We start from the raw sequence: 72,089 nt of genomic DNA on the forward strand, positions 1-72,089 counted from the left end.
TTATCAAGACTCAGGAGTTAAGTACTAATTTGGAGGATTTACTCTGTCTTACTCTATCACTTACTTACTTATTGTCCCATCTTCAAATCAACTACTTACAAGATTTGATTAATGAAAGAAATCTTAACGTTGATTCTGCTTAACACCTAGCTATGTAATCACACAAATTCAAGGAACTGTACTTAAATATTTTCTGGGATCACACCAATCCTGACTTATGAATATCCTTACTCACAACCAATATGTTGCTGCAAATTTAAGCAATGATTTAACTACACAGTGGATAACCGGAACCTTATGAACCAAGAAAAGATCAATCATTCAATGAGACTAATTATTGCACAAAAATAGGGCAGAGCAATCATTTCAGTCAGCTAATGAAATTGGAAATTGCATGAATAGGGGAGGTAAACTAAAGAATTGGTCTTCAGTAGCTAATCACACACAAATTGTTCCTGCAATGTTTTGTTACCAACCCACAACACATTGAACCGATAGTTTGTTGAATGAATTGAAATGAAACGAATTCCAATCAATCATCTGTGTAAATAATGTGACTTCCTATCTTGGTCATTAATTCAATTCATAACATCTTGAACAGTCAATGCAACATTCGCCTATTTTGGGTTGCCTACTCTGTGCTACAGTTCAATCAAGGAATTGATTTGAGTCGGTCTTCCCAGAGAAACAAAGGTAGGTTTGGCAAACAAACTAAGCCTGTCTTTAATCAATTAAGATTGTGTTAAAAAGTTTAAAGACTTATGTCGGTGTTGTCCAAAGGTACTGATTCCATCTACTCAGCAAGCAATCATAAGATGTGTCTAAGATGAGAGTAAGTCAAGGTAACGGTACAACTCTAGTTTGGAAGGCACACTAAGTTCACGCCAAAATCTAATTTCCACTATATCAATAACAAGAAACTAGAAATCATTCACACACCTGTATTCACTAATCAATCAAACAAAACAATGCAATTAAACTAGCTGATAATGGAAAAGGAAATTAACTGCACTAATTTCACAGTGACACTGTCAATGAAAAATACAAAGCTAACCCAGATGGGTGGGCCCAGCCACACCTGGGGGCTTTTAAACTTGCATTAATGAAACGGTTGCAATCATAGTTAAAACATGAGCATCAGCTTCCCATTCAACACATTCCACTGGAATTTAGAGCAAGAGCATCATAACAAACTTCTATTAGAACTTAAGTCACAGTTACACAACAAAATATTTCAAAGGTTCAGCATGATACCTGACATATTACATCCCCGCCTTTTATAGTAATTTGATTACAGTTAGACTCTTAACTTAAAAATAGCAATTCATAGCAATCAAACAATATTATTCCTTCAAAACAAGTTGGTTTGAACTGTTGGCTCAAATTGATGAACAACCTCGTAACCAAACCCCAATTTAGTGTCTTTTGTATCTAAAGGAAGGAGAGTGAAGATTTTTAGGTCAAATGTGTTCTTCTCATGGTTGATTCGATCTCCCCATCCAGCAGCGTGTGATTCCTTGCCCATTGCGTTGTTTGAGTATCAATCCGCATGTGGACTTCGAGTACTGAAATAGAGAGTCATGGTTCCTCAACTGCTTCTTCTAGTATAGTCCTGCACATTTTGCTGAGAAGTCTACACTCGATTACCAGAATGAGTTAGTTTAAGAATATGCTACTTATATCCACTTAAATCTACAACAAACAGCCAAACACAATCAAAAGAAGATTTACCTCGAATGGGGATTGGGACTAGATTAGGATAGTAAACTTAGCAAAGAAGCAGGTTCTATAGTGCCAAAAAGAGGTAAAAACTGGGATTAAACTGATAGTAATAGGGACAAAACAAGGGATCAACATCCTCCCATGCTGAACCTAATGCATGCCCTCATGTATCCGAAAAAAAGGAGACTACCAGTTGAAGCAGACTACTGTCAAAGACTAGCAGTCTTGATTAAGACTTTGATCCCTCACCCAATAGGTGGCGAGCACTTTTGGAATTGCAATGCTAGGCCCTTAGTACTCAATCGTTTCGCAGGCTTGTTGCGGGTTGCCTTCCAACGTAGAAGGCGCTTGTTCTTTCGTACCAAAGCATCATTCTGAACATACAGCTTCATATTGGAATCCCTGACTTGCTGATTTATGTCCTTTACAAAATGAAACAAGACCTTATATTTGTTTGCATATTCTCTAAGCTTGGTAATTGTTTTCTGCAGCTTCACAAGCCTAATTTTTAAATTCTCCTCAGCATCCAGTGTAGGGCTTTTAGTCGGGGTCGTTGATTGCTGCGAGATACTCCCCCTTGGTGATTTTCCTCTATGCTCCTTAGAAGATGACGAATTTCGGGTGCTCTTTGTAGCGTTCCTACTTGCTATTGGTTCGGTAGGGGACAAGGCTTCCATATCCCATGTAATATCCACTAGGATTTGGAGTTTAGTCGTGGCAATGGGCTCCTCTGTTATGGGCGTTTGAGACTGTGGAAGACTGGTCTCATGGGAGGATGAAATAGGGATATGGACAATGTTGGGTCCTTCAACAGTGTTCTGTGGGAAAGGGCCATACTGTGGGTCCGACAATGACCTTGAGCCTTAGTTTCAGCCATAGGAATTGGGAAAGTTTTGGAGGGACATTAGGGTTTCTAGCATTTAGCTATAGGAACAGTGCTTTCATGGTTGAGGGGTGGATCCGCTGGAGACTTTGGGGCATCACTTTTTGTCATGAGACTAAGATCAGGTTGGGTAGGTTTTGTCCGGTCATACTTCCTTTTCTATAGTGAGCTTATGGGACTTTCCACCAGAGTTCTTCGTGTGCCATTCTTCGAGCTACCTGCGGTTGTAGGAGGAGTTGCGGACACTGGAGTAGGGGAATGGGTAGGATTATATTCGGATAGGGGAATTTCTTCTTCCTTTTTCAGGGATCAACCTACAACACGTTTTCTACCTTTAGTTTGTGTTTCTTGTCCAGGAAACGCCTCTATGAGGAAATCTTCCCATGACCATTTCCATTTCTTCAGCTCAGCAACCAATAAGATCTTGATCAAACTATGATGATATAATGCAGTTTTGAGATTTTTTCTATGAGACTGAATTCCCTTTGCCATTTTATGAAATCTTAACCTTAGGAAATAAGGGATATTGAGGTGCCTACCTTCTGTAAAATGGACCATGAGCTGAATATGATAGAGAAAAACAACAACGAACCTCCCTTCACAGGTCACAAAGTGCTATAGCATTGTCAGGAGTGGGTACCATTGCTCCTCAATATAGCTACGAAGTATTCCCTTTGTACAACTAATGGATCTGTAAGTTGGTTTCAGGAACATGGTGCAATTTGGTACCTCTAGTTGGCCACCTTTGAAAAATTTCTTGCCTTCAGTTGGTAGTCCAATTTCCCTACTCACTGGCTCATTGGTGATCCTGAAGCTAAGGTTTCCAACTTGGGCATTTTCACCATCGAAGCTCCGAGCGAATGCGAGCGCCACCTGATCGTTATATCCTTGGAATTTATGGAGAAAAGGCATCCAACCTTTCTCTTCCAAACTCGCCTTACATCCTTCATACTCTTCGCTGTATGAAAACTAAATGAAGGTAGGTTCATGTATATCCGCTCCCATGGCACCTATGGATTAGGTGCAATCACATGCACTACCTGTCTCTGGTTAATTATCCGCCCAAGTCTACAAGCGACCGCTTTTTTAATTTCAGCTAGATGCCCATTGTGATGATGGATTGGATTAGTGGTTTGGCTTCATGATGGTAATCATTCCAATTTCTCTGATTAGGAGGGTGGGTACTTAAGTTCAGGGTGAAATATGGAAATGGAACGTGTGAGCACCCTTACTATGAGGCGGTGCGTTACCGTCATGAAGACTCAAGGCATCTCGGAATGAGCGGTGAGCGATCATAACAAGGATAAATCGAAGGTGATGGCAGATATATAACACGCTGGGTGACAATTTCCATGAATTGGGACTAGACAAGTGAGGCGTAGGATATCTGATCATGATGATCGTAGGATAGATCTCGAATCATGCTCCAATGATAAACATTTTAACTATATATCAATAATATTCAAGTGAAATACAAATGCATACCTCAACCACTTGAATGATTTATGTCAAGTGTGCGATGCACATGGTGAAGCAATGCCTCTTGAGATTGTGTGTTGGGCACCCAGATTATGGAATATTAACATGCTAAGCCTTTGGAAAATAGAGTCTTGTTTCCAGAAGTCTGTTCTTAACTCTGAGTAATATGGTGGTTTTGATAATTCCTCCACTACATATGAAGATGGTCTTGCTTCTTCAAAACATATTAACATAGACAAAGTATTACAAAATGGCTCCATGCGTATGTTTTGGCGTTAGCTGAGGGATTATAAGACCCCAGTTTAAGAAACGTTTTGGGCCCTCTTGTACAATATGAGTTGTATTTCTAGATAGAGTATAGGACCTGGACCTTTCGAGCACATCATGAAATAGAGGCGATCAGACATAAAACACAGTTATTTGAACGGGGTCATGTAAAATCAGATTCTGGGATCTTTATGGAAACAACTGAAGCTGGAAAGCGAGTAAGGGATAGATTGACTGCTATCTTCTTCAGATCCCATGTCATCAACTAGGTTTCTCATTATTTCTGTAAAGGAGACTACTTTACCAATCCATGGATTTTAACCAGGCTTGGAATGGTGACTGCTTGTGGCATTTCTTTTTTTGGGAGCTGGAAATGGCCAAAAAGAAAGCTCTGGAGGGCGTTCCTTTCCATAGTTATTCCTTTGGACCCGAAAAATAATAATTCTCAGTCCAGAGGATTCCTATACTACTACTACCTTATTATTTTAATGAGCCTAAAGCAGTTAGTGCCCGAGGCATTCTTATTTAGAGAGTCTGAATTGCCCAAAGGAGACTCCACAAGTTCCTTTTCCTTATGTAATCCACCAGGCCTGGATAAAGGGATAAACTTCCTCCTGGTGAATTCCTCCTTTATTCTACATGGGTTGTGGAGAGGACCACCTGTAGATAACAAAAGTGACAACCCATTGTTTTATATATATATAGATATATGCAAAATAGATAAAAAAAAATAATTAACTGAACCAGCAAGGGGTTGGTCCTTTGCATGAATCAGCTCCAATCCTAGATCCTTTTGAATTTCCTGCAAAAAATTATCACGTGAGAGTGGCTTATGATAAGCTTTAAGCCAATGACCATTTACCACAAAAGAAGTCCTATCATTATTAATAGTACAAATGTGAACTGAGCCATTATTAAAAACTTAAATTACCTCATATGGTCCCAACCATCTGGTAGAAAATTTACCTTTGAAATTCTTAAACTTACTATTGTATAATAAGGCCCAGTCGCCTGGACGGAATACTTTCTTCTTAATGAAGTTATCGTGCCATCGAGCTCTTTGGTTTTGTACTAATGCAGTTCGGTGGTATACATCTTGTCGGATTTCATCTAGCTCGTTCAATTGCATCAATCTATGTTCTTGAGCCTCGTTTAAATTCATGCCTAATTGAGTAGTTGTTATAAATGTTTTCACCTAAAATTCAATGGGAAAAAGTACTTGTTTACCATAGACTAGTTCATAGGGAGTATGCTCAGTCACATTCCTCCAAGTGATTCGGTAAGCCCAAAGTGCCTCTGGTAACTTTTCCGCCCAATCTCTGTGATGCAGTTGAATTGTCTTTGTAAGGATGGATTCCAACACCTTGTTCGTGGACTCTACTTGCCCATTAGCTTGGGGGTGGTAAGGAGTCAATTTGCGGTGCTTCACTTGATATTTCTCTGTAAGTGCCTTGACCAACTTTGATGTAAATTGGGTGCCCTGGTCAGTGACAATTTCACGAGGGACCCCAAATCTTGTAAAAATGTCCTCGAACAAAAACTCCACTACCACCTTTTCTGTGGCAGCGTACAATGCTTTAGCCTCCACCCACTTGGTGACATAATCAGTGCATACCAAAATATATTTTTTCTTATTTGACATTGGGGAGATGGGCCCTACGAAGTCCAATGCCCACTTCTCAAAGGGTTCAATAGCAATTTGCGGGTGAAGGGGCATTTCATCGGAGGCCACTGGTCTCCCCATTCTTTGGCAAGTGTCACAACTTAAAACAAACTTCTTGGCATCCTTGAAGAGCATAGGCCAATAGTATCCGATGCAGAGAACTTTATATGCCGTCCTCTTATCGGCAAAATGGCCACCACAAGGCTCATTATGACTGGCACTTAGTATGTCATGCATTTCGTCTTCCCGCACACATCACCTCATAATCAAGTCTAGCCCTATATAGAATAGATCTCCCTCAATCCATGAGTAATTAGCACTACGTTGTACTATATTATGCCTTTCTCGAGCCGACATGTTCTGAGGTAGCTTTCCTGATACCAAATAATTGGCAACATCAGCGAACCAAGGGGTAATGGTAGAAATGGCAAATAAAGCTTCATCTGGGAATTCGTTGGGCACTGACATTGGCATGCTTCCCTACATAAGATTCAAATGAGATAAGAAATCGGTTGCCAAATTATCCCTTCCAGACCTATCAATTATAGTTATATTGAATTATTGTAGAAGAAACAACCATCTAGTTGTCCTACCATTAGTAATTGGTTTATTCATTAAAAACCTAACAACAGAATGATCTGTATGAACAAATTTCTCGTAACCAGTAATATAATGTCTAAACTTCCATATAGCATGTACAACTACTAACAGTTCTTTCTCAATGACCATATAATTTAATTCAGCAGGAGAGATATTTTTGCTAACAAAATAAATGGCATATGGAAAGTTATCCTCCCTTTGTCCCAAAACCGCACCCAGTGCGGTGTCCGAAGTGTCTGTACAAATGTGAAACGGTAGGGACTAGTTTGGTCCTCTTAGCACCGGAGTTGTGGACAATCTTTCCTTCAGTACCTAAAAACCCTGTTGACAGTCAACATTCCATACAAACTCAACGTCTTTAGTTAACAATTTAAATAATGCTGCTGCTATTCTAGTGAATTTTTCAATGAATCGTCGATAATATCCTACTTTCCCTAGAAAACTTCTTACCTCTTTTTGTGAGCTCGAAATAGGGATACGTGAAATTACCTCGATTTTTTCTGGGTCGACCTGAATTCCTTCAAAGGATACATGGTGGCCTAAAACAATCCCCTTAGTTTGCATCATCCTACATTTATCACTACTAAGGGCCAGATCGGCTTCTTGACAATAGATCAAGACCTTCTCTAGATTTTCCAAGGCTTGCGAAAAGTCATCCCCATAGACTGTGAAGTCATCCATATAGACTTCCACACAGTCATGGATTAGGTCAGAAAAGATAGCAAGCACAGCTCTTTGAAAGGTGGTGGGAGCATTACAAAGACCAAAGGGAAGGACTTTATATGCATAAGTACCCCATGGGCATGTGAAGGTGGTCTTTTCCTGGTCTTCCTCAGCTATTTGTATTTGATTGTACCCGCTATAGCCATCTAGAAAAGAAAAATATTTCTTACCTGCAAGCGTGTCGAGAACTTGGTCAATAAAAGGCAATGGAAAATAATCGCATAGCATGGCTTTGTTTAATTCTCTGTAATCAATGCAAATTCACCATTTTCAATTCTTCTTTGGGGCTAATACTAGAGGTGATGCCCACTTGCTATCGGAAATGGGGTAAATGAAATCTACGACCAAAAGTTTCTGAAGCTCTTCTTTAACGATATCCTTCAATGCCGGGTTCTGTTAGTACTCTGGGAAACTCTCCTAGGTTACAGCTCGGAGATGCCTGGTAACATATAATCTTCAATATTGTTCTCAAAACTATTGGAATGGATGATGGTTTGGATCAAGTTAGATGACCATTTCAGCTCTATTCCCACTCAAGGCATGCATGAACACTCTCGACAACACAAGGCTTTAAACCACTAATGCTCAATAGTTTATAGATTTAATGGATAGATGGAGAATACTAACTATATCAGCAGATTGCATATATAAACATAAATGAATGACTAGCTATAGGCAGCAAAAGAGAATACTAACTGTACTAGCAGATGCATATATGACCACATATGAAAGTTTAGCTACAGGCATCAAAGAAGCTTGCAAATCTATGTTATCAAAGCAAAGATAAGATGACAGTTATATGGACTTAGACAAAAAGGAAACATGAACAAACTGTTCAAGTGTAAGCATAGAACAACAAAGAGAATGGATGTCGAACATATAATGGCAAAAGAAGCTTGTATTCCCAGAATGAAGATGAGAAGCTTGAAGGAACAGAGGAGGAATAATCTCCAAAATTTGAACCCCTATTACATCTTACTTTCAGCTATTTATAACTTATTTACAATGCTCCTGAGCTCTAAGAGGCTCGGAGTCTTAATCTGCCTGATCTGTCCCTTAACTGTTTGATCCCCTCTATGGGCAAGCATGGCTCAGAGGTTTTCACCTTCTGACAGAGGAATAACCACCTTCAGATATTTTGGATAGTTTGCTACGCTGTCTGGGAGCTCTCTTATGTCAGAGATTCTCCATGACCATTCTTTTTGTTGGGATGGGTTGTTTTGTAGATGCCCATGATATTTTTGTTTCAGGATAGCTGCATGTGCTGTGGCTCCATGATCACTTTCCAGCCTCTATTTTCCCTGCAAATTGTCTCCCGGATTATGCTATGTGGTGGAAAGGGTCCTTGGGCTTTTGTTTTCCTGCTAAAGGTTAGGAGTGATTGTTTCTTCTGTTAAACACAAAAAAATACAGAAATACTGTAAAAATCTCGCCAAGTTGTTCCTTTCAGACTTCAAAAGTCCTTAAACATGGCTTATTATCCTATTGGGTCCGCTCTTTGAGTCGCTGTCACCTATCGCAGGTGGCCTGGTCCCTTTATATTTTCACGGTATTCAGAAATATGTAAAACACTGAAAAACATGAAAATTGGCTTTTCGCGGATCTCAAATTCTATATATTTCACTTCCCAGACCCATTCGAGTCCAGGCTTTATCACATCGGTGCTGCCCAAGGATCCCTTTGTATTTTCGTTTAAACAGCAAAAATACACGAAAACATTAAGAATTAGGCTTTCCGCAGACTTGAAATATGATACAATATTGTTTATAACCCTGTCGGGTCTAGTTATCAGGTCGCTATCACACATATGTAAAGGCCCCACCCCTTTGGTTTTCGCCGATAGAGATCCGATGATATAACGTGGGCCGTCGATCTGCGTGCGTGATCAATGGTCCACATTTAATCACCGATCGCAATCGCTCCTTCCCCCTAGTCTGTGCCGATAACGCCGATTCGCCTCTGTCAGTTGTGACCCGCCGATCTGATCATCTGCAATTGTTGATCGGTGGTGTCCAGCACCGATAATCGCCAACTCGCCTCCGCCGATTACGACCTGCCGATCTGATCATCGACAATCACTGATCAGCGGTGTCTTACGTCGTTTGCCACTACCCGCATGTGCCAATCAGATCCACCGATGCGATCTGTTGATCAGATCTGGATCATTGATCGGTCAAATCAGACGGTTGTCGTGCATTTTGACTGTTAAGCTTGTGATTTTGGTTTTTTCATGGTTTTCAAGCATTCTTTGCCTCTCGATAGTGTATTTCCACCCTTCCAAGGGCTCTTATCTCGCGATGGTTTTGACTTTGAATGATCCTTAAGAGGATTTTTAAGAATTTTGGGGCATACTTGGATCCTTTGGCGTGATTTTAAGCAAACCTTGGAGACTTTGAGAGTGTTTTGGGTCTGTTTTTGGGCCAAACACCTCCAAGGCTAACATTTGCTCCTTCTGGGGGTGAAATCCTCCCTGTGAGGTTTCAAGAACCACAAATCAATGCCTTTCCCGTAAAACCAAAACTAAATCTTCCTCCTAGTGTTGCATTAGGCATGGAGTCTATTTAGCGTGAAATAAAAACTTGAAAACAACATATTTACAATACCAAGGCTTAAAAGCCTTAACTAAAATAAAGCTCGAAGAATAGCCCATTAACTGGGCCATCAAAAACATTTCCTCCTTTCTTTAAATCATCACTAATGAGAAAATAGTCACCAAATTGAAAATTGACCCTTTTTGCCTTGCTGGTAAAGGTTTCTTTCTCTTGGTCAAGGTGTATATCAGCAAATTCATCAAAGACTTGCAAAATCCTATTGATTTAATCACCTACTTTAAAAAATTTACAACATTTGATATTATTAGGCATAGATGGTCTATATTTCACCTCCTCTCCGTATGCTTTCAGCCTTGGATGTTTTGATTGGGAGGTTTTGTACACCTGCTAACTAATAAGATCTGCTTCATACTTTGTTGTGTCATTTGTGACCTGAAAAGTTAATATGAAAGATGAATCAATGCATTCTTGTGTGGGGGACACAAGGACTTCACCTGTTCCTACAGCTTCCTCAGAGCAAGCCCCATCAAAGAACATGTCCTGAATCTATGGGCCTTCTTCCTTTATGATCTGGCAAACTGATTTTTTAAGCTGCGTAGAGGCCAACTGATAAGGCTTGGTAGTTTCAAGACCGAGCTTGTCCATGACAGCCTTGGGCATTGAATTATGGCTGGCTCCAGTGTCTAGAGGGAAATTGTGAAGAATTTCATCATGAATAGACAGAGAAACATAGAATGATGGGGAGCTGTCTTGACAACTTTCAATCATTGGGCTAAGAATAATCGCTGGTTGGTGATCTTGCAGATTTACATAGTTAGTAGAAGCTTGGATGGTTTTAGGCTTAAGAGCCTCAAGGATATATTTCTTGAAGGACTCATTCTTCACTGGTTCAATCAGGGGCATAGGTATTCTTGGCTTCTGGATTTCTGATTGAAAATTGAAAGAAGAATGGGACTTGTCAAGGCCTCTTACCTCTATGGTTGGAGCTTTGAGAATGATAGGATCAACTACTAATTTATTCTGCTTATTAGCTTGTTGTTCTGTAGGGACAACAGCTTTATGAACAAAGGTTTCTTTGACATTATTCATCATAGACTTCAGATTATATTGGTGCTGATTTTCAGTTTGTAGAACAGCTTCACCATCACATTCTTGGCTGATCTGGTCATTGAATAATGACTTCTCATAGGCAACTTTGGTTAAAAAGGTGGCGCTGCCTTTGTCTTCCATACCATGGATCTCATCATCTTCCTCAAACTGCTCTTCTTCCATGACTGCATTCTGAAAAGGGACCTTCAGCCTTTGGTCTTCATTGGCCTCTTTGCTTCTTTGCAAAATCTGCAACTGCTCATCAGGTCTTTTATATAGATTTGGATTTGGAGGAGAAAACGTATTATGAACCCTTCCTTTCCTAGAATGTTGCTCAAACTTTAATTTGGAAACTTTAGAGGCTAATGACTCGATCATTTTGGTCATTTTATCTATCTTAGGATCAGAGGATGATGAAGATTCGTCCCTCTGTCTCCTTCTGTCAACATTACCTTCGAGCTTTTCCACTGCCATGATGTTTGATTCTACCTCCAAGGCTGCATCCTGCATCTCAGCCAAAGTAGCACATCACCTCTCCCTCAACAGTAAACAGAATTTAGAATCAAAGGCACTGGCATAGATGAGTCTAGCAGAGGTAATGGTGGGTTTTACTTCGGCTAGTATCTTGCTTTACATGCAGTTAAATATTTTATTAAAATCAGACAGTAGCTCACCATTTTCCCTCGGTAAGTTCCCAAACTCAGTGTGGTAGTAGAGGAGATCCTTCTTATCCCCTCAATGCTTCAAGAATGCATCATCTATAGCATCAATATCTGCTATAGATCTTGGGATCAGTTCTCTGAACCATTTTCTAGCCTCTCCATCTAGGCTTTGGACAAAGACTCTCATCTAGACATCATCTTCACTAATGTTTAGGTTATCAGCATAGCTATAGAATGACTCAAGATGTTCTTCAGTGGTAACACCTTCAGTCCCAGTGAACTTAGGCATATACTTCTGATATTCTTTAGTAGGCATGGCATTCAAAGGAGTGGGCAGTACAAGAGGTCCATACCTAGCAGCTATGATTCTTTCCATTTTGGTGGGTGCTTGTGGACTTGCCATAGCCGTGGTGGCTAAAAAGTACTGGCAGTCTGAATGATAGAGGGCTGAGGAGTGATTGATAAGACTAAAGGAGTATGATGGATAGGAGGAGAGGTTTCCTTTGGGCTTAAAGCAAAAGGAGAACCTAAAGAATAAGCAGCTTTATAAATCTCTAATATTTTTTCTTCGCTACTAGTATTTGAAGCTACACTCTCAACATATATTTGTTCTATCACAGGCCTTTCTTGAAGAGATATAGGAGATTGTTTAGGTTTACCTGAACCTGATGCTCCTTTCTGCAATACCTTTCTTTCTTTGATAATCTTTTCAGGGTCAAGTACTGGCTCAGCTTGTGATTTCTGAGGGTTTTGCTAAGTATGCCTCACAAACTAAACCAGAACTATGAAGTGGAGTCACGAAGAGGTTCGGCCTCCAGTAGAGTCGCCAGATAGATGATTACAACCATAAAAGTGCCCAAACTTTATCTATCATCAAATTTGGATCTATGTCGTTTACCAGGGAAGTTGAGCTTCAGTTTCCTCTCCCCGACAACGGTGCCAATTATGTTATCACTCCAAGAAACTCTCTTATGTTGTAGCTCGAAGATGCCTAGTAACATATAATCTTCAATATTATTCTCAGAACTATTGGAATGGATGATGATTTGGATCAATTTAGATGACCATTGCAGCTCTATTCCCACTCAAGGCATGCATGGACACTCTTGACAACACAAGGCTTTAAACCACTAATTATCAATAGTTTATAGATTTAATGGATATATTGAGAATACTAACTGTATTAGCAGATTGCATATATAAACATAAATGAATGACTAGCTACATGCAGCAAAAGAGAATATTGACTGTACTGGCAGATGCATATATGATGACATATGAATGGTTAGCTACATGCAACAAAGAAGCTTGCAAATATAAGTTATCAAAGCAGAGATAAGATGACAATTATCTAGCCTTAGACACAAAACACATATTTCAGTAAAATTGGAAAAATTATATTACAAGGACATGACCAAAATTGTGTTTTTTTGGTTATTTTGAAATTCTTGATCCACCATTTAATTCCAAATTTAATGAAATATGTGTTACAAAGGAAACATGAACAAACTGTTCAAGTGAAAGCATAGAACAACAAAGAGAATGGATGTTGAACATATAATGGCAAAAGAAGCTTATATTTCTAGAATGAAGATGAGAAGCTTGAAGGAACAAAGGAATCTCCAAAAGTTGAACCCCTATTACATCTTACTTTCAGCTATTTATAACCTGTTTACAATTCTCCTGAGCTCTAAGAGGCTCAGAGTCTTAATCTGTCTGATATGTCCCTTAACTGTTTGATCCCCTCTATGGGCAAGCATGGCTCAGAGGTTTTCACCTTTTGACAAAGGAATAACCACCTTCAGATATTTTGGATAGTCTGTTGCAATGTCTGTGAGCTCTCTTATGTCAAAGATGCTCCATGACCATTATGTTTGTCGGGATGGGCTATGCTATAGATGCCCATGATATTTTTGTTTCGGGCTAGCTGCGTGTGCTGTGGCTCCATGATCACTTTCTGGCCTCTGTTTTCCCTGCAAACTGTCTCTCGGAGTATGCTATGTGGTGGAAAGGGTCCTTGGGCTTCTGTTTTCCCTCTAAAGGCTGAGAGTGACTGTTTCTTTTGTTAAACACAAAAAATACAAAAATGTTGTAAAAATCCCACCAAGTTGTTCCTTTCGGACTTCAAAAGTCCTTAAATGTGGCTTATTAGCCGATCGGGTCCGCCCTTTGGGTTGTTGTCACCTATCGCAGGTGGCTTGGTCCCTTTATATTTTTCCCCGTATTCGGAAATATGTAAAACACTGAAAAACATGAAAATTGGCTTTTTCTGGATCTCAAATTCTATATATTTCACTTCCTAGACCCTTTCGGGTTCAAGCTTTATTGCATCGGCGCTGCCAAAGGCTCCCTTTGTATTTTCATTTAAACAGTGAAAATACACAAAAACATTAAGAATTGGGCTTTCTGTGGACTTGAAATATGATACAATATTGTTTATAACCCTGTCGGGTCTAGTTATCGGGTCGTTATAACACATATGTAAAGGCCCCACCCCTTTGGTTTCCGCCGATAGTGATCCGGTGATATAACGTGGGTCTTCGATCCACGCGCGCGATCAACAGTCCACGTTTAATCACCGATCGCATTCGCTCCTTCCCCCTGGTCTGTGTCGATAACGGCGTTTCGCCTCCATCGATTGCGACCCGCCGATCCAATCATCAGTGATCGCTGATCGACGATGTCCAGCGCCGATAATCGCCGACTCGCCGCCACCAATTACGGCCCGTCGATCCAATCATTGGCGATGTCTTGCATCGATTGCCACTGCTTGCCTGTGCCAATTAGATCCGCCGATTCGATCCGTCGATCAGATCTACACCGTTGATCGGTCAGATTGGACGAATATCATGCATTTGGACTGTTAAGCCTGTGATTTTGGTTTTTTCATGGTTTCCAAGCATTCTTTGTTGCCCGATAGTGTATTTCCGCCCTTCCAAGGGCTCTCCTCTTGCGATGGTTTTGACTTTGAATGATCCTTAAGAGGATTTTGAAGACTTTTGGGGCATACTTGGATCCTTTGACATGATTTTAAGCAAACCTTGGAGAATTTGGGAGTGTTTTGGGTCCGTTTTTGGGCCAAACGCCTCCAAGGCTAACAGGTTCATCTGCCTTTGTGACTGTCAAACAAGTCTCATTTCTTCATTTGTATAAATATGATGGATGCAAGTGTCTAGATGTATACCTCTCATATCCAAGTAATCCCACGCGAATGCTCCGGTTTGTTCTCGAACCATACTCATCAACTGCTACTTTTGTTCTGCAATCAATCTTGTGCCAATATGTAGAATTTTCCCTTCAAATATTTCCACAGGTTCTGTGGTGAGCTCCTGGCTTCCTTCCATTGCTTCAGATGAGGTGAAGATGGTTGGATGGCAGGTTCCCTGAAACTCATCACTAAACACATGCCGATAACCATTAGACAAGATGGGATAATTGATGCAAGAACTATCAGCTAAAAATTGCTGCAAAACATGCTCATCAGAATGTTCCTAGATACCTCTAGAATAATCTAATGTTAATAATGGAAACATGCAGTCTTCGTCTCCATAAGGAATTTCGAGCCATACTGGTACTTCAGCAATTGTTTGAGTAGGTGGAAAGATGGACAACGTTTGATTGTGAGAACCATTTGAAATAATCATTTCCCCATTTCTGCATGTGATGACGACATCCGTAGTTTCCAACCATGGCCTTCCTAGGGCCACAGGGTGTCCAGGTCTAGAGGTTTTTGGAAAAATGAATATAAAGTCTATAGGATATTGCCAGGAGGAAATAGTGACTACTATATCTTCCAAGGATCCTATTGGTTTGACAACGGATTTGTCTGCCATCTCTAGAAGGACATGGGCGGTTTTCAACCCAGGCAGCTGTTGGGATGTCATTGTTTCATAATTCATTGCATTTATTGTAGCCCCTAAATATACAATAGTTTTTGGCAGAAGCACTCCATTTATTTCGATAGTGACGATGGGGTTCCCAGGGTCACTATATTTGGCAGGCATATCTGAAATCGTCATGGACATTTGAATCATAATTTTGACATTCTGGTTTTTATGCCCTTTCCTCCCCAATTTCTTGATGTAGAGATCCTTGACAATTTTGGTGTATATAGGGATGTCTCGGATTGCTTGTAAAAGTGGAATTTTAATACAGACATTTCTAAGCTCATTTTCCAGGTCATATTCAAGCAGGACCTCTTCTTTCCTTACTATTAGTCTCTCCAGGTATGGTGGTTCAGTCAACTCTTTTTCCGTTGTTTGTTGGTTTTCATTTTGTGAATGTTTTTCGGATGACGAGGAGGGCACCTCTTCTTGAATAACCACAGTCAATTTCCCTTTATTAACTATTTTTCCTGACCGCAACTAGATTTTGTTCATAGGAATGGTCGTGATCATGTATGTAGGAAAGGGTTGGATATCTATGTTTTGCACAGGTTGAGGTGTCCTGTTGTGATTTGGGTTAGGTACGGGTTGTGCAGGCAACAATGTAGGTCATGGTGGGTTTATATTAGCTGGTGCCTATGGGGGGGGGGGTGTTAGTAGGTGCAAGTAATAATTGATGTATAGGAGGTGTTGCGTTGGCAGGCGCTGGTAATAATTGCTGCATAGGACTATGTAGGTTGTTGATACATGTTAGGGTTATATGCATGCTAATAAGTTTGCATGGATGGATTATATGAAGTGCTTAGCATATTTGGATAAGGCGTATAGAATTGGGGTTGATAGTTGGTAACATAAGGACTCGTTCTCCAATTCTAGTTCCAAGAAATACCTTGTGGTTGTTGAGCAACCCAAGGGGAGTAGGATGCAGGAAAGGTCCAAGGCTGGGTTTGGCTATATCCTTGAAAATTCGAGTCTGGGAACGAATTATGACTCTGACCTTTCCAGGTGGGTATTTTGGTTGTTTGAGGTTGGTCAAGGGTTTCGGTATGGCCTTTGTAAATGGCCTGTAGACTGGGAAGTGATGGGCACTTCTCGGTTGGGTGCTCTAGAGTGCAGATCCCACAGACTTCTATGGAATTCAAAGGACATTCCCTCTCTGCATGTTTATGCCTACACTTGGGACAAAAGATCACCATGGCTACCTTTTCAACCTCATGCTTTTGGTTGATTTTCATGGTGTCAAGCTAGTCGCTGATTGTATTCAAGATGTCAGTTTTGAAATTCTCTAATAGGTTCCCCAGCTCAACTCTGGTGACAACGTTAGTTGCAGTCTTCATTTGCACATAATCTTGAGAATTGTCTCGAAGTTCATGAAGCTTTTTACCTACTTTAGCTTTGCTTCTAGAGTAGGTACGACAAAGGTCAATGATTTCAGCAAAGGATTTCTTATAGATGTCCCCACCACTAAGCAAGTTTAATTTTTCTATGAAATAGTCTCTTAGCCCTTTTAGGAACACAGTTCTGATGATTTTTTGGTCTAGGGTGCTTCCACGAGATTTAAGAAAGTTGTACAAGAATCTCTCAAGGTACTCTTCTAGGTTTTTGTCTTTAGTTTGCTGCATCCTAAGGATATCACTGATGTCCCTACTCTTACAGAAATCTTGATATTTTTTAAGAAAAGTTGACCTAATATCATCCCATGTATATATGGTATGCTTCCCTAGACTCATGAACCACCTACGGGTTGCGTCTCTTAATGTGGTGGGAAACAATTTGAGTTTATGTGCATCTTCATAGTAATTATAAATATGACATAAAATATCGAATTCAAAGAGAAAAGCATCAGGATCTTCGGATGATTTACCATAGAATAGTGGTAGAGATGCCATCAAAATGTTCTTCATGTTGATGTCGCGAGTCACATCCAAGATAGGGAACCCGAAAGTGACTTCTTCTTCTTCTTGGTTTCCTCCAAATAGGTTAACATTCTGTCTAGGGCCTTCCCCTTCTTCGTGGCATTTGTCATGGTTCCTGTCATCACCATCTACATGCTCCATATTTGCGATAGGTACCCGATGGGGTTTGCTAATTATGGTGTGGATCAGGGGTATTGGAACGCAGTAGATGTTGGTGGACTGCTTGTCCAAGGGGTATAGCCAATGTTCTACTGGTTCTTCTACAGGGTTGTCAAAGACAACTTGTTGAACGATCCTTCCTTCTCGATCAAAGAATTCTTGATCCGAAACCACATTGGCATCAACACTTCCTCCTTCTTGTCTTAGACCTGCATATTGATTAGTAGCAATTAAAATAGGTATATTGACTGATCCAAAAGTTGTAGGAAATTTAGAATTTGAAATAAATCTACCTTTACTGTCCCTAGGTCTACCTGTACTTCTACGCATAAAGATAAAGGAAAATAGAAATCAAGAACAAATAGTGATCGGTCAGACTTTGGAGCAACCCCAACAAAAGTGGATGCGTGGCTCTTCACTCACGTCTTACTGTACTCTCCGCCCTCTGACAGTCCTGAAAGATCTTGAAACTTTGATAATAATGGTTACCCGAATAAGAAATGACAACTTCCCCGGCAACGACGCCAAAATGTTGAGAGATTTTGATGATCAAATTGAATCCCTTAATATTAATTGTCAACCGAGGGTTCGTAAACATGAATTGCCTTGTGCTCTCTTTGTTTAGGGCTAGGTCAGAGTTTGATGATTTCCTTTTTACAATTAATGGAGTGATAACTATTTGTAAATCAAATCATCTAGTTGTCAAGAGCAAACCAAACAATCAAATTCAATTCTAAAACCTTTACAAATTTCAATATTCAAATATGTACTCAACTATGTATCTCTAGAAAACAGGCTTTTATCCACACCAAACAAAATCAATCAAATCTATGAATACTAGTACCAGACTTTCTATGTGAAAAACCACTCAATCATTCCTCAACAAGCATCCTATGATAATAGCAGTTCTTACTCGAAATAATCAAATAACCTGTACTAATAACTACCCAACTGATTAAACTCTTGATTGTAAATAAAAATTCATTCCTGAAGAAATTTATAACCATCCAACTTGTAAGCAAATGAGTAGTCTATCCTAGCAGCGCTTTGATCAACAATCATTTTTTACTTAATGTTCCCTTATCAAGACTCAGGAGTTAAGTACTAATTTGGAGGATTTACTCTATCTTACTCTATCACTTACTTACTTATTGTCCCATCTTCAAGTCAACTACTTACAGGATTTGATTAATGAAAGCAATCTTAACGCTGATTCTTCTTAACCCTTAGCTATGTAATCACACAAATTCAAGAAACTATACTTAAAAAGTTTATGGGATCACGCGAATCCTGACTTGTGAATATCCTTACTCACAACCAACATGCTGCTACAAATTTAAGCAATGATTTAACTACATAGTGAATAACCGGAACCTTATGAACCAAGAAAAGATAAATCATTCAATGAGACTAATTATTGCACAAAAATAGGGCAGAGAAATCGTTTTAGTTGGTTAATGAAATTGGCAATTGCATGAATAGGGGAGGTAAACTAAAGAATTGGTCTTCAGTAGCTAATCACACACAAATCGTTCCTGCAATGTTTTGTTACCAACCCACAACACATTGACCCGATAGTTTGTTGAATGAACTGAAATGAAACGAATTCCAATCAATCATCTGTGTAAATAATGTGACTTCCTACCTTCATGATTAATTCAATTCATAACATCTTGAATAGTTAATGCAACATTCGCCTATTTTGGGTTTCCTACTCTGTGCTACAGTTTAGTCAAGGAATTGATTTGAGTCGGTCTTCCCAGAGAAACAAAGGTAGGTTTGGCGAATAAACCGAGCCTATCTTTAATCAATTAAGATTGTGTTAAAGAGTTTAAATACTTATGCCAGTGTTGTCCACAAGTACTAATTCCATGTACTCAGCAAGTGATCATGCGATGTGTCTAAGATGAGAGTAAGTCAAGGTAACAGTACAACTCTGGTTTGGAAGGCACACTAAGTTCACACCAAAATCTAATTGCCACTATATCAAAAACAAGAACCTCAAAATAATTCACACACCTGTATGCACTAATCAATCAAACAAAACAACGCAATTAAACTGACTGATAATGGAAAAGGAAATTAACTGAACTAATTTCACGGTGACACTTTCAATGAAAGATATAGAGCTAACCCAGATGTGTGGGCCCAACCACACCTGGGGGCTTTTAAACTTACAGTAACGAAATGGTTGCAATCACAGTTAAAACATGAGCATCAACTTCCCATTCAACACATTCCACTGGAATTCAGAGCAAGAGCATCATAACAAACTTCTATTAGAACTTAAGTCACGGTTACACAACGAAATATTTCAAAGGTTTAGCATGCTACCTGACATATTACATCCCAACCTTTTATAGGCATTTGATTACAGTTAGACTCTAAACTTAAAAATAACAATTCATAACAGTCAAACAATATTATTCCTTCAAAACAAGTTGGTTTGAACTGTTGGCTCGAATTGATGAACAACCTCGTAACCAAACCCTAACTTAGTGTCTGTTGTATCTAAAGGAAGGAGAGCGAAGATTTTGAGGTCGGATGCGTTCTTCTCATGGTTGACTCGATCTCTCCATCCAGCAGCACGTGATTCCTTGCCCATTGCATTTTTTGAGTACCAATCCGCATGTGGACTTTGAGTACTGAAATAGAGAGTCATGGTTCCTCAACAGCTTCTTCTGGTATAGTCCTGTTCATTTTACTAAGAAGTCTACACTCGATTACAAGAATGAGTTAGTTTAAGAATATGCTACTTATATCCACTTAAATCTACCAACAAACAACCAAATGCAATCAAAAGAATATTTACCTCGAATGGGGATTGGAACTAGATTAGGATAGTAAACTTAGAAAAGAAGCAGGTTCTATAGTGCCAGAAAGAGGTCAAAATGGGGATTGAACTGATAGTAATAGGGACAAAATAGGGGATCAACACATTGTAAGGACTATTTTTATCTAAACTCTTTTTTTTATAGAAGTTAGAATTGATGGGGGGAAATAAAAAAGTTCTATGTAGGTCTTTTTATCATTAATGTCATTAATTTCTATCCAACTATATTGGTTGTAAGGGTCTTTTTTATAAATCCTAGCATAGGGGGGGGGGATGTTATTCTTAATGTAACAAGTTATACCCTCAATGCCTCTACAGGAGGATCGCTTGTTCTAGGTAGACCATAGTGCAAATCCATCTATGTTAGGGACCTGTTGATGCCTCGAAAATCGCTGCAACAACATAGGGGAAACCACCCGGTCCGGACCTTAGTACATCTCCTTTTCCGTTTGGAATAGTGGCTCCGACTGGAGATAATGGGACCAGTTTCCCAGAAATAGATAAAATGTTATGGATGAGCGACTTGTATATAATGATAGTGATAAGCAAATAACTAAAACTATCGGCAGGAATATAATAACCATAATCTACCCCGGGGTTTTATCGATCTCTAAAGTGTAGCGTTTGATGATCTGAGCTTTTAGACAGGCATATAGATGACTCTGTCTTCAAACATAGATATTAAATTGTTCAAGATTGTTGTGCATAAATAGTTACACAAAGCGATAACAGCGAAATTACTACACTTTATCATTTATATCATTGTTACATACATGATTAAAGGAAAATGCAAATCGCAAAACATCCAATAGTGGGCTGAGATAGAGATTTGCTGTTACAGCGCATGCATGTATTCAACAATAGCAAGAATATATAGCATAACAATTCATATAAAAGGAATGACTTCAGACGTAGATAAAAGTACCATATGAGCTGCGGCACATTCCCAAATATCAATCGCTATTAGCAGTTCTTCCTCCAACACAGAAATCGTCTTCAACAAAGGCAATAGTGCACAATTGCATTAAAAATTTGATGTCAAATTCAGAACAACTGGTCCAATTTTATAAAATAATAGTGACTGAAGCACAGTAGTGCAAACTTCAGCCTATTAAGTCTGTTACAAAATTTTATGACCCTTTCCAAAACAATGAAAGGGTTTATAAATACTAATATAATTTAAATATCTACTAATCAGAAATCCTACTAAACTCGTATCAATAACTTTTGATCCTGTTTTGGCTGGCGATCTGGCAAGCGGGAGGGTGACTCATTAAGTCGGCTGCTTTCCTTTGAATCTGAGCTGATTAATTGCAAGCATTGGCTCAACTTCCGGAGGTTTGTTGAGGCGCGAACTGAGCTGTGCAGCGTAGGTGGCATCTTGGACATCGGGAATTATACACCCGATTGCGTCTGTAAGGCACTTTAGGGCAGATCTCTGTGTATGTGGCTTGATTAAAAACAGCCAATATGCATCTAAGGATAAGCTTTTATCTCCAGCGATTAATCTTCCTTTTTCTTCTAATTCAGGGTAGCATGTTTGCTCTAATGTATTAGGAGTTGTTATCTTTCCCGGTGTACATTGAGAAATCATATTGGCCAGGTAAAGAGTGTTATTGACTAGATCCACTAGATTGTTGGCGGTTGATTTACATCTTGAAGCCGCCCTTTCTGCTTTCATCACTTGAGTGTGCCATTCTGTGAAAAGTATATCTTTCTGTGTTTCATTAATCCTGGGCAATTTTGCTGCTTTTCCCAAATCAGTATCTTGCCAGTTAAGATATGCAGTAATGGCCTCATCCGCTTGATCAGTTCTGGCCTTTTCTACCTGTTGATTTACTGCTGTAGTTAGCTCACATAGGGACTCAGCTTGAGCGATTTGTTGACATAAGAGTCTGACCTGAGATATCAATGCACTGCTTATCCATAATTCCTCTGATTTAAACTCTTTTACCTGCGATGCACCCTTCATCTTTTCCAGCTGCGATGACATTTGAGCAATTTGCTCATCTTTGGTTTTTATCATTTGCTCATTTGCCACTCTCAAATTTTCCAATGCCTCCGACAATTCTTTTTGTTTCTGGATCGCACCCTGATTGATCCTTTTCCTTTCTGCTTGCAATTGCTGAGTCAACTGATTGTTTTCTTGTGGTTGCGCCAGCAACTGTTCTTCTGCTTGTGCTGCCCTTTGCTTTGTTTCAACCAATTCTGCCTGTAACTCAAAGATTTCTTGGTCCTTATTCTTCAATAGAAGGCTCACCTCCGATGCTTTGTCAATTGTTGCCGCCGAATAAGCGCCCATATACTGTGATAGCTTTGTTAAGTCATCGGAGGGATCCAATTCCTCCTTCCATACTACATTACCCGTGACCGTTTGTTCGGGGAAGATAGAAGGTTGATCAATCCTTCGTCTCTTCCTCGACTGCTTTACAACTGCCCTGTGTCTTGGGCTGTAGAAAACATCCAATGGTGGAATATCTTCTATCTGTAGAATAGTCTGGTCAGAGGGGTCTTTTGGAATAACTTCAACTTCTTTAGAACTTGGTGGGCCGCTGGTTCCACTTGGAACCTGAGGAGAGGTAACATCCTGAGTATCATTTGTCTTAGAAGTATCCCCATCTTTTGAACATTCCAATCCACTGATAATGGAATGAAATTCCTGCCATTCTTGTAATAATTTGGGGTCTATGGTAGTGTCTACATTGACATCAGTGGTTTGCTTTTGTTGCTCTTTCTCCTGCTCTTTTCTCTGCTGTTCTTCTTGTCCTCTTTTCTGCTGTTCTTCTTTTTCTTTCCTCTGTTGTTCTTCTTGCACCCTTTTCTGTTGTTCTTCTTGCTCCCTTTTCTGCTGTTCTTCTTGCTCCCTTTTCTGCCTATCTGCCAGTTCTTTCTTCTTTCTTTCTCCTTGTTCCATTTGTGTTCTCTACTGTTTCTCGGCTTGTTCTTTCTTTAGCCTCTCTGCCTATTCTTTTCTCTGTTTTTCTGCCTGTTGTTTCAACTGTTCCTGAACAAGTCCGCTTGATGATGTCGCTGGGGTTGTTGCCAGTAAATCCAGAGGCAGAGTTGCAACCTCTGTTCTCTGAGTTTATTGAACTCAGTTAATCCCTCATCATTATATCGCATCCTAGCGAGTTCTTTAGCATGACCTATTGATTCGGAGGCAACGAATAGGTCATCAAACATATCTTTCTGATGTTCAAACCTTGTTAATTTGGCATGTTCTAATGCATTGTAAGCAATCTTTTTTGGGTCGTATGGTCTGTTTGGGATCGTGGCCAGCGTTAAAGACTGAAGCTTCGTGGCTTCCTTTTCTGCATGTTTAAGATCATGCAGAGTATAAACGCCACATCTGAAGGGAAAAGATGGCCATCCTTTCTTCTTTTCTATTTTGAGAGTCTGTGTAGTACTTTCAGCCATGATTTGATATGCAATCTCCCTTGCTAGCAGCTTATCTGGAACATATAGAGGAAGAACATGTGGGTCGGCTTCACTGCCGAAAACTCTGATATAGGTGAAATTTTCTTCTCCAAACCAACTTGCTACTGCTGGTAAATCAAAGGAAGCTTGATAGGAAATTTTTGAAATGGGTTTATCAAAAATGGAATAGTAAATGGGCACCATAAAACCATTACAGATTTGGTACAGGTGGTCTTTATAAGAAGACTTCCACAATTTTTGATGATATATATGAATGGGTGAAGGGTCCTGCGCAGTCCACCTCCACCCGAGAACAGGAAATTCGGAATTGAAACAAAGAGTGTCTAAGATATATGCACTATAGTAGAACGGGGGCATTTTTTTTTCTGAAACAACAGTCTGAGATCTAAAATCACGAACAGCTACTACTAATTTATCCGAAAGAATAGTAGCCCAATCCATAATCCAACTGTTTACTGCCACCTCCATTAAAGGAACCATTTCAATGGTAAAATTGGCAGAATCATGCAATCCCCACAGCCTACACATCATAATCCCCGCATAACAATAAGGAGAAGCTAATGAATCGACCGAGTACTTACCGGAGGATTCATGCTTGTGCTTGTTGGGATTTTGCCTCCAATCCTTGATAGGTTCAGATTCGATCTCATTCTCGCTTGCAAACTTCTCCAGGAAGGCCTTGTTATATATTTTCTCCGGCTCGCGCAAATGATACATTTGCCTTAGGTCATCTGGCTTGAATGATTCCGAAAATCCTCCCATCTCTGGTATTAAAAGTTCTGTCCAAAATGGGGATTTCTTCAATCGTCCATCGCACAACGTCTGTATAGGGAAGAATCTGTTCTCTGGCCGCTATCCTGTGAAGGAAAGAGTCGGCCAAATCTTTGAGAGTTGCATCAGACTTCTTGAGTAAGTCAACACTAGCTTCTGACACTTTCTTTTCTGGTTGCTCAGCTTCAATTAGGTTATAAGTGCCCTGCCAAGTCACTCTGGTGAGCCCCGTGCATGTGGTATCGGATATTAGTCCCATCTTCTTATTTGCGGCCGCTTGTCCTGCAGTTGGTGTTGCGGAAGCACCTGCAGTCTTCTTGGACTTCTTTCCCATCTTCTCAGGCTAGCTTCTGTGAATGAATTCTGCACAAAGAGGCAATTGGGCGTAATACACAGAGATAGCGATGAAAAACTCTTAAGTGATACAGCACATATGGATAGATGTGTAACTGAAGGATTTAGCTTTTAAAATGGGCGTGGATACACTCCGTAAAAATATTTTAGGACATGATCTTATTAATTAGCCGTTTTCAATCTGTCATTCCTTAAATGCCCATTATATCGTTATTTGGGTGAACGATTCACTTAAGCATGAAATGGACGTTTTGGCGGTTGAGCATAGATGAAGGATTGCGTGAGCGATCCAGCTTTTATTACAAATGAATTGCACCATCCCATCACTTAACGGTTCTTTGTCGAAAACCGCGCTTTATCGGATCGCAATCGGGGTGTGATTAGTGCGCTTTAATGGTGTGTATTGGATATCACCGATCGCCGAATGCGATATCGCATCGGCGAAACGCTTTGAGCGCAATAAGACTTGAGTGAGATTGCCGCCGATATCCGATTCCCGATTGCACATCGCATCGGGACAAGTCTTTGGGAACATCACAACTGTCGTAGCGTGTCGCCGATCGCCGAATGCGCCGAATGGATATCGCGTCGGGACTATTGGCATGGGGCATATACATGGAATATCGCCGATCGTCGAATGCGTCGAATGCGCATCGGCAGAAAACTTTGGGGTGCTTAATTATAATTCATGTATCATTGCGATATGCGATCTTGCGATCGCTTTATCGCAATGACAAATCATTACATGATTTCTTTTAAGGGTTTGCCCAGAAAGTTTTATAAAGTGCATTTATTCATTTATTGGATTTTTTTGGATCATAATAGTATTGATACCAAATTAAATTTTAAAGGGACCCATTTCATACGTTAATATTTATAAGTAAAGATGATATGAAATGGGGGGTTGTTGTAGAGCACAACAATTGGCGATTCGCTCGAAGAACCAGTTATCTCTTTCAAAAAATAGAAACACTTAAGCTTTTTCAGAAAATAGAGTTTCAATCAATGGGGAAATTTCTAATATAACTAGATTTCAATATATTCTGAAAAAAATGAAACTATTTTGTTGACTTCCTCTTTTCTAAGAAAATAAAAACATTCTAAGTTTTGAAATAGGTCTTTATTGGTTTGTAATGATAAAATAGAATACCTTTCCAAATCAGCCTTTTATAGTAAACTCATTTGTCATAGGTAGAGCCTCTGCTGCCAGCAAACATCTATAGTCTCGACAGGGATACCTTTTAACCATGTGATTGTCCATTGTCCCATCCAATTAAGAGTGTGATTAACAGAATGAATTCAAAATATTTTTTCATATTTTGTATTTCATTTCCTTTTTCATCTTTGTCATTGATAAGATAAAAAGCCATTGTCCTGGTTTGGTGGCCAGCTGTTGACAATGCCACTCACTGATAGTAGTTTAACTAAACAAGCTGGCTCGTGATGAGACCCCTTGTCTTGTAATTTCAAGCCATTACCCTGTTTTGGTTTGTAGTATTGGTAATGTCAGATAAAATGTTTCTCTATGAACGTGGTAAGCAGGCTTGTAATAAGACCTCTTATCTTAAATATCTTATATTTTAGAATTACACTTTGAATAATCATAAACTTTAGTGAATGGGGTGAACAATCTTCTTCTTAAGAGTAATGGATGACAGAGTAAGAGTTGAAGATGCTGAGATTGGATTGATTTCTATCTTAGTATGTATAACCTTTAGAGACCAATTTGAAAAACAGAAAATGGTTTACAATATTTCTATGCTTTGAGAGGAGTTGACAAAATTTGAATTGTGATTTCAGAATACAAAGATATCTAATTTCCTAGAAATTATCCTTTTTGGTTAAAAATTCTATCATTTTAAAAGCAAATGTTTGTTCTCGTTCTATGGGGACAACTTTTCAAACACAGCAAAAGGTCAATGGGAGACATCTCACAACCTTATTTCTTAAAATCCTACAAACTATAAAATCCTACTGAAATGAAAGGAGAAGGGGTTACCTCCTCAGTGAAAGAATTTCTTCAAGACAAGGCCATTAACAGGGAGAGAATCTCTCAAACCTGATAAATCTTGCAATATAAAGGTTGAATGGCCTATCTTCTCACAGATCTGAAATGGTCCAAGCCACAACTTCTGGAACTTGGAGTGTTTACCCTTGTCCTCATGGGCTTTGTCCCATTTCAGAACTAAATCACCGACTTGGAACTGTTTTGAACCGGATGAGGCTGAATCAAAAGCTGCTTTGATGGCTTGCTGATGTTTGGCATGGGTAACCTTGGCTTTTTCTCTTTCCTCTTCTAATTTTAGGATCTGGTCATGTCTAAACTGAATAGAAGAGGAAGGAGTTTCCTCAATGAACTGCACTAGGGCTAAAGAAGGAAGAATAAGATTTGTGGGTAAGATTGCTTCTTTTCCATAGACAAGATTAAATGGAGAAGTTCCAATAGAAGCTTTCTGTGTTATCCTATCAGCCCATAATGCGAATACCAAGGATTTGTGCCAATTCCTCTGATTTTGTTCGATAGTTCGCTTAATGATTTTAATCAGATCCTTATTAGTAGATTCTGCTAAACCATTTCCTTGGGGATAATAATTAGCAGAATATTTTAACTTAAATCCTCTTTTAATAGCGAAATCAAACATAGCATTGCCTGAAAAGTAAGATGCATTATCGAAAACAAGAGCATTTGGGACACCAAACCTGGTAATGATGAAGTGGTCTATGAATTCAATGATTGCTTCAGAATTTGTTGTCTTTAAAGGGATTGCCTCAACCCACTTTGTAAAGTAATCGGTAGCAGTAAGGATATACTTATGCTGTTTGGAAGATGCTGGAGTAATCTCCCCAATGATATCCAATCCCCATTGCTCAAATGGCTGCTCAATGTTGATTGGTTGTAGGGGGAAAGCTTATTTACGTTGTCTTCCGCTAGCAGTTTGACAATTTAGACATTTCCTTACGTACTCGTGAGCATCTTTAAACAAAGTAGGCCAATAGTAACCAGCATGAATAATTTTGTGAGCTGTTGTGTCAGCTCCGAAATGTCCCCCTGCTGGTCTGTCGTGTAGCTCCTGCAAAACCTTTTGGGCTTCAGGTTTTTCAAGGCATCTTAACAAGATAGAATCGTAATTCTATCTAAAAAGCACGTCATTAATGATGGTAAAATTCTTCGCTTTTAATCTAATGGCCCTTTTGTTTTTGTAAGACAAATTTGGAGGTGCATAACCATTCTTTAGATAAAAGATTAAATCTGCATATTGAGATCTAGAATCAGTAACACTTATCTGATTAATTTCTTGAGTTTGATCTGCATCGCTTGATTCTGGAATGTTGGATGCTCCTGCCAATATCCTGCAAAAACCTTGGCCCCTAACAATCTTTGCTGGCTTAATTTCTAGGTCATACTCTTGAAGCACTGTGACCCAATTTGCCCTTTTTTCACCCAGCTCCTTTTGGATTAATAGTTGCCTAACTGCCGGGAAAGGAACTATTATTTTTGTATGGGTTTTTAAAAGAAAGGGTCTATAATATTTGACCACTTTAAATACAGCAAAGGCTTGTTTTTCTACGTCGGAGTAATTTAATTCGGCACCCTGAAGATTTGAACTGAAGAATGATATGGGTGCTTCTAAATTGTGAGCATTTGGCTACGTGAGAACTGCAGCATAAGACACATCGGACGCAATGGTATACAATGTAAAATGATTAGAAAAATTTGGAGTATTCAAGGCTGGGGCATTGATTATTGATTGCTTGATAACATCAAAAGCTTGCTTTTCCTCTGATCCCCACTTGAAGATTGAATTCTTCTTGATCATTGTCTCAAGTGGTAATACAATTTGAGAAAAATCTGGAACAAATCGTTTAACAAAATTAATCTGGCCTAAAAATGACTGCATCGACTTTTTATTGTGTGGGAGAGGGATTTCAGAAATTTCCTTGATCCGATCAGGATCAATATAAATGCCATCTTTGGATACAATAAAGCCTAAGAGTTTTCCTTGATCAAGAGCAAAGAAAGACTTCTTTGGGTTCAGAGAAATACCATATATCTCTTGCATCGCTGAAAGATTTGATTTAAGTCATGCAAATGATTATATCTCTTCTTAGAATATACAGTAATATCGTCTAAATAGACGACTATTGTTCGATTAATCAACCCTCTAAAGGCTATATCCATAGCTCTCTGGAATGTCGCTCCTGCATTTATGAGTACAAAAGGCATTTTCTGATATCCATATGTTCCCCATTTTGTTCTGAATGTGGTTTTAAGTTGGTCATCAGGATGAACCAGAACTTGGTTATATCCTGAGAATCCATCAAGAAAGGACATCAATTCAGAGCCTGCTACTGATTGGAGGATTTGCTCCATAGTAGGTAATGGGAAGTTGTCTTTTAAGCTTGCTTTGTTCAGGTTCCTGAAATCAATACAGATTCGAATGTCGCCATTTTTCTTCCTGACTGGCACCATATTAGATACCCAGTTTGAGTGTCGGACCGGAAAAATAATCTTGGCTTTTAAGAGCTTGTTAAGCTCCGACTTTATCTGGCTCTCCAAATTTGGATGTACTTTTCTTAACTTTTGTTGGATCGGTTTATGATCAGGAAGCATGGGAATGGTATGCTGGATAATAGATGTATCATAAGTCTTTAAATCATCATACTTCCAAGCAAAGACCTGTTTGTTTTTTCTTAACAGTTTAATAAATGCTTCCTTTTCTTCCAGGGAAAGTCCTAATCCTAAATTGATGTTTTGAGGAGCATGGTCAGTACCTAGATTTATCAATTCAAACCTAAGGGTAGAACTTTGAAGCTTTGCATTAATTACAGGTTTAAACCTGTCTTTGATATCAAAAAGATCTTCAAGCTTTACCACTGGTTTAGGAATTGAATTTTCTTGAGGTGTTTCTTTCATCTGTAGATCATGGTCATTTTCCTCAATAACTTGATTGTCATAGGACTTTTCAGAAGTTAGAAACTGCAAGATATCTTCATCATGGTTAAATACTCTCCAATTAGTGACATTGTCGGGAATTGAAGGCCTAAAAAGTAATTCTACAGAAAATCTATCAAGGCTGTAGTCTTCAGAAGGTAGAAGCTTAGAAGCTACATTGGCTAGTAGGTCGGCTGCCGAGTTTTGTGACCTAGGAATGGAAGAAATGTTAAATGCTGAAAAGTGTGAGGTAAGATCCTGTACTAGCGATTGATAATGCTTGAGGTGACTTGAAAGACAATGAATTTCATTCCTCACCTGTTTGACAATGATTTCCGAATCGCCGAATACTTTTAGATATTGCACTTCGAGGCCGATTGCTTTATATAATCCTTGGACTGAAGCTTCATATTCGGCTGTGTTGTTAGTGCATTCAAATTCTAACCTACAAGACAGCATTGTCTTTTCTCCTTGTGGACTAACCAAAATGCAACCTGCTCCTGAGCCCTCGCTGGACTTAGAGCCATCAAAATATAAAGACCAAAATAAAGGAGTATTAACAAAAATATTTACATTTTCCTCAGCATCATTAAAACATCTGGACTTATCAGTTTGTGAAAAAATTTCAATCTGAGATGTAAAATGATTGACTGAAAAAGGAGATGGTTGGGCAAGAAAGTTGCCAAAGAATGATTCTGACGAATATTTCCCCAAAATGTTGTTGTTGAACGCTACAGGTTGGTTTTCTTGCTCAAATTCAGTAACTGTGTGGGTCATATGCTTCTCTCGATCGATCGTTATTTGATTTGGCTTTCCCTTGTAGGGAAGCCACATATCTGACCAATCTGTGGAAATGTACCCATGCAGTTTTTCGGACCAATCTCTGCTCAAAATTAAACCGTAGAATTCAGGTATGTCAGCAATTAAGATATCAATCCTCTGTACAATCCTGGGGTCGGCAGACAATCTAATGGTTACGGAATTAATTTCTCCCACAACCTGCACTTTGGTCCTGTCCAACTGTACAATATGAATAGCAGACTTCTGGGGTTCAATGTTCAGTTTAGAGCAAACTGAAGCTGGCATTATATTAGATGATGCCCCTGAATCAATTAAACAGTTGTGCAGGTTTCTATTATAAATCTCATAGGTGAGCAGGAAGGGTGGAGTATGAGAATTCGATCTATCTCCAATTAGAACTGAATCGGTAGCTTCAACCATACCTGAAGGAGGTTGGCCTGAATCGTTGGCAGCTCTTGCACTGGGAAGGGGAGTAGAGGGAACAACATTCAATTCTTTAAGAAGTAATTTTTGTTGATGCTTTAATTTACTAAGCTCAAACATAGTTATATTTGCCTTAGTTTTCTTCATGTCATCAACAATGTTATATTCCATTGAATCAGATACCACTAATGTCTTGGACGTTGAAGGAGAATTAGAAGTTGAAGGCTGGTTTTGGGGAACTACTACAGGCGACTTCTTTGGGGGAACTTTTTCCTTTGTTGTGGTAGCACCTGCGCTCCTTTTCTTTGAAGTTGCCTGGGCAGGTTCAGAAGTACTTTTACTTCTTGTAGTAACTGGAAAGGCTTCTTCTTCATTCTCGGTATCAGAGTTTGGGAGTATAAAATCCCACATTCCGTGGCATTCAGCTACTTCTTCTTCATCATCGGTTTGCGAGTTTGTTTCCTCTTCCTCTTCTTCTTGCTCTGAATCTGCGTTAGATATAACATTGGGTGGCTTTGTTTCAGTTTTCTTAAAAGTCCTAAATGGTCTTTGTTTGAGGTTTCGGCCACCTGCTTCTTTATTTCAACCATTTCGTTAGACAACGTTTTAAGGACCTTTTGTAAACCATCCATGTCATACGTGTCTTTTGGGGTTTTCTTCTTAGAATCCTCTTTAAATGAGACTTTTTTAGCTTTTCTATCTTCCAAAGCAGCTTTTTCTCTAGAGCGTTAATGCGCTTTTCAACAGCAAGTGCTTCTCTCATGTTTTCAGCTAAGGTAGGTTTCCCAGCCCTGTCCAAAAAAATGGCTATATTGGCAGGTAGGGCGGTAATATACCATTCGCTTCGAATTTGTTCACTTGGTTTAGAAGCTGTAGGGATTTTATTCAGGAGTTTATTAAATCTGGCATTAAACTCCTTTATTGGTTCTCTGTGCTCTATTCTCAGATTGGAGAGGTCGTTTATTAAAGTAGCTAAGGACCTATCATCTCCATATTTGGTAAGAAACTGCTCTTGGCATGTATTCCAACTGGTAATTGAACCAGAGGGTAAGGAAAAATACCAGGATCCTGCTGATCCTTGTAAGGTGTAGGGGAAGAGTCTTACAACCACATCTTGCTCTGTCACTCCTTTTAAGTTCACTGCTAACATAAAATTATTAATGTGTTCTTCAGCTTGGGTCCCGTCATCTGGGTTAAATTTAGGCAACCATTTTTCAGGAGCATCTGGTAGATCATGCAATGGTGCAGGCATGTTGACTGCACCTGGTCTAGTCCATGGGTCTGCCATTATGATGGCGACAGTGGTTGACACTACTGTTGGGATTCCAGATGTATGGTAAGGGATCAAAGATGAGGAGTGAAGAGGTTGGGATATTGAGGCTTCTAATCCCTGGTGAACGACAATTTGTAATGGGGGAGTGGTTGGTTGACCTCGCAGAGGGGAAGATGCAATGGAGGACGTGGATGAAAGCTCTTCACTATCAGATCCTTCAGTTATTTTCTTCGCCTTTTTCCTTTTGGGTAAAGGGAACTCAGTGGGTTCAATACCATGTTTTTCGCTTTGAAGTCTGGTGAGAGGATGAGTTAGATTGAACTGCGAAGTCGCACTGCTTTCTGATACCTCAGATTTCTGTGGTGAAATCGAGAAGCTCTGAAGTTTATGGATTAGAGACTGGACTTCAGGTGATTCAAGACTTAATTGTTCTGGGGTATGATGGGTTTGAGCAGTGGTAGTTGATTCCCCTTCTCCTTGTTTGGATACCGGCGAACCAGTGTGCAAATGAGAAGGTCGAGGGGATTCGGAGGGAGAATTACTCTTAGAATGGCTTATAGGTTTGGACTTATGTGCCATTCACAGTTGATGGCCCTCCTTCTAGCGCCAATTATGTTGATGCCTCGAAAATCGCTGCAACAACATAGGGGAAACCACCCGGTCCGGACCTTAGTACAGCTCCTTTTTCGTTTGGAATAGTGGCTCCGACTGGAGATAATGGGACCAGTTTCCCAGAAATAGATAAAATGGGATGGATGAGCGACTTGTATATAATGATAGTGATAAGCAAATAACTAAAACTATCGGCAGGAATATAATAACCATAATCTACCCCGGGGTTTTATCGATCTCTAAAGTGTAGCGTTTGATGATCTGAGCTTTTAGACAGGCATATAGATGACTCTGTCTTCAAACATAGATATTAAATTGTTCAAGATTGTTGTGCATAAATAGTTACACAAAGCGATAACAGCGAAATTACTACACTTTATCATTTATATCATTGTTACATACATGATTAAAGGAAAATGCAAATCGCAAAACATCCAATAGTGGGCTGAGATAGAGATTTGTTGTTACAGCGCATGCATGTATTCAACAATAGCAAGAATATATAGCATAACAATTCATATAAAAGGAATGACTTCAGACGTAGATAAAAGTACCATATGAGCTGCGGCACATTCCCAAATATCAATCGCTATTAGCAGTTCTTCCTCCAACACAGAAATCGTCTTCAACAAAGGCAATAGTGCACAATTGCATTAAAAATTTGATGTCAAATTCAGAACAACTGGTCCAATTTTATAAAATAATAGTGACTGAAGCACAGTAGTGCAAACTTTAGCCTATTAAGTCTGTTACAAAATTTTACGACCCTTTCCAAAACAATGAAAGGGTCTATAAATACTAATATAATTTAAATATCTACTAAACAGAAATCCTACTAAACTGGTATCAATAACTCTTGATCCTGTTTTGGCTGGCGATCTGGCAAGCGGGAGGGTGACTCATTAAGTCGGCTGCTTTCCTTTGAATCTGAGCTGATTAATTGCAAGCATTGGCTCAACTTCCGGAGGTTTGTTGAGGCGCGAACTGAGCTGTGCAGCGTAGGTGGCATCTTGGACATCGGGAATTATACACCCGATTGCGTCTGTAAGGCACTTTAGGGCAGATCTCTGTGTATGTGGCTTGATTAAAAAGAGCCAATATGCATCTAAGGATAAGCTTTTAACTCCAGCGATTAATCTTCCTTTTTCTTCTAATTCAGGGTAGCATGTTTGCTCTAATGTATTAGGAGTTGTTATCTTTCCCGGTGTACATTGAGAAATCAAATTGGCCAGGTAAAGAGTGTTATTGACTAGATCCACTAGATTGTTGGCGGTTGATTTACATCTTGAAGCCGCCCTTTCTGCTTTCATCACTTGAGTGTGCCATTCTGTGAAAAGTATATCTTTCTGTGTTTCATTAATCCTGGGCAATTTTGTTGCTTTTCCCAAATCAGTATCTTGCCAGTCAAGATATGCAGTAATGGCCTCGTCCGCTTGATCTAGTTCAGTTCTGGCCTTTTCTACCTGCTGATTTACTGCTGTAGTTAACTCACATAGGGACTCAGCTTGAGCGATTTGTTGACATAAGAGTCTGACCTGAGATATCAATGCACTGTTTATCAATAATGCCTCTGATTTAAACTCTTTTACCTGCAATGCACCCTTCATCTTTTCCAGCTGCGATGACATTTGAGCAATTTGCTCATCTTTGGTTTTTATCATTTGCTCATTCGCCACTCTCAAATTTTCCAACGCCTCCGACAATTCGTTTTGTTTCTGGATCGCACCCTGATCGATCCTTTGCCTTTCTGCTTGCAATTGCTGAGTCAACTGATTTTTTTTCTTGCTGTTGCGCCAGCAACTGTTCTTCTACTTGTGCTGCCCTTTGCTTTGTTTCAACCAATTCTGCCTGTAACGCAAAGATTTCTTGGTCCTTATTCTTCAATAGAAGGCTCACCTCCGATGCTTTGTCAATTGTTGCCGCCGAATAAGCGCCCGCATACTGTGATAGCTTTGTTAAGTCATCGGAGGGATCCAATTCCTCCTTCCATACTACATTACCCGTGACCGTTTGTTCAGGGAAGATAGAAGGTTGATCAATCCTTCGTCTCTTCCTCGACCGCTTTACAACTGCCCTGTGTCTTGGGCTGTAGAAAACATCCAATGGCGGAATATCTTCTATCTGTAGAATAATCTGGTTAGAGGGGTCTTTTGGAATAACTTCAACTTCTTTAGAACTTGGTGGGCCGCTGGTTCCACTTGGAACCTGAGGAGAGGTAACATCCTGAGTATCATTTGTCTTAGAAGTATCCCCATCTTTTGAACATTCCAATCCACTGATGATGGAATGAAATTGCTGCCATTCTTGTAATAATTTGGGGTCTATGGTAGTGTCTACATTGACATCAGTGGTTTGCTTTTGCTGCTCTTTCTCCTGCTCTTTTCTCTGTTGTTCTTCTTGTTCTCTTTTCTGCTGTTCTTCTTTTTCTTTCCTCTGTTGTTCTTCTTGCACCCTTTTCTGTTGTTCTTCTTGCTCCCTTTTCTGTTGTTCTTCTTGCTCCCTTTTCTGCCTATCTGCCAGTTCTTTCTTCTTTCTTTCTTCTTGTTCCATTTGTGTTCTTTGTTGTTTCTCGGCTTGTTCTTTCTTTAGCCTCTCCGCCTGTTCTTTTCTCTGTTTTTCTGCCTGTTGCTTCAACTGTTCCTGAACAAGTCCGCTTGATGATGTCGCTGGGGTTGTTGCCAGTAAATCCAGAGGCAGAGTTTGCAACCTCTGTTCTCTGAGTTTATTGAACTCAGTTAATCCCTCATCATTATATCGCATCCTAGCGAGTTCTTTAGCATGACCTATTGATTCGGAGGCAACGAACAGGTCATCAAACATATCTTTCTGATGTTCAAACCTTGTTAATTTGGCCTGTTCTAATGCATTGTAAGCAGTCTTTTTTGGGTCGTATGGTCTGTTTGGGATCGTGGCCAGCGTTAAAGACTGAAGCTTCGTGGCTTCCTTTTCTGCATGTTTAAGATCATGCAGAGTATAAACGCCACATCTGAAGGGAAAAGATGGCCATCCTTTCTTCTTTTCTATTTTGAGAGTCTGTGTAGTACTTTCAGCCATGATTTGATATGCAATCTCCCTTGCTAGCAGCTTATCTGGAACATATAGAGGAAGAACATGTGGGTCGGCTTTACTGCCGAAAACTCTGATATAGGTGAAATTTTCTTCTCCAAACCAACTTGCTACTGCTGGTAAATCAAAGGAAGCTTGATAGGAAATTTTTGAAATGGGTTTATCAAAAATGGAATAGTAAATGGGCACCATATAACCATTACAGATTTGGTACAGGTGGTCTTTATAAGAAGACTTCCACAATTTTTGATGATATATATGAATGGGTGAAGGGTCCTGCGCAGTCCACCTCCACCCGAGAACAGGAAATTCGGAATTGAAAAAAAGAGTGTCTAAGATATATGCACTATAGTAGAACGGGGGCATTTTTCTTTCTGAAACAATAGTCTGAGATCTAAAATCACGAACAGCTACTGCTAATTTATCCGAAAGAATAGTAGCCCAATCCATAATCCAACTGTTTATTGCCGCCTCCATTAAAGGAACCATTTCAATGGTAAAATTGGCAGAACCATGCAATCCCCACAGCCTACACATCATAATCCCCGCATAAGAATAAGGAGAAGCTAAAGAATCGACCGAGTACTTACCGGAGGATTCATGCTTGTGCTTGTTGGGATTTTGCCTCCAATCCTTGATAGGTTCAGATTCGATCTCATTCTCGCTTGCAAACTTCTCCAGGAAGGCCTTGTTATATATTTTCTCCGGCTCGGGCAAATGATACATTTGCCTTAGGTCATCTGGCTTGAATGATCCGAAAATCCTCCCATCTCTGGTATTAAAAGTTCTGTCCAAAATGGGGATTTCTTCAATCGCCCATCGCACAACGTCTGTATAGGGAAGAATCTGTTCTCTGGCCGCTATCCTGTGAAGGAAAGAGTCGGCCAAATCTTTGAGAGTTGCATCAGACTTCTTGAGTAAGTCCACACTAGCTTCTGACACTATCTTTTCTGGTTGCTCAGCTTCAATTAGGTTATAAGTGCCCTGCCAAGTCACTCTGGTGAGCCCCGTGCATGTGGTATCGGATATTAGTCCCTTCTTCTTATTTGCAGCCGCTTGTCCTGCAGTTGGTGTTGCGGAAGCACCTGCAGTCTTCTTGGACTTCTTTCCCATCTTCTCAGGGCTAGCTTCTGTGAATGAATTCTGCACAAAGAGGCAATTGGGCGTAATACACAGAGATAGCGATGAAAAACTCTTAAGTGATACAGCACATATGGATAGATGTGTAACTGAAGGATTTAGCTTTTAAAATGGGCGCGGATACAATCCGTAAAAATATTTTAGGACATGATCTTATTAATTAGCTGTTTTCAGTCTGTCATTCCTTAAATGCCCATTATATCGTTATTTGGGTGAACGATTCACTTAAGCATGAAATGGACGTTTTGGCGGTTGAGCATAGATGAAGGATTGCGTGAGCGATCCAGCTTTTATTACAAATGAATTGCGCCATCCCATCACTTAACGATTCTTTGTCGAAAACCGCGCTTTATCGGATCGCAATTGGGGGTGTGATTAGTGCGCTTTAATGGTGTGTATTGGATATCACCAATCGCCGAATGCGATATCGCATCGACGAAACGCTTTGAGCGCAATAAGACTTGAGTGAGATTGTCGCCGATATCCGATTCCCGATTGCACATCACATCGGGACAAGTCTTTGGGAACATCACAACTGTCGTAGCGTGTCGCCGATCGCCGAATGCGCCGAATGCATATCGCGTCAGGACTATTGGCATGGGTCATATACATGGAATATCGCCGATCGCCGAATGCGCATCGGCGGAAAACTTTGGGGTGCTTAATTATAATTCATGTATCATTGCGATATGCGATCGCTTTATCGCAATGACAAATCATTACATGATTTCTTTTAAGGGTTTTCCCAGAAAGTTTTATAAAGTGCATTTATTCATTTATTGGATTTTTTTGGATCATAATAGTATTGATACCAAATTAAATTTTAAAGGGACCCATTTCATACGTTAATATTTATAAGTAAAGATGATATGAAATGGGGGGTTGTTGTAGAGCACAACAGGACCTTAGATTCTTCGTGCTCCCAAGTTTCAACAAACAATATAATATCAACATCATTCGAGATCCAACTTAGCTTGGGGCCTTTGTTCCATGGAAAGCCCTGACAATTCCAAGAAAGAATCTGAAGCATGTTGAATTGTTATTTATTACTATCTTTTTTCTTTTATCTTGAATAACGACTTTTCTATTTCTGATTATTGCGCATTTTCCTTCCTTCCTAGCTTGTTTTACCTTTTGAATCTCCTTTCTTAATTCTGCTTGATCTTCTAGAATGAGATCTTCATTTATAAACATTATAATTACTTTTAGACTTGAGTTTTTACTAAGTATGTCATACTTATGGTCAGTAGAACTCACCTTTATTTGGATCAGCCTTCCTTTATTCTGAGTTAATTTCCCCAACCTTGTTGCTTCTGTGAGACACGTTGTTTCAATTTGTAATCTATTATGTAATTCCGTCTGGGCTATGGCTAAAGTATCCTTGTCTGCCTCCTTTTTCAAATCGAAGATTATAAGGTTCAAGGCTCTTTTGTTACGCTTATGGTCTAATTCTATCAATTTTTTCATTTCATCTTTAATTGGTTTCATATCTAATTTACCTACCACACTATTTAGGGTGAGGCGGATATCAACTTTTTCTTCTAGTTCTTTAATCATGTCCTTCATTTTAAGACTCTTTAAAGTATCAACATCTCCTTGCTGGGATGTTTGGTTAGTATCTTGGTTTTGTTTTTCTATAACCTGCAACCTAGTCTCCATTGCCTCCATTTTATTTTCCAATAGTTCTATTTTATTTTCTATTTGTTTTTGGATTTTGTCTTCAAGAAATGTGAATTTATTTTCCACCATGGCTTCTAACTCTGTTTGTAGCTTCACTTCTCTTTCTTCTCTACGTTTCTCTAAAGACTTTATATACTCATAAAGGCTCTATAGAGTAACTGTGCTAGGTCTACCTTTGGTAATATTTAGTAGGTGTGTTGAATTATTCATACTTGAAAATATATGAGCAGATATGTATTAGAAAAAAATAAGGAAATTATGCACTTGATATTAGTAAACGGGACCACAGACCTGATTAGATCTGGAAAGATGAATGGTTGTTATTTGAGATCGTCGGATCCATCGCAGAGTATACATTTCTCCCAATTATACGTGGAGGCCGAGGGCGTGAATCAGGGTTTCTGGGCGCACCGCAAAGATGATGCAAAACGAGAGCCTCACAGAAGTGTTTAGGAAAGTCGAGATCGTAGAGTATACCTTGCTCCAAAGTCGAGATCCGCAGAGTATACATTGCGACGAGGGCGTGAATGGATATTTAGGGTCGCACTGAGGGCGTGAATGGATACGTTGCTCACAAGTTGAGATCTGCGACATCAATATCTACAGAGTAGAATATTATAATGGATTGAAAGCTCACAGAGATTGTTAAATGGTTACCAATCTCATATAATTTAGTTAATTTTGATTGCATTTGAAGAAAAATGAAAATGTTAAATAAAAAATTGAATTTGGAAACTTTTGGTTAGGAAAACATATAATTTATATGGATTTTCTTGCAAGAAAGAACAGTTGTCAAGTATGACTAAAAAGACTAGCTCATAAGGGAAGCTTATCAGTTTTCTCTGTTTTTTCTATTACTAGTGTGAACAAAACAAGGGTATGGTTTTTTCTGTATTCAAGATATGTTAGGAATGGCTTCAAAATATATTCTATTCTATTACGACTAGAAGTTGTTGATATTATTTTATTTGTCTTGTTGTAGCATAAGGGTAATAACCACGACTAGAACCATTAAAACCCAAAAAAAGATAAATAAGAAGCTATTATACGCACAAAGTCATCAAAACCTAACCAAGATAAAAAAGTGAGTGCCTTGTTTGAACTTGGTGTTTGTACACTTCACCCTCTAAGGTTTTTATTAGGTTTTTATTGACTCCAGATTCCATATGGTGCCTTCTTTTTTATGGTAGAATAAAGTGAAACCTAATCAGATTGAAGTTCCAAACTCTATCAAGGCAAGACGTGTGAGCATCTCTATTTCTATTTTTTGACCTTGACCTTACTTTTATTAGATTATCATGACTGTAAAGTATTTACAATTTTCTTAGCATGTGCAATTGGAAGATGAGGGAGAAGTGAAAAATGATTTAGTGAAGATAGTGCACCATGCAATTAAGATGCCAATTCTTTGGACAACCTTTCAAACCTCAAAGGTAAGGTATTTCTACACTTCACTGTTTAATTCTCCTTTTTATGATGTAGAAAAACATTCAATTAAATAGACTAGATATGCCGATTTATTAATGTAATTCATAAAAATGGATAGAATTAAGTATAAGGAGAAATGGGTGGTATTATTTCTATATATTATTTTGGGGAAAAAATGATGTCATTCATAAAAATGGATAGAATTTTTCCATCATAAAAATGCATAGAATTAAGTATAATGGGAAATGGGTGGTATTTTTTTTATGCTATATTGGAAAAAAATCGATGTTGTAAAATACCAGCTAAAGTCAATTCTGAATATATAGCTGATTACAATGTGATACATACATCTAATAAAGCATTCAAAAAAGCATATTAAGGGAAGTGAATTGCTTACACAATTTAAAGGGCTGTTCATTAGAGTTAGTCTCAGCTCTATGCGACAAGCAATTTATTGTAATTAAATTTTTCTGCCAAGTCTTTGTCAAAAACAGTTATATAATTCTTATATTCTAAAGATCGAAAAATTTTGTAGTTATTTCTAGTATTTTGAATTTCAAAACATATTACATTATTCTTTACCTTTATTTTGATATCATTTCATTTCTTATTTTCATATCATTTCATTTCTTTTGTAATATTTAGTGCAATTGCTACTTTATATAACTATAATATTCTTAAAATTTCAGTGCACTATATAAAAACCTTAATATGGTCAGACTTAATTTTATAATTTGTTATTTACTTCGTTTGATATGATACATCCATACCTTATCACAGACCTATCAAGTAATTGAAAACTTGATTTGAAAGAGGCCGGAGTTCAATGACTACCAATATTTTGAAAACTTGATTTGGAATAGGCTGAAGTTCGATGACCACCAATATTTTCCCATGGGGTGCTTTAATTGGCCGTAGCCATGATAATTCCATGGGTAATTTAATTGACGGTAGCCAGGTTCAAACCTCCTTGGGTCGGTCAAGCAAAACAACCGTAACGCTGACTAGAAGCAAAGCAGACTTGCACATCCACTGCATATTTTTTTTGGTGGCTGAAACATAAATAAAGCAATACAATACAAGACCACAGCGTGGTTATTGATTCCCGTTTTTACTCATCACCCAATTATCTGCATAGCCACACAAAGTAACCCGTGTCCACCAAAGAGGATGATCATATTCAATATAATTGTTTCGCAAATTCGTCCTGTCCTGAGCTTCCATCCATAACAAGCTGCGCCATCTGCTTCGCCACCATGGATTGCATTTCTTTCTCTCTAGTAATGCCTACTGGAGGACTCAGCATATGAGAAGACCGTTTTACACAGGCCGGGGCAAACCCCATGATCTGCTCCACTGGAAAATTTTCGCAGTTGCAATTTCAAGCATGGAGCCATTGGGGTCATGGATGAAAAGCTGATCCACGTATATCCCTCCGTCCTCCACGATCCGTTTCACATATTTGATTTTCAGCTCTTGCAGTTTCCCCTCAAGAACCTGCACACTATCGCACTGCAATTCTAAACAAGTGAAAACTCTCAGCATAACCCACATCTACATTACCATATTATAACAACCTTCATATACGAATCTGACAATGTGACACAATAATTAATATACCTGAAAGGAGATGTGATTATCTCTTGGGTTGATTTCAGTTTTCTTGGGTACATTGTCCGGCTCCGCAGATTGCAAAAGATGGACGCATATTCCGTAATTAAACAGCCTGCATCGTTAACGAAGACACAGAATACAAATCACAAATATTTTGCTCCGCAGATACGATGGAAAACAGCCTGCATCGTTAACGAAGACACAGAATACAAATCACAAATATTTTGCTCCGCAGAGACGATGGAGTCGCAGTGGAAATTTATATTATATTTTACCAGGCTCCATTGAAGTCAAATAATCCGGGTCTCTTGACGTTTTCATAAAATTTGATGGAATCCTCGATCGATCTGCAGACGAGAGAAACATGGTTCAGAGACTTTAGCGACAGGGCTCCCACTCTGGATCCTACGTTCTTAATAGAGTTCACCATTTTCGCGAATTTAATGTCCTGATCATCAGAAAAACAGAGAGGTTTCCCAATCTATACGCGAGAGGGCCTCATCAAAGAAAGAAAGGATTATAGGTTTGCACATTAATTTTATCTCGAATACCGATATAGGTTCCAAAGCTCTACCGTTATGTGAAAGGAGGATGGGCAAAGGACTAGAAACAATAGAAAGTACCTATGTGATCCATAGGCCGATTCAACCCAAATGCAAAGGAAAAAATGACAGAGAAATGACATGCGCAGGGTGCCGTATACCTAACCAATCTTGAAACGAGGAGATGGGTCCGGATAACTGTGGGCTGCATCTATGAAGGCAACTAATATATCCAAGGCTATTCAGCCATAAATACGCGGGGCAACACATGATCGCAGTGGGTATATAGTGCGCTATTTATGGCTCGATACCCTGGTTAAATAAACGTATTTATGGTTAGATAGCCCGGTAAAGAAGCCTCGCCGTCTAATGTGTTTGTACAAAAACACATAAGTTGGGGAAAATATGATTGTTTCTTCGAGGGATCGTATCATATAATATGATATAATGAGATTGGGTTGGCAATACCATATCATGCTCAAGTTGCATTGCTCGGATGAACCGCCAACATGAGTGGAATACTGGTCCTTCTACCGCGAACCACGTGAATGATGTTGAAATCCAACGCAGCTACCAAACCCAGGGACACCTTCTGGTTGGAACTATGACAGAGGGGTCCGGTGTCATTTAGGGGCACCACTTAGATATTCCAACACTCCCCATTAATGAGTACTTCTCGATATCAGTTTGCAAAATCTAGTTGTGGTCAAATATACCAAAAAAGAATATGTTGATGTCCATATAAAGGAGCAACCATCCACCGGAATGCAACGAGTCTTGTAGGATGTCCTTCACATACATGGTTCTTTCAACCATTATAACTGCACACCTGAACCTGTAAATCCCCCTCCATCATTGTTAACCTTTACCCGTAACCATGCTTTGGGTTTTAACGGATCACTTTCAACCATGCCACCAAGGCTCAACTCAGCCACCAAGGCTCAACAATGCCACCAAGGCACTCAATTCAGCCACAAAGGTTCTTCATGTTAAAATGATACCATATACCACTAGGGCACTCCAGCCACCATGGGCCACAAACCTGCCACCAAGGCACTCCAACCACTCTGGGCCAAGGTTTTTGTCGACGAACCCTAAACCATGTTTACAGGAATCTATGTCCCACTTCATTGTTACATGTGGTTTCTAGCTTACCACAAACCGACACTGCAAATACAAAGTGGTTTTTAGATTACCATGAACTGTATGGGGGTACACATGCCTTACAAGGCTTACATTTCACACTCCAACTCTGGAGTTACCAGGTACATAGTTTACAAAGACCACTATAAAACATCCTAGACTTGCTTAAAATGTGACTCATAAAATAATATGCTAGTGAGTCTATTCCACAAACTCACACAAACTTTCACCTAGTTTTCCATCATCCTCCAATCTCTGATGCAACTCCTCTAATGCCATTTCTGGTTGTTAAGAATTCCTGTAAATAAATTTGTCTATTGTTGGAATGGCCAATTCCAACATAGACTTAAACTTGTGACAATAGTTGGCAAGATTAAATGTCACAACAATACAACATCCAATTCTTTTAACTAGATTTACATGAATGACATTTTTCCATAAATACATGCATCTTAGCAGTGTCTTGACAAAATAGAAGTTGAAGTCAAGGCACCATTGTTCATTGATAAGTTCTCCATCAGAAACCCTAGCATTATCCCCATTAATAGAGACATTGCTTCTAGTTCCAGAATTCTTTCTCTAGCTCTTTTCCTCTTTAGAATTCACCTCGTACACATCAGCTGTATCTCTTCTATCACCAGAAACCCTCTCGCGGTGCGATTTCCCATCAACTGATTTGTGCTGCCTACTGCCATAATCATCAAGAGAAGGGAGCAAGCTTGAGATCTGATGATAATAAACCCACCAAATGCATCCTCGCACCAGAACAAGGCCTCCACGATTTACATGTCAGATGCACGTTGATCCGGCCACATCCACGTTGTGGGCCGATCCACGCTTACCTCTCTTCACTTGATGATGCTTTCACAGATCTAAGGCTTGAATATCTTCGACCAGTGACAGTCGAAACTTGGCCTCCATTGATTCCTCCGACGAATCCGACATCTCTGCTTTTCACATTTCAGTATGGTCAACTATAGCGACTCTCAATCAACAACCTATGATTTTCCAACAGAAACCAAGTGCTTAAATGCAGGCAAAGGTAGTACTAGCTCCAACAGTGCTCACGCTTCATGCAATCAATGTACAGGGTAAGATTTCCAGCGAGACAAAGGGATTCGAACAATGCTTTGTCCCATGTTAAAAATCAATCCTCAGTCTCGTCCTCCTCCAAGCGGAAGCCAAACAACTCCTTCTCCATGCTTACCAGCTTACGAGTCCCTTTGATTCTGTCTGTTATCAATAGACTCACACACAACTCCTCAGCATACAAGTCGTCTTACTCACGGCTCCTCCCCTGCATCTACACATAGATCCACGTTGCATCAAGCTCACAAACGATTTATGCGCAACATACAGTTTTCTAACAGTTCAATCACTTTCCCATAGCACTACCAAGCATGGCCTCCTTGCACACTCGACTCATCCTCTAGCTTGTATTTAATGCCAGCTCGCATGCACAACTTCAATACTCAGGGTCTCTCACACAATCCCAACAACCACAGGTTCGAAGAATGATGGACACAAAAAAAAAAAAACAAAAAAAAAAAACAAAAATATACTTCTCAACTATTTCCCTCAGCCCAGGATGGGCCAAGCCCAAGACAGGCCAAGCCGTCAGGGCTCTGATACCAACTTAAAATATCAATATGCACAATATCTGTATTCTATTAATTAAAAATAAGATTACATATATACACAAATGTTGTCTCAAGATAGGGAGACTATTTTGGACACACAATTTGTTGGTTGAGGAAACCTCTCAACCACACACCAAACTAGGAAATGGATCCTAACTACTAGGAACATACTCATTTACTTAGTGAGAATCACAACTAGAGACAAGTAGGAATTAGATATTCCAACAACACCTTGAGGGGACTGCCTGGCCTCAGGTATACTAGGAGCTATTTGAATCGTAGTCTTTGAGGGGGCGGGTTAACGGAGTTGAGGGGCCTTGTCTCTCTAGGAGAGTACCACTCTTTACAGGTGGACCAGAGGGGGCAAGGGTGACCTGGATCGGTGTACGTGAGGGTTGACCTCCTTGAAAGTTTCTTGGATTTTTGGGATGCCCTAACTTGAGGGGCGCTCGAGCATGTGCAAGACTCAAAAGCTGACTTGACTGGCTTACCTTACTTGAGGGGCTCGTCAGGGAAACCTTGATGGAGTTCAAGCCTATGAACTGCCACCCTTCTTTTTTATTTTACTCTAAAGTGTCGCTCATTTCCTTGTGTCCTTTTTTTTCTGACATGGTATATATGGAAAATTTCTGCTTCTCATTAACGTGGGATGGAGATCAATTATTAGTCTATTATTTATTATGAAACTGAAATCACTTGTGTACTCCATATGTGAAGTTTTCCTCCAAGTCTTTCTCATTCTTTGTAATGTTAAATTTATAAAGAATGAAAAATTGTAGAGGAGAAAATTGTTTTTCTTAATATTACGAATTAGTGAAATAAAATTACAATGGAAACATTAGTAATAAATGACTCGAGTGAAACTCAATTCAACTCAATATTATTAATGAGTTAAATAAGATTACATTGGAAACATTAGTAATAATTGATTGCAGCGAAATTCAACTCAACCAACTCAAATTGAACTCGGACACTTGGACTAACAACGACACCTAGCAGCTTTGAAATTAGATTCTCCAACACTCCCTCTTAATTTCAACCACAAAAAAAAATTAAACTAAAATGTTTTTTGTTTATGTCTCGACTAGGCTTACAATTTAAAATTTTGAGATCATTTTGATTTCCTTTTCTATTTCTTTTCTTCCAGATCCTATAGCCTCTAAATTGTTTCAACTCTTTTTATTTCAATTTTTTCTTTTTTCTTGTAAACCTCAGTTTTTTCATTTTATGTTGCAGGTCTTCGATTGTTCCAAGTGGTGCATGCATATCATCTATCTCTTCATAAATATGTTTGTATGTGCACTTCTACCACATGTTATCTTTTTTGTGTGATCTTCATCATTAATTTGTTGCAACCTAAGTTTATAATAAAAAAATATTTCTTGAGGACTCCAATACATGAAAATTTCATTGATGTTTTCATCATCCAAGATGCCTTCAACATGCATTTCTACAACTTCTATGCAAATTTTGTCAAGGCATGGTGTTGCAATTCATGCTTCAAGGAGCTTTAACTCTTCTTCATAATCATTATGTGTACCTTCACATTGGAAGTCAATGTTAGAATTAAAAATATTTGCAGAACCGCATTGTTTTTGTTCCTTTTGCTCTGCAATGATATCTCTCCTATTGTGCTTCCTTCTCTATCTCTCCCTCTGTCTATTTTTTCTCTCTTTGTTGGCTTCTTTCTTTGCCTCTATCTCTATCTCTATCTTTGTCTTCTCTTTCTAGGCTTCATTCTTAGATTTTATTTCTTCAACTACTTCAAAGAGGTTTTCTTCCACTTGGTTTGCAGACTCAAGTGGGATTGTCACACTAAATAACATCATGTCGATATTATGTTTTTGTTGAATGATCAACAACCATTCATATTTAGGTAACAAATCTTCATCAAATTTAACATTAGCAAATTGAATTACTCAATTCATCATAACATTGACTGCTCCAATTACAACTTCATTGTCATTAATACGATCTATTGCTTGATTCACTAATTTTTCATGAGCAAGCTTTGTTGTTGGATTCATCAATTTGTCATCAACAAGCTCTATTGTTCGATTCATCAAATTGTTATTAACAAGGTGTATTGTTGGATTTAACAAATTTGCATCCACTTGCAATAGTGCATAATGGGATTCATGAGCATCCATGTGCTTTCTTTCTGCTTCTTCTGTAAATTCTTCATAGACATCATCCACTTGTGGCAGTGCACATTGGGATTCAACAATTTTTTCATCTCGTTGTAGATTTTCTATTATAGATCCACCTTCATCTTCAACTTCAATGCTCCCCATTACACCAAAACTCCGCTCAATGGTATTCGAGGCTTTCTTTGCTCACTTTGCATTTGTAGTGAGGGGAAGAATGTTGTCATGTACACATTCTTTTATGCATTTCAATGCAAAGGAATTCTTTTGCCTTTTCACTTCCAATTCTTTCAAAGAGACTTCAAATTGCTCTTGTTCTTGCCTTGAATTTCTTAACTTCTTTACTTTTACCATTTTTGAGTGTTAGTTGACTATAGTTCAACAAGCAAATTGACGTGTAAACATAGTGGCTTCTCTGCTACTTAACTTCCATAAATACATATGTGTACAAATTTTCTACACTTTCACAAATCCCCCTCAAAAAATATTACAACGCCCCTAAGTTATCTAAATAACAACCCTTATATTTTTTTAATAAACCCTCTTAAAAAAAATTCGAAATTTTTGAAAAGCAATATGATACTTTTTCACACATTTCGTGCAGCCCTTTTCAAAAAACTATACTACCACCTTTTTAATATCTTACACCCTTTTTTCTTAAAAAAAAAAAATGAGCGCCTTTTTAAATTCCCTTTTTAAAGAGATCTTTAAAAATCATTAAAAAAAAAACAAGTTCCTTTTAAGTAAAAGATTTAAAAAAAAGGTGTGCCATTGGAGCCCAATTTCATCCATGAATAAAAAACTTCTTGAGTTTTGTCATTTTATAAGACAATAAACTTTAAAAACATGTGAAGGCTTTGAAACATGTTGAAGCTTTCGAAAGCCTTTGAAAACCGACTTAAGTTACCTTTTAAAAATGGCTCTTTTTTTTTAAATTTAGCTTCCTCGTCCGTCAGCCCACTTCACGATGCTGATTGGTTGTGTTCTATCGATTGGCTGTGTTGTATAGTTGTTTTCGTCAGTTTCATAAGTATCTCGTGGTCAGCGCACTTTCTCTATGAGCATGGCTGCGTTGGGCATTCAATTATTATTATTATTTTTTTAAAATCTCCACTATCTCTTTCTTGCTAACTTGCTTTTTCTCTATTGCTTCTTCGTTCGTACGAGGTTTATGCAAATTTTTGTTTCTTTCTCAAAGAGTCTTAGGGTTGCCTCTTTTTTTTACTAATTTTATGGAATCTTAAGCAACCTATTTTCTCATAGCATGAGAAAGAATGAAAAATTGTGGAGTAGAGGGTTTCTCTTTTCAATATTAAGACTAAGTTAAATAAAATTACATTAGAAACATCAGTAATAAATCACTGCAATGAAACTCAACTCAACTGAATTGATACTGAACTCACGCTCTTGGAGAAACAATGATGACACCTAAGAGGTGGTTGAAATTAGATTCTCCAAAAAAAATTCTCTGATAATAATTTCAAATGATATTCATGATGTGTAGATTGATTTGTTTGTGTGGATTTAGTCTCCACCAAGCCATAAGTTCAAATGCCATGGGAAGATGGGAACCACTTTTAAGAAAATCAAACTATTCTAAAGAGAGTTCAAGCTTAACAGAGCTTTACAGAATCCTAACAAATCATTCTTCTATCCAACATTAACACGAGAACTAACTTAAACTCAATAAATTCTTTTGATGCCTTTTTATCCCAAAAACTAATAATGATTAAGTGGTGAGTCATTAATTAAACAAGGGCTACATAGTAGCGAGTACATGCCACTTAGCTTAAATATAGGTTAACAAACAAAAACAAAAAACAAAGAAAAACATTTCATCACAAAAGTCAAACAACTAATAAAACACTGTATTGTTGAATGTCGTCACCAAAAATGAAGAAATATGATTAACTAATGTTGTTTAGATTAACATACATATGTATATGATGTGTGTTTTATTTTTATTAATATATATAATTGTTTATAATTAAATCTATTAAAATATTTTTTTAATATAATAGTAAGTGATTTTACATTGAAAATATTGTGAAAAAATTATAATTCATGAAAACAAAAATAATAGAAAAAAAAGAAAGAAATGAAACAAAAAACAAAAAATTAGTAACTAATAGAAATGGGAGTTACTAAACAACCATAATAAGACCTCAACCAATTACCTTACAAATAAACAAATTTTAATAATAGTAAAAAATAACAAAAATTAAATTCCTAATGTTAAACTATGCATAAGCATCATAATTTTTTGGTCAAAGGCAAAACTTAATGTATTATACCATACACATAATAAAAGGTTTTGAAGCCCAACCTACCACTCAAACACAATGTGATACATATGAACCCGTTCGAATCGTCGCATATCCCAAAGTTAAGAAAAATCCAACAAATAATTTGGCTTTATATTTACAAACACAACATGATGCAAAATAATAGCCTGCATGTTCCGGTGAACAAATATCCAAACGAGGTTTGACATTTAATATTCGTGAATTGTCTAGATTCTGTTGAAAGCATCTTCATGCAAAATAATAATAATGATTTCTTCCTGATAAGAACAAACATGTCAGGGTTAGTAGATGCATATTTGGAATTAAATCTTGTTGGAAATATTACTGAGAGGGGGGTTGAATCAGTATTATCAAATCAATAAAACTTTTTCATTTCCATACTTAGATACATATACGCTACTTCAATTAAGGGAACCCGCGTGTATACGCAACTGTGTCTAATGCAACTAGCGTATATCCAGAATTCTTATGATTCAGTTAATCCATTAAATGTTGATCTTTAGTTAGTGCATCAGAACTTCATTAACCATATGTACAGTAAGCAGGTGCAGTAAAACAGAACAGATCATCACACACAAGAAGCACACATGAACACCATGATATAAGGTGGAAACCCAATGTGGGTGAAAACCACCTGCTGCAAGTCGTCTCTATCTTCTTTTAATGAGAAACTTCATTTTACAATAGTTCTGTACTGGTGCAGTCTTATACCAGTGCACAGGCTTCTACTTTCAGAGGGCTACAACTCTCTCTCATTTTCTAGACTCCCCTGAATGGGAGCTACAACCCACTTAGCTCTTGTACTTGCTGATCCATTTACTAGTACGTAGGTGCTTGCCTACTGAATGCTCCAATATTCACTCGTTCTCTAGCTGCTACTCTAAGGGAGCTACCACCCCCTTTGCTCTAGTACTAGCTGATGTACTAGTACGTAGGCGCCGGCCTACAATCTCCTTTCATCCTCCAGGGACCACATTTCATACATTTTACAGACTCGATACTCTTGAAGCACAAAACTATAATCTGAAGGCCACGTTTCATCCAATTTTCATATTGGACCCATCAATATCATTGAAGCACAAAACAATCAATACTAGCATCATCAATTTTTGAATCACTGAAACACTGAAACCCTGTCAACAACACAGTCACCAGAACACAGAGCAGAAAACATAACTCTGCAATAACAGTCAGACCCAACTACAACTTAAAACATCATACTTCATAATGTATAGCTACTACGATGAATCAAACCCACGTACATACGCGCTTTCGCCAAAGCCAACCCGTGTACAGATCTACAAATATTTTCTCATAACTTTGCAGTTGTACCAGACATCAGTCATACCCATAACATTTACAGAACATTACATGCGTCAGTATACAGATCTAGAATAAACAAGATCAAACCGTATAGAGATGATTCATTCCAAGCCATTAGATCCCGATCTATCCTTGGATCTTGTTCTCCATCAACCATTGAGATTCCTCCTTAGCTTAGATCAGGCAATGCATCATAAACCCATAACCTGCATACTGGATCTCATGCTTCATCAGATATTCAAGTCTTTTTCATTCCCTTGCCTAATGATCTTCTTCTCCTTTTATAATCTTAGGCCTTTCACAATACCACGGTCCAAAACCATAACAAATCAATACCATGGACCCAATACTTGGGATCATCACTTCTGACGAGATACCATGGTCCAAAACCATAGGTTCAAGTACCAAGGACTAAATACCACGGACCAAAAATAAGTTCTCCCACATGTATGCGCCTTTCTGTGCATGAATGTGCGTGCATACACATACGTGACTTGGAAATGTCTAACCCGCGTGTATACGCGGCTTTGTCACGATGAACCTGCGTATATACTTTTCTCTCTTCATTCTTGTAGTCTGATCATCAATTCCTTGCTACTGACCTGCTGCACTATGATCTGTCATCTGTGTGATTTGCCATCAAGGACAACACTTGTCTCATAATGCCAACAATCTCCCCCTTTGGACTTGATGGAAAAGCTAACTTGTCATACTGAGAACTGTCATCTGATTCCTTTGAGTTGTCCGGCATCCCATGCGTTCAGTCACATCTGATATCTCTTCTGTGGATTCATCTAGTTATATATATAAGTGAGATGTTCTTCTACGAGTGGGTTGCCATCAAGGACAACACTTGTACTTGATGGCAACCCACTCGTAGAAGAAAATCTCACTTATATATATAACTAGATGAATCCAAAGAAGAGATATAAGATGTGACTGAATGAAAGGGAAGAACAACTTCAGGTTGAGGTAAATATTCTAAATGATAAATTAGAAGAAAAGGATAAGCTTTTACGATTTCAAGATAGTACTAAGATTTTGGATGATATTCTTAGTAGTCAAAGGTCTCTTGCTATCAAAATTCGTCTTGGTTTTCATGAATCTATTGAAGAAGAATCTAGTTCACAAAGTAAGACAAGGGAATCTAATTCAAAATCTGAAAGACTCAACAAGGAGATGAGAGGTCAATCCCACCATCAGCCCAGGAAAGAAACTCTTCAAAGAAAATCTTTTACTCCTCCGATGAATAATGTTGAATGTTATGTATGTCATAATCTTGGACATGTTGCAGCTAGATGCAGAAGAAGAATAGCTCAAGATCATCACACATAAATATCATCACATTCCAGGTACTTTCAGGGATATTGTTTTTCTTGCAATATGTTTGGTCACAAAGTTGTTGATTGCTACAGAAGGAATATGAAACATGTAAGATTCTATGCATGTAACAAGCTTGGACATAGAGCAAAGGAATGCAGGAACAAAGTACAGGGACCACATTAAAAGGAGAAAACTTCATCTCGCTTAAAGATATGGAATAAGAAGGAAGTTCAGTCAGAAAGATGTGGCACTGCACAACATAATCAGAAAAAGCACAACACATACATAATCGACTCAAGGGGAGCTGAAAGTGTACAACTTCAGTGTCCTAAATCTAATACGCAAGTTTCATAAAGGGAAGTCGCGTATATACGTGAGTTAGACACTGCACAGCCACGTATATGTCAGTCTCAGGAAAAGTAGAAGGGACAGGCTCAGAAAAAAGGGTCTGATATGATTCAGTCCATTATTTGCTATATTTGATAATGGTTACAATCTGCTAATGATGTGTGGAAATGTCTTCATACTCATAAGATGTATAGAAGTGTTTTTGATCCTAACTTGATGATGATGATGTTGTGATACTTCTTGCTGATATATGCATGATCAGATCTGATAGTGAACAAATGGCACAGGTTCAGGGGGAGTTTATGTTTGGAATAATGCATTGTTGGCATTATGGTTAGTAGTCCTTGGTGATGATGCTTATATGGCTAAATGATATATTGTGATATGATAAGGTTATGAGTTATCCATGAAAAATCTCATATGATTCTTGAGGTTACATAGTTGATGTTCAGATCAAATTTGTGGTTGATTCTCTGATGATGCATATATGGTGTTTACATGGTGATCTTCATAAGGATAAGGAGAAGTACAAAGCTTGAATACAAATCTTCTTTACTTGATGATGAGTTACTCATATACTGTTGTCATCATATGCATAAAGATCATATAATACAGTTATGATGCAGGTTTCCTATAATTCTTGGCGCTCATGTGGATGAGGATTGTTGCTGTTGATGATATCAAGAAGTCTTGTCTTGAGCTCTAGATACATAGTGCTATATGCTGGGTACATGGAGTTGCATTGTTGGAGACATGATGATGATGAGTTCTTACCTATATGATGATAGGTTGATACTTACATATGTTGATTGATGCAGATATTCCCAAGTGATGATACATGGATGATATATAAGATCATCTTGTTGATGAGATGGGTATGGTGTTTTACTCATATGATATAATGTGAATGATTTTATGATGATTTTCAAAAGGATGAGTTGATATCTATATGCAGACATACCTTGCTATAGGAAATTTACAGGTTGCTCATCTCGAAGTTGTTATACGCGAGTTTCATGAGGAGGATCCGCGTATATACGCATGTTTCTGTGGATACAGTCGCGTATATGTTGGTTTGATTTCAGGTGGAACAGGTACATAAGGAGAACATGGTTACTGATCTGAATGATGATTGACAGATGCTGCTGATGACTCTCATAGAATTGTTTTAAATATCTCATCTCTATGTCATGTATATCTTTTCTTATCAAGGTCATGTAATGACCTATGTTGGTTTCCTCACTATGTCTGGGATGAATGATGTTATATTCTTGTGTTATCATGTGTAAACCTTGATGTATCCCCACTTGGTTGGGTGGATGAGTCAATATTGGTATATGCCCACTAGGTTGGGAGATGAATGTATGAGTCCTTAGTGATAGGAAGGTCATTTATGATAGAGTCATGTTCTTCTTGTAGAAAATCTTTTCGCAGACCTGGGTTACAATCAGGGGGAGCATGAACAACACTCTTCAGCAGAGCAGAGACTTCAGCATGTACTCAGAGGGAGCATCGATAGATTGGTACACCTTGGCATATACAAAGGGGGAGCTCATTCAGAGATTTTAGCAGGTACTCAGGGGGAGTATGGACAACAAAATGTTTATCAAGGAAAGATAATATCTTGGTTCGCCCTTTGCCCTTGATGTCAAAGGGGGAGAGTGATTTGGTGTTGTTGCCATCAAGTCCAAAGGGGGAGATTGTTGGCATTATGATGCATGTGTTGTACTTGATGGCAACCCACTCGTAGAAAAACATCTCACTTATATATATATATATATATATATGAATCCACAGAAGAGATATCAGATGTGACTCAATGCATGGGATGCCAGACAACTCAAAGGAATCAGATGATAGTTCTCAGTATGAAAATTTAGCTTTGCCATCAAGTCCAAAGGGGGAGATTGTTGGCATTATGAGACAAGTGTTGTCCTTGATGGCAAATCACACAGATGACAGATCATAGTGTAGCAGGTCAGTAGCAAGGAATTGATGATTAGACTACAAGAATGAAGAGAGAAAAATATATACGCAGGTTCATCGTGACAAAGCCGCGTATACACGCGGGTTAGACATTTCCAAGTCGCGTATGCGTATGCACGCACATTCATGCACGGAAAGGCGCGTACATGTGGGAGAACTTATTTTTGGTCTGTGGTATTTAGTCCTTGGTACTTGAACCTATGGTTTTGGACCATGGTATCTCGTGAGAAGTGATGATCCCAAGTATTGGGTCCATGGTATTGATTTGTTATGGTTTTGGACCATGGTATTGTGAAAGGCCTAAGACTATAAAAGGAGAAGAAGATCATTAGGCAAGGGAATGAAAAAGACTTGAATATCTGATGAAGCATGAGATCCTGTATGCAGGTTATGGGTTTATGATGCATTGCGTGATCTAAGCTAAGGAGGAATCTCAACGGTTGATGGAGAAGAAGATCCAAGGATAGATCGGGATCTAATGGCTTGGAATGAATCATCTCTATATGGTTTGATCTTGTTTATTCTAGATCTGTATACTCACGCATGTAATGTTCTGTAAATGTTATGGGTATGACTGATGTCTGGTACAACTGCAAAGTTATGAGAAAATATTTGTAGATCTGTACACGGGTTGGCTTTGGCAAAGCGCGTATGTACGCGGGTTTGATTCATCGTAGTAGCGTATACATAATGAAGTATGATGTTTGAAGTTGTAGTTGGGTCTGATTGTTATTGTAGATTTCTGTTGTCTGCTTTGTGTTCTGGTGACTGTGTTGTTGACAGGGTTTCAGTGTTTTAGTGATTCAGAAATTGATGATGCTAGTATTGATTGTTTTGTGCTTCAATGATATTGATGGGTCCAATATGAAAATTGGATGAAACGTGGCCTTCAAATTATAGTGTTGTGCTTGAGGAGTATCCAGTCTGAAAATGTATGAAATGTGGTCCCTGGAGGATGAAAGGAGATTGTAGGCCGGCGCCTACGTACTAGTACATCAGCTAGTACAAGAGCAAAGTGGGTGGTAGCTCCCTTCCAGTAGAAGCTAGAGAACGAGTGAAGATTGGAGCATTCAATAGGTAGGCACCTACGTACTAGTAAATGGATCAGCTAGTACAAGAGATAAGGGGGTTGTAGCTCCCATCCAGGAGAGTCTGGAAAACGAGAGAGGGTTGTAGCCCTCTGCAGGTAGAAGCCTGCATAGTGGTATAAGACTGCACCAGTATAGAACTATTGTAAAATGAAGTTTCTCATTAAAAGAAGATAGAGATGACTTGCAACAGGTGTTTTTCACCCACATTGGGTTTCCACCTTATATCATGGTGTTCATGTGCGCTTCTTGTGTGTGATGATCTGTTCTGTTTTACTGCACCTGCTTACTGTACATATGGTTAATGAAGTTCTGATGCACTAACTAAAGATCAACATTTAATGGATTAACTTAATCATAAGAATTCTGGATATACGCTAGTTGCATTAGACATAGTTGTGTATACACGTAGGTTCCCTTAATTGAAGTAGCGTATATGTATCTAAGTATGGAAATGAAAAAGTTTTATTGATTTGATAATACTGATTCACCCCCCCTCTCAGTATTATTTCCAACAATTGGTATCAGAGTAGTTCCTTTAGTATAAGCTTGATCACTTGAAGGAGATTTGTGGAACAATGGGAAAGAAGCTTAAGAAGAAAGCACCTAAGAAGAAAAAGACATCTCAGAAAGACTATGACAGTGGGAGCATCGATTGGGGATTATGTGGAAGAAGCACTTCAAATTCAGAATCACTTCAGAATGAAGATGAACAAGATCTGTGAGGTATGAATTTGTTATCCTCTAGTGATACATATATTTATCCATTTAAAGATGATGAAAGCGATAACGAAACAACTGAATTTTCTCTTATGGGTGAGCAAGAAAGATATCAAATAGAGGCAGAATTTAAAAGACTAACAGGCAAAATTAGAGATCAACAAGATCTATTGAACAAAAGGGAATGTGCCTTCAAATAAGTATCTACCAGACTAAAAGCTCAACTAGAGGAAGGAAACAAGGTAAGGAAGCTATTCAAGGAAAAATATCAAAAGTTGCAGGATGAAGTGACATCATTAAGAAATGAAGTAAATGAAAGAAGCACAACAATCAAGAAACTCAGAGATAGATCCAGTTACTATGAAAGGCTTGAAGCTAAGAACCTCTCTCTGAAAGAAGATCTTGAAGAATCAAAGAAGCAGAATAAAGAACTACTCCAAGCTCTTGAAAAACAAGAAAACAATGTTCTTGAACTAAGACATGAGTTGGAAGAAGAAAGAAAAGTTGAAGAAAACATGAAGAAGCAGCATCATGAAAGGGAAGAACAACTTCAGGTTGAGGTAAATATTCTAAATGATAAATTAGAAGAAAAGGATAAGCTCTTACGATTTCAAGATAGTACTAAGATTTTGGATGATATTCTTAGTAGTCAAAGGTCTCCTGCTATCAAAACTGGTCTTGGTTTTCATGAATCTGTTGAAGAAGAATCTAGTTCACAAAGTAAGACAAGAGAATCTAATGCAAAATCTAAAAGACTCAACAAGGAGATGAGAGGTCAATCCCATCATCAGCCAAGGAAAGAAATTATTCAAAGAAAATCTTTTACTCCTCCGATGAATAATGTTGAATGTTATGTATGTCATAATCTTGGACATGTTGTAGCGAGATGCAGAAGAAGAATAGTTCAAGATCATCACACAGAAAGGTCATCACATTCCAGGTACTTTCAGGGATATTGTTTTTCTTGCAATATGTTTGGTCACAAAGCTGTTGATTGCTACAGAAGGAATATGAAACATGTAAGATGCTATGCATGTAACAAGCTTGGACATAGAGCAAAGGAATGTAGGAACAAAGTACAGGGACCACACCAAAAGGAGAAAACGTCATCTCGCTTGAAGATATGGAAGAAGAAGGAAGTTCAGTCAGAAAGATGTGGCACTGCACAACATACTCAGAAAAAGCACAACAGAGACATAATAGACTTAGGGGGAGCTGAAAGTGTACAACTTCAGTGTCCTAAATCTAATACGCAAGTTTCATAAAGGGAAGTCGCGTATATATGCGAGTTAGACATTCGCGTAGAAGACAATGCCAACAAATCTCTATTATAAATATGGTGTTGTGTATCAAGGTGGAAAATTTGTTCGGATGACCAAAAGCACCGAAATCTAGTAATTGTTTTGCAAAAATGGTAGTAAAAGTGTTTGAATTAGGTTTTTATGATCAAAATGGATTCAAAACCTTCAAAAAATCATGGAGCACCCAAAATATTGAAACTTGACAATAATATTACAGTGTTTAACAAAACCCTTAGTTACCACTATAATTCCAAATAAAAGTCTAAATATCATTCCAATAATTATATTCATTGGGCCTTTCAAATTTCTTTGGAGGGAGAGTTGTCGTACATATTATGTCTAAGTTGGATGTAAACTCTGTACATATGATGTAACCCACGAAAAAATACTCTTTTCCATTGTAAATAAATATAGACCGTGTAGTGGGTTTCATAATCCCCAGAATCCACGCGAATGAGTTTTTATTTTTTTTAATTTTATAACTGAATCCATATCCAAACCAAATAAGGGTTTTGAATTTTTAACTTCTCATTCTTATCAAAATTTAAATAATAAAATATAAAATTATCTATTATATTTATAAACTTTTTTTAAGGGTGCTTCATGGACACTAAGTGACCGCTACATCCACGAGAAAATTCAAGTGGATCAACTCGAAGGGATCTACCTGTCGGCCAAACTAGTAAGACCTAACTCCAAGGGCGTCGAGGATATATGACCCCATGACCTCCCGATGAGGGAGGTACTTAGCAACATGAGCTCAACCAACTAAGTTATCCCTTGGGGCTATTATATTTATAAACTTATGAATATATTAAAAAATAAAATTTAATATATTTTAATAATATATTTAGTAATTTTTTATTATCTTTTTAAATAATCATACATTTATAAAATATAACATGACAAATATAAAACATAATTATAAGGTTTTTCTTTTAATTATTTATAATCACTTTTATATAATATTATATGTATAAATATTATAATTTTTTGAAATAAGTGTAGAAAGTATATAGATATTTTATAGGTAATAGAAAGTTTAAACTAGTATTTGCACAAGATGTTGAACTTCCTAAGGAAATAGCATATATCACTAATTAATGCTTCTTTGATAATTGTTCAAAGACAGAAAAATATCAACAAAATGTAAAGACCATGCTGCCATGAGGCCTATCTTGAAATTAAGGGCCTTGTCTATTTTTTCCAACATGAATCCCTACATGATTTTCTACTTTCAAATAAGAGGTTGTTTTGGTACAATTCATCTATATTTATTCTTGATGACTTCCTCATGCTATAGACAACCTTAATCATTACAAAAAAACACATTTTTTATAGTTTGAAACATGTGTCTACAAAGGACTAACAATTTGTAAATAAATTTTGAATTTCTATGTGAATTAAGATCTACCCTTTGAATATATTACATATATCTGCAATCTGGAAATTGAACCGAAGAATAGCATCAAATACACCCATTCTTGAGAAAAATTCCTATGTTTCTCTTCTTATTGTTGAGTCACCTTTGTATTATTTCCTTCATGATCCTTGAAACTATTCAAAAGATCACATTGCTCTTTACCACTAATCTCCTTGGTGCCTACCATGTTCTTGTTTTAATCCAATAAATTTTACTGAAGAAAACCTAACCCATGTCATACAGTTAAAAATAATGTAGAGATCAATCAACAACATTTAAACCATTTTATCTTGAAAATCAAGTGTGGTCCATAAGCAACACACTCAAAATATTTCTTTTTTACATCAAAAGACCACACCTCACCTTGGTTTTAAAATAATGGCCGCAAATTTATCTAATATATGTGTCTATCTGACTCGTAAAAAAATTAAAGAGTTATTGTGAATTTCACGTTTTAGACAAGAAACATAGCGATAAATTTGACCAAAAAAAGAAAAAACATGCATTTGGAAATTGCGCATAGTGACCTTTGTGGTCCCATGAGAATTTAGTGATTGGTAAGTAGAAATTATTTTATGACATCCATCTATGCCCTTCCAAGAAATTTTTTTTTGTGCTTTCTCAAGTACAAGTCGTTAGCTCTAAAGTAAAACCCATATTATTATACAACACAAAATTGAACAAATATTATCTCAAAGCATACATAATATCCAAACCCTTCCCAAAACATTTTGAAGCTAAAAAAATCTGCAATCTAACATTTTATAGTCATTGAATCAACTGTCCCATGTGAATCCATAAAAATGTATGTTGATAGTGACATCATGAATATGCAACGTGGTATATTCTTTGTATGTACATCATAATTTGGTGCATTTTAGGGCTCACAAGACATTTAGAGTGTATATCAAGTCCAACACAATTAATCTAAGATTATAATATATAGAAGGTACCTCCAAAGATTCGCATTCATTACTAACTAAGAAGACACTCCAAATGCACAAAATATCAAGAGAAGCTCAAATACCGATCACCTTCACTAATCAATCTAAACAAGGATTTCCTTTTCTAAAATAAAAGAGACAAAATGTCAGCATTTAAAGAAATTGCTCCAAATAAATATGAACAAAGATAAATCTACAAATCATGAGAGAATTGACTTCCTACTAGTGCCAAGAGATCGATCACTTTTTATGTGACCCCTAGTTGATTGAACTTATGGTAACAATCTCTAAGTTCTTGGTGATACAAAATTTGGTTTCCCATTAGGAGTTGCTAGAAGATAATGTCTCCGTATTATAGGAGTTCCCTTCACCTAACATCTGGAATCGACCTTTGAGAATGACCATGAAGTTTTGCTTCTTTTGACTCAGTATAAATCATGTAACTTGGAATTATTAGAAAAACAGAGAGATGCACAAGAATGAAATCAGATTTCATTAATCAAACTAATTGGACAACGAGTACATTATATAGGCACACATAGACAACTTCTAGGACAATCTAACTCCAAATAATTTGGATCACCAACTCACAACACAAACTACGATGGCACAACTCATGACAGATGGACTCAACACTAACTACGAAAATGCAACTTATCAACTCTATCTGGACATATCATTTCTACATTACTCCAACATCCCCCCTTAATGGAGAAATGGATTTTCAGCAATGCATAAGAATGCCTTCTTCTCACTCTCAGCTAGGTTTACAAATATGACTTCATTTTAATTTTCTTTGCATCAACATATTGATGAACTTTCTTCTTTGACTTGCTACTCCAAACTCTAACACTTTCAACCTGTTTAGTCTTCTTCTTACTCCACATCATGAAGTATGGATATTGCTTCTTATTCCAAGTAGGATGATCCCATTCCATTTCAACAAGTTCATTTTCATCATCAATAATTTTTTGTTTACTTGGTTGTTGCCTCATCAATCCATAATAATGTTTTAGTTCCTTTGGGCTCCAATACATTAAAATACCAAGGAACTTCTTCAAATGTGTCCTCCACTAATTCCATTTCCATATCATATGAATCATTCATTGATTTACCATTGTGCTCATTTTCAAGAGCCTTCACTATTCTGGCTGTTCCTTTGAGACCTGCATCAATTTGTTCAAAAGTTTTCTCAAACCATTCTTCAATACACTTTATCTCTGCATCATAATCAATTTCAACATTTTCAAACTTGTTGGTTCCCTTAATTGCTGCTATGGATTTGTCTTCATGTTGTTTTGTCTCTTATATTGTGATAAGATTGTCATTATGATTTTTTTTTTATTCTACCATGATGGGTAAGGCATTAATCTCTTGGTAGTCTGAAGAAAACAACAATTTATCAATCAAATTCTTTTCAAATATAAGTTGCAATTAATTTTCATAAAACAAATATCCATCATCAAATTTTTCAAATTCCTCTTTAACATTAGTAACCATAGTTATTGAATTCACCAAGTCTACTTCAAAGAGGCTATTCACTTTCTTCAACTCATCTGTTGCTGCTAAATCCTCTGAAACTTTTCTCTCAACAATCTTAGAATTTTTCTTTAGATCTGCTACTAAAGATCTGTCTTCATCTTTGTAAGCTTTCTCACCGCCTTGCATATTGTACTTCATTTCAAAAATATCCAAAAATATTTTTGCATTATGTATTTCACCATATTCATGCAAAATGCTAGACAAGATATTATCCTCCATTGCTGATATCATAAGAAACAATGCTACTGCACCTCTACTCTTATCTTGAGAATTTATAAAATTTTCTTGAACAAATTCACATAAATCTAGTGAACCAAGCACACCCTCCCTTTTTATTGCCCACAGCTCAAAATTTTTACCTCAGAAAGATGGAAAAACTGGAGTTTCAATATTGCATCAGTTTCTTCAAATTATTCATTGATTTGGCCCAATTTTGCATTTTGATCCTCATGGATAGGTTCTTCTACTGGAAACATTCCAACTTTTTTTGCAACTTCTTCCCTTTGATTCTTTCACCTCAATCGCTTCAGTTCTCTTTGGAACTGTTTAATTCTCCTTTGGTGACCCTTGACTGATATGCATGCTCCTTTTCACTTTTACATTTTCTTTATCTACAATCAACTACAAATTCATGGGCAAATCACCAATCAATTATTTCCTCAACATAACACGCTCCTACATATTTACATTTTTTCACCACACTTCCACAACTTTGATTTACACAATATTGCCAAATCATACACATAAATTTTACCACATCTACAATACCCAAATAGTTTTTCTCCACCATGCTTCCCCTTTGCTGCTCTTCACCCTTTTTTAATCAAATACACCTTTTTTATTTTAATTTACCTCATAGAAATACTTCCACCAAAAAAAATACTCGACACTTTTTATAACAATTTTTTTTAACTCTCTTCACCCAAAACAAATTTCACAAAATTAACTCCTTATGTCTCCTTTAACCCATGCGCACAAAAAAAAACTCAATTTTACTCCATAAAAACAACTTGGAACATTTGGCTTGGCTTCCTTTAAAAATAAAATCATACCTTTGAGCAACACCGAGGCAAGAATAGTGGTGAATAAATATTCACTTTCAGGTGAATTGTAATGCATAAAATATTCACTTCCACGTGAATTGTAATGCAGGACCTATAATGAAAATGATTACACTCTGTAGCTTCTCGTTTGGTTTAAAAACAATGACACACCAATCGACTGATTTGATTCTTTCACACCCAAAAAATATCATTGGCTTGCGCTGACTGGAACAACCCTTCCACCTTAGGTTCGCGGCTCATAAAAAATCTTCTCTTCATAGATTCTTGTGACTGAAAAAAAAAAAACCCACGGAACCTTTTGGCTCATGTCCAGTTTCCACAAAACAATTGCGGCAAAGAGGATGACTGGTTCATTTCCCTGGTAATGTAAGGTGGCTCTCCTTATTCTGCGATGACTTTCACGGTTCTGCTTAATTCACACAAAGTCCTGTCAAAATCATAGGGAACCACCTCACTCAACAATGTCAATAGCCACAAGCAAGATTTAATGCTGATCCACACGACTCTAACACTCAACCACATTCAGAACCGAAAAACACCTTCACATTGATACCCTCAGCTCTAATTGCAACGGCTCCTTCACCTGATAGCAGCTATAGATGATCAACGCTCAACAAGTTTTCACAATTCGGTATGGATATTGATCTCAGCCACACAAAATATTCTTACATGATCTCAGTCACCACAAGATCCAACTATAAACCAGAAAAGCTACAAAAATTAACTCCCAATTTTAACTACTTCGTCGGCTCCGGATCAAAACACCAATTCAAATCTATGACCCTTAGCAATGGCAACACATAGATCAGTGACATGTAGATCACTTTATCAACTCAGATCTCTGTCCTTTCGCTCTCAGATCTCTTTCTATGGAGACCCAGGCTTTTGCTGAAGTCGTGAGTTCTACCTTCTTCAATGCCCACACCCCACGCCGCTTGATCTACGCACTCTGTCATAGGATTGAAATCTAGCATCAAGCTTTGTGACTCCTCGTGCATCAGATCAGTTCTTTCAATCTCTGAGATATGTGACCCTTCCAATATCTTCAACGAATTCGAATCACAATAATTCTCATATAGCCTTCTCACCCAACCACAAGCACAATAGTACCTCATTACTGGAATAGGCACAAGCTTTACATTGTAGCAAACATATCCCTCAACTCGTTCTCAGCTCCACACCATAAGCTTAGCAAACATATCCCTCAACTCGTTCTCAGCTCCACACCATAAGCTTTGATACTATATTGGAAAAACAAAGAGATGCACAAGAATGAAATCAAATTTCATTAATAAAACTACTTGGACAATGAATACATTATATAGGCACAGATAGACAGCTTCTAAGACAATCTAGATCCAAATAATTCAGATCACCAACTCACAACTCAAACTACAACCACACAACTCATGACAGATCAACTCAACGCTAAAATACAACTGGTAAACTCTATATAGACAACTGGTAAACTCTATATAGACATATAATTTCTACATTATTCCAACAATAATCGATGGACTGAGAAGCGTGTTTAGTAAGCTCAGTTTTAACATATACAATGAACTGTGTCTTCTGGGTTCCTTCTTCTATAACATTATTTCTCTTATCTTCCTACCTTAATATTAATTTACGCATAATAACAGAAGAATGATGAGTTATACCAAACAAGTATCTAAATTCCCTTACCCTTTAAAAAGCATGCTCAGTTCTTGTAGCACCCACCTCGGCATCCACTCTAGACATCCTAAGTTATTCTTAATTGATCAAGAGTATATAATTTTTAGGGTGGTGTTCTATGTGCACTAAAATACTTGTTAGGTATAACACTATGTATGGGGTTCATTGCAGCCTTGGATATATTTTGTGACTTGATGTGATGTTTTGCTTGTGGCTACAACTTAGTTTTGGTTGTCATCTAGTTATCATGATTCAAAACTTAGTCATCATCTCAGATCATTGCAACATTGAATATATTCTGTGAGCTAATGTGACGTTATAATATTGAATTTCTCATTGTTTTTTTTGTATATGAATCCTTTAAAAAAACCACAGGAACATTTTATTTTACACTAAGATCTCCCAACATGCTTTGGGGTTTTAGAAACCGTTGAGCAACTTGAGTCATTATTATTATAAATTGTTGTATAAGATGGGAAAGTTGGATAGCATTTAAGCAATATGGATGACATAACATATATCCATTTTGAATTTTCTAGTGTCTCTTGCCACCATGCAGCTAATAAGATCCATTTCAACTGATAATGCCAATACATCATTGCGCCAATGACAAAGACCATTTATTTTAGCTTGTGACATCCCTATCCCTTTTCTTTGATTGTGGATCAAGTTATAGACTAGAATAGACTCTCTCTTCAGAAGGCTCTGTAGTATCTATTGGATGTAGTGAAAGGTTATAATAAAATTTGTACAAAAACCCCTCAGGGTTGTCTCAACTTACTCTTTGTACATGTTGTAAATACTCAGTTCTAAAACATTTTTCATATAGTTGCTCACTTTCTTAGAGGAAAAATTGAACAAGCTATGTAAACTTTAAACCATTTAGATATTCAAGTTCTATTGTTTTTTTTCCTTGTTTACTGTCAATCCTCATCTTTTAAAGTTGTAAAACATCTTTCATATAACTACTTGTTTAGATGCCAAACTGAATGTGATATATAAACTATTCAAATCTTCATCGTTCATGATTTTTTCATCCTTCTTGATATACAATACATCACAACATCACATGTACTTCATCATCAACTTCTCCTTTCCTTGAAAGGAAGCATAGAATTTTCTTGATTTATATCTTTCTATCTCCTTCATTCCATTTCTAGGTGATGGCAGTTCAGACTGAATAGAGAGATTTAGTGTCATTCATGCATGAAGATTTATTCTCTTGAGAATATGTTTTCCTATGTTATCTTTTTGTTAGGTACTCTTCTTGACAACCTGAATGACCTTAAGATTGTACTATAATGAACCTAGATTTTGTACAAATATTACTTCCATATTGATGAGGGTTTTATATAGATGTTGTTAACCATTTTATGTTGATTTGATTTGATACCCCCTCAGTATGTTTTTTTCTTTGTGGATTCGACCTATTAAAGATTGTTTAATCTAGTATTTTTTCATTGTATTTCTGAGTGTCTTAAATGGAACTGATTTATATTTTAGTAGGTGATATGAATTTAGTCGCTTTTGTTACTTCTGCACATAGTAAAAAAAATATATTTTAGTAGGTGATATGAATTTAGTCGCTTTTGTTACTTCTGCACATAGTAAAAAAAATATATGGAGCAGTGGCTTTCATCACTTCAAGAGAAGTAAAAACAAAACTATTAAGAAAAAAACTCCAACACTGAGAGAGATTTGGTAGCAACTGTGGAATTGGTGAACACATATTTCTCTGTAGTGTTAGCTACTCATCATACCTTTTATTAATCTTGTATAGAAGAAAGCAAATTTTCATTTAGCTTATACTACATTAACCATGAAATTGTCAACATTTAAGGTATACTTGCCATCACATTTGTAGAGAAAATTATAACAGAGTATGACACTTTTCTTATCATATCTAAATGCTCCTATATGCAATAGTGGTGGCTTTTATCACTTCAAGAGTATTAAAACCAAGTCTATTTAGAAAACAACTCCATCACTAACAAATATTTGGTAGCAAGAACATGTCTTACTCTGTGGTATTGGCTATTGGGCATAAATTTCTTGATCTTGTATAGAATACTGTAAATTTGCATTTAGCTTATACTACATTAACCATGATTTTTTCAACATTCAAGGCACACCTTCCATCACATTTGTAGAGCAAATTATAAAAAAATATCACACTTTTCTTATCAGATCTAAATGCTCCTATATGCAACAACTGCCTTGTGTCTCATAGTTAAAATTTGTGCAAGGATGATGGCTCAAGGTGCAAGCTAGAATAAGAAGAGGGGAAGCTGGGATTGAGTGGGGTATGAAGAATCCTTTTTTGGACTTGAGATAGATTAATTCTCGGCATAACTAGTGTAAAGCTTAATAAAAAGAAACTCATTGTACTTTGAATTTTCTAAATAAATGTCTTTAAAATTAGAATATCAATTTAATACATTTTACTCAATTACACATTTAACAATATTCATCCATAAAAATACAAATACAAATTACTATTTTAAATAAAAATAGTACAAAGAATCACATTAATTATCATGGCCCTCGTTTACCTTCCTCTTATTACTTTTAAATTACCTAATGTTTGTAACTTATTCTTAATCACATACTGTCAATTTTGTAAAACTATAATCTACAATTCTCACCTTTTGCAGCTTTGGTTTTGGTGAAATCTGGGAAGGACTAAGTGGGTTTTCTTTTGTAAGTTTTGTTTGAAATTTAAAAATAAAAAATTCTAAAAGTTATAATTATGTAGTGAAAAACTTTGTTTTAAAATTTGGAATAAAATGTTGAGTAAGTTTCACATCATATAATATGAAAATTGTTTATGATTATAAAGTAAAAACCATGTATCATGTGACTTAAAAATTATTTCCTTTAAAATGTAAATAATTTTAATCTTTTAGGTTTGGCACAATACTATTCATATAACACTACTCACTAAATGAGTTGGGACCAAAATCGAAATCACCCACCCCTTTTTTTATTAATACACTCCACCAATCTCAACTTTTATAGGTGGTCCTTAACTGGATCAATAGGTGCAACCTTGGTTTCCTATACACACAGTGCAATGACAACACAAACAAGAAAAAATAAATATTTCTCTAATTAATGGGGCTTAGACCAAGAAAAAATGGAGCATTAAACATTATAAAGAAACGTTAGGGTGAGGAATTATTATAGTTATCCAAAAACTTTAAGGGGATAAATTTTTATCCTAAGCATCATATATATGCAAAGTTTCACATTTAAACCAATCATTTTAGTGTTTGGAAGGCTCATAATAACAATTCAAACTTGTCATTTCAAAAATTTGGGAAAATCATAATGATAATTCTTCATAATGCTCGGCGCTCACAAAAAAATGGTCAACAATACCATTACCATTTTTCCAATTGTAGGAAATCACGAACGCATCATGATGCATTGCCACAAGAACGGGTTAATGAAATCTATGTATGTTTTCCAAGACATTGTCTTCATCCAAAACCACTCGGTTTTGATTTGAAGGGCCTTCGTATTACAATTAATATGAGCTAGACTCTTTTACAAGATTTATTGTTCATCATGGACACAAGTCATCCTATTACTTTTGCAGAACTCTGTAATAATGTGTAAAGAGAATGATGAAATAGTCATCAAACTTCAAAGAGGAAAAGAGTATATGCATCCAAGGCTTCATGTGCAGGAGGCAGTTGGGGGTTTGAGTCTCGACCAAGATTATAAGAGAATTTCCAGGAACATGGAAGCAACCAGGGATCGAGCTTGGTCACTGAATCATGGGATGCTTGGTGGATAGTACAGGATAAGCAAGGGAAATGAAAGTGTCGGGGAATGTATGTATGCTCACAGCTTTAGAGGTTATCCAATCAAATTCTCCTTGCAAACTCTTGTGCAGGATCAGGTGTTTATCATGGACACGACTCCTCGTGTTGCTTCTACAACACTATAATAATGTGTAAAGAGAATGATGAAATATCCACAACACTTCATAGAAGCAAAGACTATTTGCATCTAGGACTTCATGTGTATGAGGTGGCTGGGGGTTCAAGCCTCGAAAATATTAAAAGAGATTCACTAAGATTATGGAAGGACCAGGGATCGATTCTGGGCAGTGAAGCATGAGATGCATCATGTCCATGACAGGATAAGCAAGAGAAAGTAAAGTGTTGGGGAGTCTCTGTACACTCACAACTTAAGAGGTTATTCAATCAAATTCTCCTTGGGAACTCCTCTGCAAGATATATTGTTGATAATGGAAATGGCTAGTGAGTACTTCCAATATGTTCATGGGTTATAATAAAGAACATCAAGTTGAACGGTTGCATAAATCAATATTAAATTGACAGTTAAAGCACTAGCATCTAATGGTGAAAGAACTTTCAATCATCTAACATTAGATCTGATGGTGCAGAGGAGTGCATAGTGGAAGCAGAGGGAGTTCTTCCCAAAGGGAACACCTTATGGCGTAAATGCTCTCCCTCTCTATATCGTTTATTGAAATATTTTAGAAACTATAAGAATTATAAGTCTTCTTCACATTTAAAAGTGAAAATATGATATTTTTTAAACTTATAATTGTTTTATCTCTTTATCAATTTGAGACAAAATTATGTTACTGAGACATCATAATATTTTATTTATGAACAATGGAATCTAGGAAGCACAATTAACACAACCAGACAGAGATTATTGATGTTTTATAATTTTGTTAAGTGAAACTAAACAAATATTTATATTCATTTTTGTTTTTTTTATAGTTGACATTGTTTTTATTTAAAGAAAAAAATATTTTTATTTTAATGGAGGTTGAGCATGGAAGGAATTACACATATCCCTCATGTTGGGTTATAGAATATGGTTCTTGTTGCAATTTTAATTTTGATAAACATCTATGTCAACCCTAAATATATCAAGAATAAAGAAGAATCAAATCTCTTAAGGTGCAAACCACTTGTAGAGTGTTGAAAAAATGTTTGAACCTTCGTATATTTTGTCCCTCTTGACACTTGATAAATAATCTAATGCTAATATTTTAATCATCATGGGTATTGAAATATTTTATTTATAACCCACAATGTGTACATCAAAATATTTTTTTGTTATTATGAAGTAGAAAATATATATCTATGGGATAGAATCTCATAGTTGTGTTATTAATATTTTTTAAGATGTTATATATCAACTCCATATTAAACATTGAATGAGTTATAAATCTCTTTCATATATTGAATTAGAAACACCTATAATTGAAATACGAAATTTCTCTCTCTCTAAATATTTTAATTGTAAAGCATATAGAAATATTTTATTTATAACCCACATTGTTTATTGGAATAAGAAATCTCTCTCTCTCTCTCTCTCTCTCTCTCTCTCTCTCTATATATATATATATATATATTGATTTGAAGGATATTCAATCAACTAATAAAATATTAATAAAATAAACAACAGAAATATACATAAATTATACATATTGGAAAAGGCCTAAGAGCCTCACATCGTTCCTCACATTCTCATTCTCATTTTTCAAATAATGTTTATGATACACATATAAATAAATGAGGAGAATTTGTCTCAAGGTAGTGTGTCTATCTTGGACACTATGGTTGAGAAAATATCTCAACCAAGCACTAATCTAGGAGACTAACTAATTGGAGAGAATCTCTCAACCAACTAGGCCTAAACTGACTCCTAACCATGAGGAACAAACTCAAGCAAGAAAGGTAGGAACAAATACTAACTTTCATGATTTAATTAATTTAATATTTTTGGACTTATTATTGTTTTTAATGCGAGAGTGAGGCTAAAATTCCTCCCCTCAATGATAAGTCCAAAGTAAGAACCTTGTACCATCTCCAAGTCCTCTGCTGAAACTGTTGATCCTCAAAAAGACTGCCTGAAAAACTGCCAAAGATGGATGCTAAAAAAAATCCAATCGGAAGAGAACAAAAATCAACTGCAAGTCTGATTCATCTCTTAGTTTTACTTGTCTGTCCTTTGCTTTCAATCAGCATCCTTTGTCTGCTGACAAAATGTTGATGATGCCCACTAGTTGATTTTCTTTGTCCATTAACAAAATATTGAGAACGCCCACTGGCGAATTTGTGATGTCAAAACTGTTCATTGTTGTTTGTTGAAAACTGCTCACTGCCGCTTTTGTTGTTGAATGCCCACTAGCGAATTTGTTGATGTGAAACTACCCAATGGCTACTTGATGTTGATGATGACAAAATTTGTTAATCGCCCACTGGCGAATTTTTTAATGATGATCACCCACTGGCTGGGTTGATGAAGACTTCCCATTGGCTGATTTTTCTAATTCTTTCAAGACTTTCAGTATGACAACCACCTTCAATTCCATTATCATTTCCCCCCTTTATTAGCTGAAAGGAGAGACAATCAGTTGCACTTGATTTCTAAACTCCCCCCCTTCAAATGTAGGAGAGTTTCTTCATTTTACTGTAGAATTGATCTTCATGTGAGACTGAATCCTTCGATAACACATAGACAATTGTTTGACTGTAGATGACCACTTCCAAGGATCAATCCATGTGTAATTGATCTTCACTCTGGGTGGTTGATTTCTCCTGTAGCATCGTTTGGAAGAATTATTTTTCTTGCCACAATGGTGACAAGGATGGAGGTCAAGGCATTTACTCTCCATATGGCCACTTCACTTAGAATGGTTACACTTAACCATATTGTGATCACTGTCTAGAAAACTAGCACTTACAAAATGAACTAGTTTTGAGAAATCTAGAACTAACAAAGTGTTTTCTTTGTTGTATCCTAGGCCATGTCGATCTTTGTTGAAAGAGATTCTTCCCAAGGTTTGATCAATTTCTTGAAAATATTATCCTGTTGTTGTTCTAAATACTTGCTACTGCTGCTAATATTTTGTCCTTGATTTATTAAACCTTCTATATCACACTGAGCATCAAGCATTAACAATTCCTCTGTTTGATATGCTGCATCAAATTGATCAATTTGATATTTAGTACTACTTGATGAGATCACTTGTGTCACAACTTATATCAACCTATTTTCTTAGGTCATCTGTGTTGTAACCTTCATTAATATGCTGAATAAGATCACTTGTATCATAGCTTTCATTTGTTGTTGTGATGAGGTCTTCTCTGTCACAACTTGCATCTGTCTTCTCTACACATTGTGCATCAAGTAAGTCTTGTTTTTCACTTAACTTAATTTGGAGTGCATGAATGAGTTTTTCTTTCACTTCGATCTAAATTTGAAAGTATTTTGTTGATTCTAATGTTCCAGTCAGTTGATTGATTAAGGTTTGATTTTGCTTCAACTTCCATTCCAACATTTCAACTTTGTTTTGTAACTCATGATTGCAATCTTGCAAATGTTTAATCTCCAGTTCTTCACTTTGAAGATGTTTTCCTCCTTTACCCATTATGAATTTTGACACTCTCGCTTGTATTGGCTCGCTTGAACTTTGTGAATTCTTCAATCATCTTGACGCTTGCTTGAAATTTCTGTTAACAAATGAACGCACGCTCGCTTGCATTTTGTACTAGGATGAGGGTGTCGGATACCATCAAAAAAGCACCCAATGTTTACAATGATAAGTTCAA

The 72,089-nt window shown here is 37.4% G+C and overlaps 1 pseudogene; it reads right to left on the minus strand.

Moving 5' to 3' along the window:
* Window positions 1–41,531: 41,531 nt before the first annotated feature.
* LOC149222291 (glyoxylase I 4 pseudogene) lies at window positions 41,532–42,395 on the minus strand (annotated as a pseudogene).
* Between the last annotated feature and the right edge of the window lie 29,694 nt (window positions 42,396–72,089).

The sequence above is a fragment of the Pinus tabuliformis genome, chromosome Q (genome assembly GCF_031772625.1).
Source record: "Pinus tabuliformis cultivar Carrire ecotype Pingquan chromosome Q, CPIR1, whole genome shotgun sequence".
Lineage (NCBI taxonomy): Eukaryota > Viridiplantae > Streptophyta > Pinopsida > Pinales > Pinaceae > Pinus > Pinus tabuliformis.